The sequence below is a fragment of the Littorina saxatilis genome, unplaced genomic scaffold (assembly GCF_037325665.1).
Source record: "Littorina saxatilis isolate snail1 unplaced genomic scaffold, US_GU_Lsax_2.0 scaffold_861, whole genome shotgun sequence".
NCBI classification, from domain to species: Eukaryota; Metazoa; Mollusca; class Gastropoda; order Littorinimorpha; family Littorinidae; genus Littorina; species Littorina saxatilis.
This window is the reverse complement of record NW_027129596.1, coordinates 1-59,000: the sequence shown is the minus strand read 5'-3', so window position 1 is coordinate 59,000 and position 59,000 is coordinate 1. Positions and strand designations below refer to the sequence as shown.

The 59,000-nt window shown below is 42.7% G+C and overlaps 1 protein-coding gene and 3 long non-coding RNA genes across 4 annotated transcripts; 2 read left to right on the top strand and 2 right to left on the bottom strand.

Annotated features, from left to right (window-relative positions):
- Positions 1-21,058: 21,058 nt before the first annotated feature.
- On the bottom strand, positions 21,059-23,007 carry LOC138957825 (uncharacterized). Its single transcript, XR_011453196.1, has 2 exons — positions 22,811-23,007; positions 21,059-22,263 (listed from the first exon to the last, which is right to left on the bottom strand). It is a non-coding gene; the product is annotated as an uncharacterized lncRNA (long non-coding RNA).
- A 50-nt stretch (positions 23,008-23,057) lies between these two features.
- LOC138957826 (uncharacterized) lies at positions 23,058-25,273 on the top strand. Its single transcript, XR_011453197.1, has 3 exons — positions 23,058-23,240; positions 23,814-23,911; positions 24,602-25,273. It is a non-coding gene; the product is annotated as an uncharacterized lncRNA (long non-coding RNA).
- A 7,879-nt stretch (positions 25,274-33,152) lies between these two features.
- LOC138957828 (uncharacterized) lies at positions 33,153-50,372 on the bottom strand. The gene is made up of 5 exons (XM_070328878.1): positions 49,659-50,372; positions 48,837-49,021; positions 47,954-48,466; positions 35,320-35,690; positions 33,153-34,262 (listed from the first exon to the last, which is right to left on the bottom strand). The coding sequence occupies exons 1-5, from the start codon at positions 50,268-50,270 to the stop codon at positions 33,832-33,834; spliced, it is 2,112 nt and encodes a 703-aa protein (XP_070184979.1). The 5' UTR covers positions 50,271-50,372; the 3' UTR covers positions 33,153-33,831.
- On the top strand, positions 41,985-44,271 carry LOC138957827 (uncharacterized). Its single transcript, XR_011453198.1, has 4 exons — positions 41,985-42,640; positions 42,923-43,084; positions 43,456-43,593; positions 44,179-44,271. It is a non-coding gene; the product is annotated as an uncharacterized lncRNA (long non-coding RNA).
- Positions 50,373-59,000: the final 8,628 nt, after the last annotated feature.

Here is a 59,000-nt window from a genome sequence, read left to right as displayed (position 1 = left end):
AATAAACTGGCAGAGGTGTGATAATAGCGTTGAAACACGTCATCACTTGAATAATTTGCAGCAAAGTTTTTGTCCTTTTATCTCACTTAATTAACAATTAAGGTACCTCTGATGCTTTGCATTTGGCATGTGTGCTTCCAATAAGCACATTGCTGAACAGAAGAAAGGAGTAAAAGAATGAGGGAAAATTGAATTCGTCCCAAAGAATGTTCCCCTAATAACTCACAATCCAAACAATAGTTTCTTTTGGATAAAATGTCGACAACCATTACTGAAATATTGATTTCACGAGATGAACTTTTAGCAGACCTTCCAAAGCACCAGTGCAGTCAAGATTAAGAAGGTGATTAAGAAAGTTTTGCCTGTCAGTGAAAGAACCATCCATGTTATGTGTCGCAGATATAGATGCTTAACGCAACTAACAACGGGGGGCTAGCAGCTTATGCTCTTAAAACTGGGCACACAAAACAGAATGCAAGACATCCTTAAATCGTGATTATGAAAGAATCTTGCATATCATTCTTTCTCCGCTGTTTGTTTGATCAGTGTTACTGTTCATACCGCTGCCCGTCGCTCTGTAACGGCATATAATATCTACACCATTCATGTGTAGCATTAATAATAATAATAATAATAATAATGGACATTTATTAATCGCCGTTTCTCACAAGAGCTCACGGCGATTTACATATTAATTTCTGCCGTGTGAGATGGAATTTTTTACACAATATATCACGCATTCACATCGGCCAGCAAACCTCAAGCCTATTAGGGCGAGCATTCACCTTTCACGGCCTTTATTCCAAGTCACACGGGTATTTGGTGGACATTTTTAGCTATGCCTTTTCAATTTTGCCAGGAAAGACCCTTTTGTCAATCGTGGGATCTTTAACGTGCACACCCCAATGTTCCCCTAATAACTCACAATCCAAACAATAGTTTCTTTTGGATAAAATGTCGACAACCATTAAGCTTGCCAACAAAAATCAATTGATCAAATGCTTTTGTAGATGGTCTTTGGCGGGTTTTCAGATCTTTCCACCCTGTGAATGTACCTTACGGTAGTTATTCTGCGTTCAGTCAAAATATGTTTTACTGTCGCTAAGTAGAGAGGTTCTGAAGAACACTTTTTGAATGGGTTGAAAGTGTCAGCGGGGGCAAGTGTGCTGTACGAATGACAAGACTGTAACGAACAAAAACACCCACACAGTTCAATCTCTCAGTCTCCGTGTACCCGTCTTTGGATTTTTCTCGTGGGTTGCCGAGACAAGTCGACATATTATATAGGCTTATTCATGTATGGTATCTAGCGTGATGATTGATTGATCGATGACTATGCTATTGCTGCAACAAAACAAATAACAGCAAAAAAAAGAACAAGTCGCGTAAGGCGAAAATACAACATTTTATGTCATTTAGTCAAGCTGTCGAACTCACAGAATGAAACTGAACGCAATGCAATTTTTCAACAAGACCGTATACTCGTAGCATCGTCAGTCCAACGCTCGTGGCAAAGGCAGTGAAATTGACAAGAAGAGCGGGGTAGTAGTTGCGCTGAGAAGGGTGAGCACGCTTTTCTGTACCTCTCTTCGTTTTAACTTTCTGAGCGTGTTTTTAATCCAAATATAGCATATCTATATGTTTTTGGAATCAGGAACCGATACTTACTTATATATATATACTTACTGTATAGTTGTATTTTATGTCTTGCATATTTTCAAATGATTTAAATGAAACACCCAAAGGGGCGACTTTGCTAATAACGATATTTTGAAGAAACAAAAATACGTCATCTCTACAAGAACAACGTGACGTCAGTTAATTGACGTCAAAATCTGTATCATTACCTTACCTTTCCAATGATATGCCGTTAAAGAATGTTAGACAAGCGGTTCAACTTCTATGTCTTCTTAATGAACCCAACCCTCTAAACGGGAATAGTAAGCCAAAAGAAGGAAAATACGCACACAAAACCACGTTTTTCTCACATGCGGTATAACGAATAGCCCCAGGGCTCTAGATTTAGAATTCTATTGTTAAAATCTGTCAAAAAAGTGTGATAACAACCCCAACCCCGTCGGGTTGACTCAAGTGGTCCTTGGGCGACTGACTAGGGGAAATGCCCCAATTAACGGACACTTAAGGTTAAACCCATTTTTCTCACAAAGTATATAACATAGCGCAATTTTGAAAACGGATTATTGTAGAACTAACTTACCTTTATCTCATGTTGAAAAAGAATTGAAAAAATATGTTATACTTTAAAAGTTATTAAGGTTTGAATTTTTCGGCAAATTGTCCGGTTTTGGGAAACCTACTGCCTAAATCTGGACAGGGGGTCACCAAAATCCGGACACGAAATTCGCTGCTTAATAGAGTAACAAAAGTTGCAGAAACCATGTTTTAATTAACAATTGCAACCGTTTTCTTTTTCGTGAACGTTCATGTATTTTTACATTTAATTATTATGTTAGTTTTTGCAACTTTTGTCAGTCAAAAAGCAAGTTTTTATGAAGATATGTATCTTTTTCTCGAGAGAGGGTTATGCGTTATTTTTAGTCAATTTTTAGTCAAGCGAATTAACCGCACGTTCAAATACACACACACACACACACACACACACACACACACACACACACACACACACACACACACACACACACACACACACACACACCACACACACACACACACACACACACACACACACACACACACACACACACACACACACACATATTTATTACATATTACATAGTCCGTTATATGGGCGCACGTGGTGGACGGTATTTGGAAAACCCCACTAGTTGGAGTTACAATGCAGCTGTTGAAAAATGCGTTCATTGAGTATGTCGTATTGCATGGTATTTACTAAATAGAGTGTATGTATTATCTACTTCAATTCATCCTAGAAAGTCGTAACTTCTTGCTGCACTTAGTTTACAAATGTCTAAAATTACAGTGAGAGTGCGAAAAACAGAAAACCACTTACCGTGCAGAATGCGTGCATTCAGTCGCCATGTTATTTTGGTGCGAAGTGTAATCGTTTCGCGCAAAAAATTGTTTGTTGTGACCTCCTATTTCTGAGATATCGCGTGTCCGTTATTAGGCGCCCGTCCGGTAATTAGGGCCTTTCCCCTACTATAATAGCCAATAGTTTCCCAAGCAAAGAAAGTGACGAGCGAGGGCGTTCACGTTAAGAAACGTAAGTCAGTTCACGGGGGCAGACTTCAGCCTTAAGGCTGGAGTATACACCTGAGGCCATATTTCAAAGTGGTTAGGCAGTTTTAAAGGTTTGTTTTTATGTTAGTTCAGTGTTTTGTTTATCAGGAAAAAACAAAATGAATAGAGCTTGTCGCGCAAAATTTTGAGATAACTACTGAAGTTTGAGCATAGGTATGAGCGTTTTTCACGCAAACCCTACTGAAGAATTTGTGATATTGTATTGTGAATATGTTAACAAAAAAACAATCGTATGATCACAAACTGAAGAAGAGAAATAGGGAAGCAAAATAGAACATCAAACATAGTGATTTTACAGGTGAATTTGGAAAAAAACCCGTATGTATCCATTTTTGAAGCCCAATTTGAAGCATGGAACACAGTCAAACATAAATTAAAAGTGTTAAAGTGGTTACAGTGTTCAGAAATAGTGTTAAATAACAAGTTGAGTTATCCCTCTTCACAAATTTTAAAAGAAATACACCTTGTCGAGCAAAATTTTGAACTGTGATGCTTTTACTACCCCCACCCCCTTCTCATTTTTGACTCACATGCGAAGCAAAAGTGAGTCTATGTACTCACCCGAGTCGTCCGTCCGTCCGTCCGTCTGGACGTCCGTCCGTCCGGAAAACTTTAACGTTGGATATTTCTTGGACACTATTCAGTCTATCAGTACCAAATTTGGCAAGATGGTGTATGATGACAAAGCCCCAAAAAACATACATAGCATCTTGACCTTGCTTCAAGGTCAAGGTCGCAGGGGCCATAAATGTTGCCTAAAAAACAGCTATTTTTCACATTTTTCCCATTTTCTCTGAAGTTTTTGAGATTCAATACCTCACCTATATATGATATATAGGGCAAAGTAAGCCCCATCTTTTGATACCAGTTTGGTTTACCTTGCTTCAAGGTCAAGGTCACAGGAGCTCTTCAAATTTGGATTGTATACATATTTTGAAGTGACCTTGACCCTGAACTATGGAAGATAACTATTTCAAACTTAAAAATTATGTGGGGCACATGTTATGCTTTCATCATGAGACACATTTGGTCACATATGATCAAGGTCAAGGTCACTTTGACCCTTATGAAATGTGACCAAAATAAGGTAGTGAACCACTAAAAGTGACCATATCTCATGGTAGAAAGAGCCAATAAGCACCATTGTACTTCCTATGTCTTGAATTAACAGCTTTGTGTTGCATGACCTTGGATGACCTTGACCTTGGGTCAAGGTCACATGTATTTTGGTAGGAAAAATGTGTAAAGCATGTGAGTCGTATGGGCTTTGCCCTTCTTGTTCAGAAAAGAGTGCATATTATCTTTCAAATAGACAAGCAAGGTAGTTAGATGATCAAAACTTAAGAACAAAAATAGGGAAGCAAAATAGAACATGCAACATAGTGATTTAATAGGTGAATTCAGAAAAAACACACTTTTTTACTCATTTTATTAGCTGAATTTAAAGCTTGGAAGACAGAAATAAATAAATTAAAAGTGCAAAACTGCGACTTCGAGGTGAGCTGTTGCGGCGAGCAGTCGCAATTTTTTGGCTCTCTCTTTTTCGTAGGATTGTGACTTGTCTGTTCATACCAGGAGTTCTGTGCTGTTTCAAGAACGGTGATGGTGGTGCTTCACCACATTGGTAATTGTCTTGTATGCTGTTTTTTCATGTTTTTGTGTGTTTGACACTGTTTATATCGGTAACATTGTAGAGTTAGCCATATTTTGTTCCTACGTGGCCACATTGTTCAACTAGTGCACGGGACACACGAGAAACACGGCAGTGTTCATACCAGCGTAGCTGGTCGCCTCGCGTCGCTGTCCCGCATAGCGTATTTTTGACACTGTGTGTGACTAAGTGTGTTCACACTGTGTGTGACTGAGTGACTGTGACTGAGTGTGTTTACTCGGACACGCTCCGATAAACCCAACGCAGTGCAACCACAGGCGCTGGTAACTCGACACCCCTGAACACCACTATTTTACCTGTACTTTGTACTTTGACTTTTTCTCGTTATTAATCTGTACTTTGAATTTACTCTGATTGAAGTGTGCCTTGTGTATTCACACACTCTAACATACAGAAAAAGGGGGAAAATACACATACACACTCAGCTCAATGGCGGCGGCTACCACAGGTGCTGAGAGTGCCCCAGGGCCGGATAGGGGGACCCCTCCAGTGTTTATCCCATGTAGAAACCTCCCTGATTCAGACACTCAGTACACTGTACGCGAAATATGCGGAAGTGCTGAAAAGACCAGTGGCTACGGATCAGTAATCGGGGCTCAGCGTATTGGTGGATTATGGCGCCTGTACCCGAAATCTGTGAAGGCTCGACATGATCTCTTATTAGGAGGCATCAAGTTGAGAAATCAGACCATCAGCCCTTTCGACAAAAATCCCTACATTGTAAGAACTCCGGAAGGCGTCACAGAAAGCAGAACAACCAAGCTGATCATCGGCAATTTGCCACTCAGTTACAGCAATGAGGAAATAGAAAGAAAATTGTCCCAGTTAGGCTGCGAGTCCCACTCCAAGCTTATGATGGAAAGAGACAGAGATGAGAATGGCGGCCTGACCAGATGGCTCACGGGGAGACGGTTCATCTACATAGCCATCCCCTCACAGCCCCTTCCACAGAAAGTCTCCATCGGAAGTGCCTCTGTCACCCTATACCACCGAGAACAGAAAGACAAGCCAGAAAACTCTGTCTGCAGCCGCTGCTTCGCCAAGGGCCATAGAGCAGCGATATGTACTAATGACGTCATCTGCAGAGACTGCAAGCAACCTGGACACAAGGCCGGGGACCCGGCATGCACACTCCTGGATAGCGACGTTGGGGAAGAAGGTCTCACTCAGAAAGTCACGACAGAGCAAGCGAACCCCGATAAGCCTGAACGCCAAAGCAACAACGTCCTGCCCTTCGTGGGCGGTCTAGCACACAGCAGCACTCCAGGATCAGCTCCTACCCACTACTCTCCAATCCCTCCCCCTCCCACTCCCATGCCCCCGCCCAATTCCTCCCCCCTCCCGGTTTCCCCACTTACTCCAAGGAGACTTTCTGGAAGACGCGCTTCAGACTCCACACAGGCTAAGATCAACTTCCCTCGATCCCATTCACTGCCAAGAGAGAAGCGGCCTCACAGTTCTCCGTCCGGTGCTGATGATCCAGCCAAGTCAGCGCGCATCGAGGACCACGCCGACAGCTTGACGGTGAACACTCCAGGCACCCAGAACCTCCCATCATCAACATCCTCTGAGGCTGTGATCACTTGAGGGGCTAGGGGATGATAGGTTGGTCTTCTGGTAACGGATCGTTGGCACGCCCTATGGACTTCGATTTCTTCTTAAAGCGATTTAAGCAATGATAATTTCTTGCTAAAATGGGAACTATTAAAATAGCTAGTGTTAATATCCATGGATTAAGAAACAGCATCAAAAGAAGAACATTTTTCCGTGATTTAAGGAAAAAAGATTTTGATGTAATATGTATTCAGGAAACGTATATCTTAGAACACGATGCAGCAGCGTGGGAAAGAGAATGGGGAGGGGCACTGTATTATACAGGGGAAACTAGTCACAGTATGGGACAGATGATACTCATAAAGAAGGGCTTTGCAGGCGAAATTCAGTGTATTTACAAAAGCCAAAGGATTATTGGTATTCACGTTGTGTTTAATGATAACGATATGTATATTTGGAACGTATATGCACCAGCAGAACATAAGAACAAACAGCGCTTTTTTGAACAGTTAAGAAACCAGGTCAGTAAACCGGAAAATGTCTATAGTGTGGTGTGTGGGGATTTTAATTGTGTGATGGACAATGATTCAGATATTATTAGTGGTGAAAATCACAACGAAAAAGATATTGACACATTCCGTGATTGTATGGCTCAGAATGAGTTAATAGACGTGTGGCGATTATTTCACCATGGAGAAAAAGAATATACATGGTCAAGGAAAAATCCTTTTATCGCCCGCAGACTGGATTATATTTTTGCCACAGAATCAGTATTAAATAGGGTAACAGAATGTGAAATTCACTCGGTTGCACAATCTGACCACAGACTCGTTTCCCTCTCCTATAACATGTCTCAAATCAAGAGGGGACCCTCATATTGGAAATTTAATGACAGTTTGTTACACGATAAAACTTTTGTAGACTCAATGAATAAACTATTAACAGACTATGCTAATGAAAACACCGAAATAGATGATCAACTAAAATGGGAACTCTGCAAAATTAAAATAAGGGAATGGTGCATGGCATACTGTAAAACTAAGAACAAATTATCAAACAGAAGGAAAGCAGAGTTACAGTCTGAATTAGATGAGATAGAGAAGAATTTGGCTCTTAACCCGACAGACAAAGAATTAGTTGATCAACGGGAGAAGTATAAAACAGAAATGGAATTGTATGCGATTAGAGAAGCAAAAGGTGCCCATGCACGGGCACGTGTAAAATTTATTGAAGACGGGGAAAAAAACACTAAATATTTTCTCAACCTAGAAAAAGCTCGAGCAAATAGTAAAGTAATGGATAGACTAATTAATGAGGAGGGACAAGTATTGAAAAAAAGACAAGATATTGTAAAAGAGCAAACTCGTTTTTATTCAAATAGATACAAAAAAAGAATTAACTTTGATGAACAATATGTTGAAATGTTTTTACAAGACGTAGAAGTTCCACAATTGACCGAAGAACAGAAAAATAGCATTGAGGGCATTTTAACTGAAGATGAAATTACAAAGGCTTTAAAAATAATGAAAAATGGCTCAGCACCAGGCGGAGATGGTCTAACAACTTGTTTTATGAAATTTTTCTGGTGTCAGATAAAGACAATGGTTATATGTTCCTTGAACGCCGCTTTTGATAATGGTCAAATGTCTCCGACCCAAAAGAGAGCAGTTATAACATTAATACACAAAGGGAAGCAACTGTCAAGGGATGATCTGAATAACTGGCGACCAATATCTTTACTAAACTCAGATTATAAGTTACTGGCAAAGTGTCTAGCAGTACGCCTAAAAAGTGTGCTTGGAACAATAATTCATGAAAATCAGTTTGGTTTTATGAAAGGCAGAAATAGTAGCACAGCAGTTAGAATGATTGATGATATAATTACACATCTCAAACAAACGAACAAACCAGGGCTACTCCTAGCTCTAGACTACAAAGCTGCTTTCGACACAATATCAAAAGAATACATAATGTATGCCTTTAAACGCTTCAATTTTGGTAACACTTTTGTTAGATGGGTCACTACGCTCATGAACGAAACAGTAAGTTGTGTAAATTATATGGGGTGGTTGTCAGAGCCTATAGAAATGAACGCTGGAATTCGACAAGGCTGCTCATTCTCACCAATGGCCTTCGTGCTCGCCTTAGAGCTGCTGGCAGTCAAGATGAGGGCAGATCAGTCAGTTAAAGGGGTATTCTTGCCATCAGCCAATAGTACTAATCAAGAAAAACTATTGAAAATGATCTTGTACGCTGATGATATTACGCTTTTTCTGAAAGGCACTGATGATGTGCAAAATGCTCTGACATTGGTGTCATATTTCTCCAAGTTCTCAGGACTGGCTGTGAACAGACTGAAATCGGAGGCCATGTGGTTGGGTTCACAGAAGTACTCTGAGGAGCAGCCATGTGGCTTCAGATGGAAATCAAAAGTCAAAATTCTTGGTATATATTTTAGTAATAATTTAGAAGCCTCGGAAATCGAAGAAAATTGGACAGAAAAAATTAATCATATTCAGAGCACAATGATTAAGTGGTCTAAGAGAAACTGCAGTATAATGGGAAAGATTTGCCTTGTAAAATCACTTTTGATCCCTCAATTAACACATGCGTTGCAAGCTTTGATTATACCCGAAAAGATCATATGTAAACTGAACTCAATGTTTTTCAGATTCATTTGGAAAAAAAGATTTTCAAACACAAAAGCCTATGAAAAGGTAAAACGAAAAGTTATGTGCCAGGAAACAAGTAAAGGTGGCCTAAATATGATTGACTTGGGTGACTTTCAAAAATCCTTTGTACTTGGATGGTTTTCGAAATTACTGCAACCAAACGAAGAAGCTTGGAAAAGTATTCCACTCAGTATGTTCTCCAAACTCGGAAAAAATCTATGCTGCTTTCAAGCAAACGTCAAACCAGCCTTATTTAAAGGGATGGGGTTGATTACAAACAAGTTCTGGAAAAGCGTTTTAGAATGTTGGCTTGACAACCATGAAAAGATATTACCATGCGTGAAAAAAATGACCCAGCTGGAGAATGTATGCCTATGGAATAACTCTCTAATTGCTTATCGTGGCAAGACAATGTTTCTACGTGATTGGGTTACATCTGATATATGCTATGTGAAGGATTTATACGAGAATAATATGTTTTTACCATTTCACAGGATTTGTGAAAGAGTTGGGCATAAACCAACAAGACTATTTGAATATGGGGCAATTCGCACAGCAATAGCATCCCTTTTTTTGAAGATGAATGATAATGGAATACAAGCTATGAAGGTAATGGATTATCAAAAAATAAGTACATTTAAACCCAGGCAGTTTCGTAAATTAATGGTAGACGCTTATCAAACTGAGACTATTGCAGTCAGTTTCTGGAAAAGAAAGATGGGAATTGAAATAAACAAGGACATTTGGCAGATAGCAAGCAACGCATCAAAAGAAGTAAGATTGAGACTGCTACACTGGAAAATAACTCATAACATTTATCCAACGAACATTATATTGTATAAAATGGGCATTACTGAGAGTATTAGTTGTACACATTGTACAGAAGAGACAGATTATATCGAACATTTCTTTTATTATTGTAAAAAAATAAGCAAAGTGTGGAATCTTGTTGAAGAAGCCTTCTTCACCGCTTGTTCAAAAAGAATTCATGTTGATGTGCGGGATGCCCTATTTGGCCTAGTTAAAAGGAATTCTATTTCATCCGCTGAAGCAAACTATGTCAATTTGCTGATCTTGATTGCAAAAATGTGCATAGGTATTTATAGATACGGTACCCCTTTAGAGATCGGATGTATTTTTGAAAAAGAGTTAAGTTTAAGAAAAATAATTGACTTGTGACTCGCATATATGTTGCTATCTGTGAAATTGAAATAAAGAAACGTTAGGTAACAAAAGGAGAAATGATGACGGAAGAAAATATAGGACAAAATGTATAAAAAAAAAACTTTTAAAAAAATAGGTGGAGAGAGAGAAGATAGAACGAGAGGAGACAGTGAGAGAGAGAGAAAGAGAGAGAGAGAGAGAGAGAGAGAGAGAGAGAGAGAGAGAGAGAGAGAGAGAGAGAGATTGGCAGACTATGGGAGAGAGGGGGAGAGAGAGACCGACAGAGTATGGGGGAGAGGAGAGAGAGAGAGAGAGAGAGAGAGAGAGAGAGAGAGAGAGAGAGAGAGAGAGAGAGAGAGAGACGAAGCAAAAAAGAAGAACAAATAAGAAGACAGAAAAACCCGAAGAACAAAATTCAGAAAAAAAACAGACAAGTCGAAGAGAAAGAAAGTGGATGCAGAGAAAGACAGACTAGGGAGTGAGTGAGAGAGAGAGAGAGAGAGAGAGAGAGAGAGAGAGAGAGAGAGAGAGAGTAAGAGAGAGAGAGAGAGAGAGTAAGAGAGAGAGAGAGAGAGAGAGAGATGCTGTGTGGACAAGTGTGAGAAAGAGAGAGAGAGAGGAGAGAGAGAGAGGGTAAATGTAAATAAAAAAAATTAAAAACAATTGTCCATGATCTGTTTACTGTCCATTGAGTGTGAAGCTGAGAGAAAGAGTAAAAAAAATAAGAAAAAGAAGAAGAAGAAAAAAAAAAAAAAAAAAAAAAAAAAAAAAAAGAAAAAAAAAAAAAAAAAAAAAAAAAAAAAATCAGTCATGATACGACACAGTGATTATAAACTGTAAAGGTAACTTGTGTACCTCCTCTTCTCCCCACCCCCTCCTTCCACTCTGCACATATCACACAACACACAACACAACCCATTAATCATACGACACAGTGATTAACTGTGGGGGTAACTTGTGTACCTCCTCTTCTCCCCACCCCCACCCACCTCCCCCCACTCTGCACAAATCACAAGACACAACACATCAATCGTACGACACAATGATGAATAGTGGAGATAACTTGTGTTTCTCTTCTACCTCTCCCCCCCCCCACCCCCCCCACCTTTCCCACTCTGCTCACAACACCCAACACATCACATCCATCATCCAACAAAGTGATGAACAGTGCAGTTTCCTTGTGTTCCTCCTCTTTCTCATTCTCCCCCCCCCCCCCCATCCACCCACTCTGCACACATCACACAACATTCGATACAGTGATGGACAGCGGGGGTAACTTGTGTACCTCCTCTTCTTCATTCTACCCGCCCCCCCCCCCCCCCATCCCACCCACTCTGCACACACCACACAACATTCGATACAGTGATGAACAGCGGGGGTAACTTGTGTACCTCCTCTTCTTCATTCTACCCCCCCCCCCCATCCCACCCACCCACTCTGTACACATCACACCACATACGATACAGTGATGAACAGCGGGGGTAACTTGTGTACCTCCTCTTCTTCCTCCCACCTTCCCCACACTGCACACATCACACAACACAACAAATCCATCATACGACACAGTGATGAACAGATGGGGTGACTTGTGTACCTCCTCTACTCCCCCCCCTCCCCCCTCTCTGCACACATCACACAACACAACACATTAATCATACGGCACTGTAATTAACTGTTGCGATAGAGTTTGTACCGTTTCTTCTTTCTCCCCCCCCCCCCCACCCCAACTTGATTTGCACACATCACACAACACTGACAACACATCCATCAAACGACTTAGTGATGAACAGTGGGGGTAACTTGTTTACCTTCTTTCCACCGCCCTCCCCCACCCCCCAACTCTGCACACAACAGAACACAACACATCAATCATACGACACAGTGATGAACTGTGGGGGTAAATTAAGTACCTCCTTGTCCCCCCCCCCCTTACTCTGCCCACATCACACAACACAACACACTAATCATACGACACAGTTATGAACAGTGGGGGTATCTTAAGTACCTCTTCTTCTCCCTATCCCCCCCCCCCCTACACACACAACACACTTTGCACAAATCACAATGCACAACAGATCGATCATACGACACAATGATGAATAGTGGAGATAACTTGTGTCTCTCTTCTACTTCTCCCCCCCCCCTTCCCCACTCTGCACACAACACCCAACACAACACATCCATCATCCAACAAAGTGATGAACAGTGCAGTTTCCTTGTGTACCTCCTCTTCTTCATTCTACCCGCCCCCCCCCCCCCCCATCCACCCACTCTGCACACATCACACAACATTCGATACAGTGATGAACAGCGGGGGTAACTTGTGTACCTCCTCTTCTTCATTATACCCCCCCCCCCATCCCACCCACCCACACTGCACACATAACACAACACAACAAATCCATCACACGACACAGTGATTAACAGTGGGGGTATAACTTGCTTACCTCCTTCCTTCCTCCCCCCTCCCCCCCAACTCTGCACACAACACAACACAACAATCATACGACACAGTGATGCAGTAGGGGTAACTTAAGTACCTCTTGTTCTTCCCCCCCCCCCCCACTCTGCACACATCAGACAACGCAACACACCAATCATACGACACAGTAATTTACAGTGGGGGTAACTTGTGTACCTCCTATCCCCCCCCCCCTACTCTGCTCACATCACACACCACAACTCATCAAACAAACGGCACAGTAAATAGCAGCGGAGGTAACTTGTGTACCTTTTTTTTTTCGTAAACAATAACATTATATGACACACTTCGTATCTGTATGTTTGTACATTAATCTGTGGCACAGTGCATTTAACATTTACTTTTGGCGAACAGTACATCAATGGACAAGAATGTATTAATCAATGCTGTTGTGTCTGCAGTGTCAACATTTGCGACATCAATATAATCATAAATCCACACTCACACACATACATATGCAAATGCACATAAACTTAAACATTTACAAAATACTCAAACATCTCAACGTGTGTCCTTATTTTGCTCCCCCCCCCCCCCCCCCATGAATCGTACGGCACAGTAATTAACAGCGGGGGTAACCTGTGATCCTCCTATCCCCCCCCCCCACTCTGCACACATCACACACCACAACACATCATTCATACGAGACAGTAATTAATTAACAGCGGGGGTAACTTGTGTACCTCCATTGCCCCCCCCCCCTCCACTCCCCCACTCTGCACACAAATCATCAATTATACGACACAGTGAGAAACAGTAGGGGCAACTTGTGTTTTTCTTCTTCTCCCCCACTCTGCACACATCACAATACACAACAGATCAATCATACGACACAGTGATGAGCAGCAGGGGTAGGCTTAGCTTGTTTAACCTCCTCTTCTCCCCCCCCCCCCCCCCAACTTTGCGCACATCACACAACACATCAATCATACGGCACAGTTATTAACAGCGGGGGTAACTTGTGTACCTATTTTGCCCCCCCCCCCCCCCACGTGACTCTGCACACATCACCCAACACATCAATCATACGGCACAGTAATTAACAGCGGGGGTAACTTGTGTACCTCCTATTCCCCCCTCCCCACCTCAAATCTGCACACATCACACAACACAACACATCAATCATACGGCACAGTAATTAACAGCGGGGGTAACTTGTGTACCTCCTATTCCCCCCTCCCCACCTCAAATCTGCACACATCACACAACACAACACATCAAACATACGGCACAGTAATTAACAGCGGGGGTAACTTGTGTACCTCCTATTCCCCCCTCCCCACCTCAAATCTGCACACATCACACAACTCATCAAACATACGACACAGTAATTAACAGCGGGGGTAACTTGTGTACCTCCTATTCCCCCCTCCCCACCTCAAATCTGCACACATCACACAACTCATCAAACATACGACACATTAATTAACAGCGGGGGTAACTTGTGTACCTCCTATTCCCCCCTCCCCACCTCAAATCTGCACACATCACACAACTCATCAAACATACGGCACAGTAATTAACAGCGGGGGTAACTGGTGTACCTCCTTTGCTCCCCCCCCCCCACTCTGCACACACATCATCAAATATACGACACAGTGAGAAACAGTAGGGGTATCTTGTGTTTTTCTTCTCCCCCCCCCCCCCCCCACTCTGCACACATCACAATACACATCAATCATACGACACAACGGTGAGCAGCAGGGGTAGCTTGTTTAACCTCCTCTTCTCCCCCCCCCCCCCCCCAACTTTGCGCACATCACACAGCACAACACATCGATCATACAACACAGTAAAGAGCAGCGGGGGTAACTTGTGTACCTCCTCTTCTTCTTCCTCCCCCCCCCCCCCCCCCCCCACCACTCTGCACACGTGACACAAAATAACACATCCATCATACGACACAATGACGAACGGTCGAAGTAATTTGTGTACCTCCTCTTCTCCTTCCGACCCACCCCCTCCCCCCCCCCCACACTCTCACTCAAAAACAAACAGACAAACGAACAAACAAAGTCTCCAAGATGTGCAGGACATTTACGCAGTGCTTATAAAAGAAAGGGGGGGAGAGGAGGATGTACACAAGTTACCAGTGCTGTTTACATCAATCATACGACTCAGTGATCAACAGCGGGAGTAACTTGTGTACATGCTCTTCTTTCACTCCCCCCCCCCCCCCCGCCCCCACTCTGCACACAACACACAACACGACACATCAATTATACGACATAGTGATGAGCAGCAGGGGTAGCTTGTTTAACCTCCTCTTCCCCCCCCCCCCCTTCCAACACAACACATCGATCATACAACACAGTCAAGAGCAGTGGGGGTAACTTGTGTGCCTTCTCATGTCCCCCCCCCCCCCCACAACTCTGCACACATCACACAACTCAACATATCAATCATACGACAAAGTGATGAACAGCCGGTGGGGAATCTTAAGTACCTCCTCCCCAACTTTGCGCACAACACACAGCACAACACATCGATCAAACAACACAGTAAAAAGCAGCAGGGTAACTTGTGAACCTTCTCTTCTTCCCCCCCCCCCCCCCCCAACACAACTCTGCAAAGATCGCACAACACGACACATCAATCATACGACACTGTAATCTACTGTGGGGATAACTTGTGTACCTCCTCTTCTTCCACCCCCCCTCCCCACACACTGCACACAACACAATACACAACAGATCAATCATACGACACAATGATGAATAGTGGAGATAACTTGTGTTTCTCTTCTACTTCTTCCCCCCACCCTCCCCCCCCCCTTCCCCACTCTGCACACAACACCCAACATAACACACCCATCATCCAACAAAGTGATGAACAGTGCAGTTTCCTTGTGTCCCTCCTCTTCTCCCGCCCCCCACACTGCACACATCAGACAACACACTATGTATGTATAGGTTACAACACGAGTGGTTTTTTATATGGCTTGTATTTCAGTCAAGACCCAGCGGATGAATATCATCGGGAGACACGAGCCTCTGGCGAGTGTCTCTCGATTGATATTCCCGCTGGGTCTTGACTGAAATACAAGCCATATAAAAAACCACGAGTGTTGTAATCTGTATATCCCATTCTACCATCAAACACAAAGTGTAGACTACTAGCGGCACTGTTGCGATCTGTGCAGGGTAAAACTGTTGCCAGCGAGACTTAGCCCTTTTGCAACCTTAAACTAAGTGACCGTCGCTGAAAAAATAAAACGAATGAGTGCATCGATAAGTACGCGGTAACACTACTTTCAGACCATTTAAAAGCTTTAAGTAAAGGTTCATAAGTTGCAAGAAAGTAATGAAGTCGAATAGAAATTAATTTAGTTGAAGCGCACAATTCTTTTGTTTTGCGTTTCAGGTCGGCAGAACGGGCGAAACGGGTTTGGGACCCATTTGGCTTACTCGATTCAGAATTGATTCCACGTTGTTTTTCTCGAACGTGTGTAATTAGGCTTATTGACAGAGAAGCAAATCTTAGGGAACAAATATGTAGGTTTAGATTTAACCATTTGCTCCCTATTTGAAATGTATCTACGTGATAAACTGTTTTGCGAGTGTGTTTGCATGGATGAACTTAAACTGGTATGGGTGAGAGGAAAACGCGACCGACACGTCTGTCACCGCCGATTGATTGCATTTTGAAAGAATATGACTGGATTACGGAAAAATATGTGGACTTACTGCAGAGCCAGGCAAAAGAGTAGACTTGCTCGCAAAACACGTGAAACAGCCGATGTTTGATAGCTGAAGGCGCACACCGGCAAAACACACTACCGACAGATTCTCAAAAGTCGTCTGCAAACGATGCAAGGGGAGGGTACTCGTGTTTTTGTTTTGGTTCGCTAGCATCTGGTTATCTTGTAAGTTGAATGTTCGTTTTTTTCGACCTGCATTGCTTTCATAATGAAAGAAACTTTTGCTTATTGCATCTCATACATCAGTCAGATCAGTTCTGAGATTCATTTTTGCGTGCAACTGATATGGTTTTCTGAGCCGTGCAATACGATTTTAGAACTTCATACAAATGTGTCACATTGTTCGGCGCGAGGTCAAAGGTCGGGAGGAAAGTAGTCCTTTGCCCAAATCGGAATCTGCACTATCATATATTTTTTGGAGTCCATGATGTATTTATTGAGCTATAAAAATACAACATATATACCCATACTGAAGTAACAGAGACAAAGAAGGGAGGTCATGGGATATACGAGTATACGACACAGTAAAGAACAGTGGGGGTATCTTAAGTACCTCCTCTTCTCCCTACCCCCACCCTCCCCCCCCCCCCACACTCACACAAAATAAAAAGACAAACCAACAAACAAAGTCTCTTGGGTGTGCGGGACCGATACGCAGTGCTGAAAAAGAAAAAGGGTGGGGGGGGGGGGAGAGAGGAGGATGTTCACAAGCTTCCTGCGCTGTTCACATCAATCATACGACGTATTAGTGTGTACCTCCTATCCCCCCCCCCCCCCCCCCCCGACTCTGCACACATCACACAACTCGACACATCAATCATACGACACAGTGATGAACTGTGGGGGTAACTTGTGTACCTCATCTTCTCCCCACCCCTACCCCCCACACCCACCACTCTGCGCACATCACAATACACAACAGATAAACCATACGACACAATGATGAATAGTAGAGATAACTTGTGTCTCTCTTCTACTCCCCCCCCCTTCCCCACTCTGCACACAACACCCAACACAACACATCCATCATCCAACAAAGTGAAGAACAGTGCAGTTTCCTTGTGTACCTCCTCTTCTTCATTCTCCCCGCCCCCCCCCCCCCCCCCATCCCACCCACCCACCCACTCTGCACACATTGCACAACATTCGATACAGTGATGAACAGCGGGGGTAACTTGTAGTGTACCTCCTCTTCTTCATTCTACCCCCCCCCCATCCCACACACCCACTCTGCACACATCACACAACATTCGATACAGTGATGAACAACGGGGGTAACTTGTGTACCTCCTCTTCTTCATTCCACCTTCCCCACACTGCACACATCACACAACACAACAAATGCATCATACGGCACAGTGATTAACAGTGGGGGTATCTTAAGTACCTCCTCTTCCCCCCCCCCCGCCCCCACTCTGCACACACAAATAAACAGACAAACGAACAAACAAAGTCTCTAAGATGTGCAGGACCGATAAGCAGTGCTGAAAAAGAAAGGGGGAGGGGGGAGAGAGAGGAGGATGTTAACAAGTTATTATTATATGAAGTCTTATATCGCGCGCGTATCTCCAGACTCAGTCAGACTCAATGCGCAGGGATCTATTTATGCCGTGTGAGATGGAATTTTTTACACAATACACCACGCATTCACATCGACCAGCAGATCGCAGCCATTTCGGCGCATATCCTACTTTTCACGGCCTATTATTCCAAGTCACACGGGTATTTTGGTGGACATTTTTTATCTATGCCTATCCAATTTTGCCAGGAAAGACCCTTTTGTCAATCGTGGGATCTTTAACGTGCACACCCCAATGTAGTGTACACGAAGGGACCTCGGTTTTTCGTCTCATCCGAAAGACTAGCACTTGAACCCACCACCTAGGTTAGGAAAGGGGGGGAAAAAATTGCTAACGCCCTAACCAAGGGTCGAACTCGCAACATCTCGCTTCCGAGCGCAAGTGCGTTACCACTCGGCCACCCAGTCCAGAGTTTCATGCGCTGTTCACACCAATCATACGACTTATTCGTGTGTACCTCCTCTGCTGTCTCGTATGAATGATGTGTTGTGGTGTGTGATGTGTGCAGAGTGGGGGGGGGGGGATAGGAGGATCACAGGTTACCTCCTCTGCTTCCTCCCCCCCCCCACACTTTGCACACTACACACAACACAACACATTATTCACACGACACAGTGTTTAACTGTGGGGGTAATTTGTGTACCTCCTCTTCTCACCCCCACCCCCCACCACCCACCCACACACTCTGCACACATCACAATACACAACAGATCAATCATAGGACACAATGATGAATAGTGGAGATAACTTGTGTCTCTCTTCTACCTCTTTCCCCCACCCACCCCCCCCCCCCCCCTTCCCCACTCTGCACACAACCCGCTGTTAATTACTGTGCCGTACGATTCATGGGGGGGGGGGGGGGGGGGAGCAAAATAAGGACTATCGATATCGGTCCGATATTGACCCGATATCGACCCGATATAGAGAATCGGTATCGGCCTCATATCAGATCCCGATATCGGCGCGATATCAAATCCCAATGTCAGATTGCAAATTGGGTTGATACCGGGTCGATATCGGATTACGACATTGGTCCGATATCGGTACGATATAGAGAATCGATATCGGCTTAATATCGGATCCCGATATCAGATCCCAATATCAGATTGCAAATCGGGTCGATATCGGACCGATATTGGATTACGACATCGGACCAATATTGGTCCGATATCGGTCCGATATCGACCCGATATAGAGAATAGGTATCGGCCTCATATCAGATCCCGATATCGGCGCGATATCAAATCCCGATGTCAGATTGCAAATTGGGTTGATACCGGGTCGATATCGGATTACGACATTGGTCCGATATCGGTCCGATATCGGTCTAATATCGGTACGATATAGAGAATCGATATCGGCTTAATATCGGATCCCGATATCAGATCCCGATATCAGATTGCAAATCGGGTCGATATCATTTTGATATCGGATCCCGATATCGGACCGATATCGGATCCCGATATCGGACCGATATCGGATTGCAAATCGGGACGATATCGGGTCGATATCGGATTCCGACATTGGACTAATATTGGTCCGATATCGGTACGATATAGAGAATTGATATCGGCCTAACATCGGGAACCAATAATGGACCGATATCGGGAACCGATAAGGGTGGTGCCCTTCTATGGTGCCCTGGTGGTGCCCTTCCGTCAATTCCTTTAACTCTTACCAGTTCGCTCCCTTACCCATCGTAAGCAAGCTTACGATGCCCCCTCCCCCTGTAGTTTTCCACTGACCAATTATCTAATTATCGAAAAAAAATTGTTATTTTACATTGGATGGGTCGGACAGTGGATAAACTCATATGTTAGACACACTTTATGACAGAAACAAGCTGGGTTTTTGTTATAAGTTAGTTATAGGAATGCATTATTAGGCACAAAAAATAAGAAAAAGTCTGTTAACGGTAACATAGGCCAATAAAATAGGGTCGGTAGATCGGGACTTTTTTTTTTTTTCCAAAAAACCCCCATATTTTTAAATTATTTTGCCAAAAAACAAAGACCTTTTTCTTTCTTTCTTTTTTCTTTTTTTTTTCTTTCTTTTTTCTTTTTTTCTTTTTTTTTGTCTCCCAAAAAAACATATTTTTAAATTATTTTGCCAAGAAACTAATTTTTTTTCCCCCAAATGCCAAAAAAAAGTCTAGGGTCGCGCGAAAAATAGGGTCGGTCAGGATACCGTAAACAGACTATTTTTTTGTTGCCTTAGGCATGCGTATGTCATGAAACGTCCAACTTTGAAATTTGGGTGGGGGTATTCAGGTGACAAGAACTTTTTTGTTTATCAGCAAAACTCAATAAAACTTTGCTATGTTATGTAAAATGAATGCCAAAACAGACTAGTTAGCAGCATATCTAAAATAAACTGAACACAAAAAAAATGTCTTCTTTGTGTTTGTCACGTGTTCCAAAAAATGGGCGTACACATTTCAACAAAAATCATGTTGTCACCCCCATAACATTTTTTACCTTTAAAGATAGCACAATTCTCTTTGCAAATATGAAAAGCTTATTCATTTTCCTTTCATTTGATATATAACTTTCTATATTTCATTTAGAATATGACCCCAGATAGCCACTCGGCAAGTAGGCACCAACAGCACTGTAAAATATGCCCTAAAACCCCCGAACTGGTAAGAGTTAAGTTTCAGCTTTGCAACCATACTTCCCCCGGAACCTGAAAACTTTGGTTTCCTGGAAGCTGCCCGCAGAGTCGATGAAGCAAAACCAGCGAATAGTTGGCATTAATTATCTGATCATCTTTGAACCTCTGACTTTACTTCTTGACTAATGAAAACATGCTTCATGCTTGGCAATTGCTTTCGCACTTGTTCGTCTTTGACCTGCACTAAAACTTGCTGTAATCCGTAAATATTAGATTTCTGGCCCAAGAACAGAAGAAAATTTAAAAGGAGACAGAAATGATAAGATGAAGTAGTTGATAAACATTGTCACACAAGTACAAATGAAAGTGAGTCAAAGGCAGAATGAGAATAATTTAATAACCAACTGTATCATTGAAAACACATAAGTTACCAATGCAACATAAACAAATTACAACTATCAATTAAAATTCAACAGTTAATACAATTAATAACTGACCTTGTGATAAGATAACTCATCCACTGAAATGTCATCCACTCTGCTGCCAAAGGACGGGCTTGAACCCATGACTCACAGCACTGCAGAGCAGACCACTAACCAATGGGTCCCCACCGAATAATTATGGAGTGTCACGATTCATGTGACCCATCAAAGTCAAAGTATTTAATTCCATAAGGCGATAGCCCCCTTGGAATAGGGAAATAACAATAACTTCACAAAACGCATGAATCAAATGAACACAAAGGAGACGAGAAAATCGTCGCAAACGGATAACCAGTTATGAAATCAATTATAACTAAATAAGTCTTTCGATTTGCAACAAACAACGGACTGGTCACGCAACGGTTCTGTCCAGTCATGATAATCAAAACAAATGATTGTTACGCTCCAATTCTTCACAAGGGTGGAGAACGGGAAATGTTCAGACCATCTCTTTTATCCTCACGGTGCTTTCCTCGCTCATCCTCTGTAACATATCAGCTAGGTTAGACCATTGATGTTCTTTGTCTCCGTCATATCTGGCATCGTCTGTCACCTTCCGCCTATCAGCGTCACTCGCAACAACATCACTCCGCACCATACAGCCTGAATCTGACACTGTCAGCTGCGATTGAAAGTTGGAGACACACAACGTAGCACCACCGACGCACTTTTTCATGGCCGCCTTTGTCGAACTTCAAAAACGCAGTATCGCCATTGTTCAGTCGCCACAACAGTCGGTATTGAACGATGTCAGCCCATTCTCCGACATAATTGCACATAGCATTTGTTCCAAAACAGTAGGCCTAGGGAATCCTTGCAGAGGCATTATATCATATATATGTAGAGGCATTATATCATGTAGAGGCAAAATAACACAAAATGAAGAGAGAGTGAATCCGAGAGGCGTGTTCCTTGCTGGCTGTCAGCACATTAGCACTAATTTTATTTACCATCTTCATCTTAGTCCTCGTCCTCGTTTTCTGTGTTGATCTTCGACATCCTCCCACCATGTAGACGATCCGACAATCCTGTCAACCACTTCGCAAGCACCTGTTCGAATTGCTTGTTGTCGGTTTGAATATGGCGCTTCCTCACGGCCAGCTGCAGTAAAAAGATTAACCGTTATGAGTATGACGCAACAAGATGATGATCATATAAAATGTTGACATTGTATGAACATGTTTGTGCTTTCATAAGGAGACATGCTGTCTGCAAAACCTCCCTCACCTTTCATTTGTTCTTCACCATTTCTTCCATCACTGGCAGATTTATTTGTCTACATTCAATGTGTGTGTGTGTGTGTGTGTGTGTGTGTGTGTGTGTGTGTGTGTGTGTGTGTGTGTGTGTAGACAGGTATTTTTTATAAATCTGAAAGAATAAAAACTGTTTATTATGCACAACAGAACCATAAAAGGATTCTTAGTTAAAATCACCATTTTATTTTTACAACAACAATAAAGAAAATCAGCAACCACCTAAACACACACAGTGACACAAACACACACAGTGACACACACACACACCTAAGAAACAAACACACTTTTTAGTCTCATATATTCCAAGAGAAAAAAATACATCAAGTCTCAATAATTAGCAAAACTATCTTCCAACGAATCCAAGTTCCATCATAGGCATAGGCGATACTCACTCAACGTTTTACGTGATGCATGATGATCGACTGTTTGGAACACTCTTGAAACCAGTCCAGTTCTGTCTTCCTCCTTCTGTCTTAGTATTGGACTGTCCAGTCAGGATCGTTTCTGATGTTGTATAACATAGTGCTCTAGCAACTGCCAGTTTTCAATCTTCCCAACGCATTTCGCCATTTGTTTACTCAGTAACTGCCGGACAAGTAATTCTGAGTGACCTCCCGTCGGGCCGCCAAGGGACAGTACTCTCGGACTTTTCTCTGTCGAATCGAACTCAAGAAAGTTTCTACTGTATTTTTACCGTTCACTCCTGCAACTTCAAAGCCAGTGTGTCTGCTGATATAAGATAACATGCTGCACTTCAGCATATATCAGGACTACACAATACAGATCTTATGACGCTGAGCGAATGGCAAATGGAACTTTCAGGTAATGTTACTTCACTGTGTGACTTGTGTTGTAAATTCATAATCATATTCATACATAAGTTCAGAATCCGTTGGCATTGTGATTGTTGACTTATTTTTGATAAGAGTCACCAATATCAAAGCAATATCATGCATAACGATTGGAAAGGTGAATTTATCTCTCTTTCTCTTTCTTTCCTGCCTTCTGTCTTTCTAGTTTCTTGCTCTGTCTGTCTTTCTCAGTTTCAGTCTCTCTGTCTGTTTCTCTCTCCCTGTCTGTCTATCTGTCTGTCTGTCTGTCTCTCTCTCTCTCTCTCTCTCTCTCTCTCTCTCTCTCTCTCTCTCTCTCTCTCTCTCTCTCTCTCTCTCACTGATATTTTATTTCTCTCTGTCAATCTGATAATTGCCACACATTTTCACACATTTGTTCAATCTCACAGCTTCTGGTCTAATCCATTACTGTACAGTAACATTTATAAGAGATCTCAAGAGAGTTATTTTCGAAAATCGTCTTTTCAAAGACACTTAAAACAAGTTTTGATTGACCACTGTTCTCTACTGTAATGCAACTCACACATCAATGCTTTCATTGCAGGGTGGGAGGAATTACCATGAGGATACCAGAAAGCATTCACAGGGATGTAAACTACAAGTTACAACCCTGACAAGTGACATTCTGGCTTTTGAGGCCAAGTAAGTGTGTGTGTGTGTGTGTGTGTGTGTGTGTGTGTGTGTGTGTGTGTGTGTGTGTGTGTGTGTTTGCAGGTAAAATCCACGTTAACGCTTGATGAATGTTCCAGCAGTCATATTATATTTATAACTGAAAATCATTTATGAGAGAAGGCAGTGTTGTTGTCAGGCTTCGGTCTGGGGTCATTAATACATGCTTATGACGCATTGTTCTAAATCTTGGCTGGTCGACCATCACATCAATTTCGACATAAAGAACTATAACAGGTCTTCTGACAGAACAATTTGTTGTAGCCGGGACATCTGGACCTATACATATTTTTAGTCCAGGTCCAACTGACATATTATTGCCTTACTCTTACTCAGTCTTAGTCTTGGAAAAAACTTTGGGAAGGTGTTCTGTGTGTGTTGGGGGGAGGGGGGGGGGTTGTTATCCATGCCAGGCAGCATTGACTAAGAGCATTTCATTCAAACACAGAAGAATGCTATCAAAGTTAGCATATATATATACACACAAGTAAATTCAACAAATATTGGCATAATGCAAAGACAATGTAAACCTTATTTACCTTCAGTTCTATATTTAGTAAAGAGCATTAACAAAGAAGACATAATTATAGTGTTTACACTGAAGTTCTCAAATCACACTGAATTCTTTATGTTTTAAGATTGTTGCATTCTCTGTCTTTGCAGGTGTCATAGCATTTGGAGCAGATCTTCAAAGTCTCCTATTGCAGACATGCCATCGTCTGCACTGGTTGTATCAACAACTTTTTCCAAGGCTGGTGCTGCAGATTTAAAAAGTATATATCGTCTGCTGCAAACTCAACATTAACAACTTCTCTGTCTGCTCCTGCTTCGAATTCAACAATTCTTGTTGTCTGGTGCTGCTGCAAAGTGAATGACTTCTTCGTTTGCTGCTGCAGGTTTAACAAGTATATCGTCTGCTGCAAATTTAACAACTTCTTTGTCTGCAGATGACGCTACAAATTCAACAACTTCTGTGTCTGCTCCTGCTTCAAATTCAACAATTCTTTTTATCTGCTGCTGCAAAGTGAATGACTTCTTCCTCTGCTGGTGGTGTTGCAAATAACCTCATCTTTCCTTGTGTCTCTGGCATCATTCGGATACATGTACAAGATACCTAGCTGTGCGAAGACTATTTTTTTTAAACCCAAAAGATGGAATAGAATTGGTAAATTTCTAGGTACAGAACCTAAAAGTGGGATACATGTATCCAAACTCACTTCCAGAAACTTTAGAACTGATTCAACTTCCGACATTTTTATCATGGTTTTATCGTGTGTGTTTTTTTAAATGTACAGTATATGTCATGGAAATGATGAATAAATGTTTAGAACATATTCTCACAACATATTTCTAATGGTTTTATTTATTTGTCTTTTGTTTTGTTTCATGTTAGCATGCACACTTCCTTCTTCTTCTTCTTCTGGATTCGTGGGATGAAACTCCCACGTACACTCGTGTTTTTGCACGAGTGGAATTTTACGTGTATGACCGTTTTTATCCCGCCATTAAGGCAGCCATACGCCGCTTTCGGAGGAAGCATGCTGGGTATTTTTGTGTTTCTATAACCCACCGAACTCTGACATGGATTACAGGATCTTTTCCGTGCGCACTTGGTCTTGCGAGATATCCGGTCAAATATGATATAGGACTTCTTGAATTTAAGTACATATATACATTACAACATCAGCAGACACAAACGACTAAGCTAAATTATCTTCAAATAAGAATAAAATTAAAAAACCAACCCAAAATAAAAATAAAATATTACTAATAAAATGTCTAATTATATTTTTTTGTGTTGCACTCAACATAAAAAACACACGTTTGAATAACTTGAATCTAACCATTATACAGTATTGTGCTTTTTATTTGGTAAAATTGACATTAGCCGTAAAAGAAAATTAACTTTAATTTAACTTTATATTATGGTTTTGTTTTAATGAACGTTAATTTAATGTTAATTTAACGTTAAATTAATGTAAAAAGTGAACGTTTATCTTATGAGCAAACTTGGAATCCAATATCGGACCGATATCGGGCAGATATGGGATATCTTGGTCTGAGGGAAAAAAAAATTCTAATAAAAAGTTTAATTATAGTTTTATTTTGGTTCTTTGTATCGGACCTATATCCAATATTGGCCCAATGTCGTAATCCTATATCGACCCGATTTGAAATCCGATATCGGTCCAATATCGGGATCCGATATCGACCCGATATCGTATCCCGATATCGGTCCGATATCGGGGTGCTGGCTGGATATCTCGGACCAAGATATCCGATATCTGCCTGATATCGGTCGGATATTGGATTCCAAGTTTGCTCATCAGATTAACGTTAAATTAACGTCAACTTTATTGGCCCAATGTCGGAATCCAATATCGGTCCGATATCGACCCGATATCGTATCCGATATTGGTCTGATATCGTGCCAATATTGGTGTGATGGATGGGATTGTATTGGCGATGATGTGAAAACTTGGAATCCAATATCGGACCGATATCAGAATATCTTGGTCTGAGGAAAAAATAAAAAATCGCAATAAAAAGTTTAATTATAGTTTTATTTTGGTTCTTTTCATTTTCACACTCAACGTAAAAAAACACATGTTTAAATAATGTGAATCTAACCATTATATTATGCTTTTTATTTGGTAAAACTGACATTAGCCGTAAACATAAAATTAACTTTAATTTAACGTTATATCCGATATCGGTCCGATATCGGTCCGATATCGGATTCCAAGTTTGCTCATCAGATTAACATTAAATTAATGTTAACCTAATTAACGTAAAAAGTTAACATTAATTTAATGTTAATCTGATGAGCAAACTTGGAATCCGATATCGGTCCGATATCGGTCCGATATCGGATTCCAAGTTTGCTCATCAGATTAACATTAAATTAATGTTAACTTAATTAACGTAAAAAGTTAACATTAATTTAATGTTAATCTGATGAGCAAACTTGGAATCCGATATCGGTCCGATATCGGTCCGATATCGGATTCCAAGTTTGCTCATCAGATTATCATTAAATTAATGTTAACTTAATTAACGTAAAAAGTTAACATTAATTTAACGTTAATCTGATGAGCAAACTTGGAATCCAATATCGGACCGATATCGGACCGATATCGGATATCTTGGTCCGAGATATCCGGTCAAATCCGATATCGGTCCGATATCGGATTCCAAGTTTGCTCATCAGATTATCATTAAATTAATGTTAACTTAATTAACGTAAAAAGTTAACATTAATTTAATGTTAATCTGATGAGCAAACTTGGAATCCGATATCGGTCCGATATCGGTCCGATATCGGATTCCAAGTTTGCTCATCAGATTATCATTAAATTAATGTTAACTTAATTAACGTAAAAAGTTAACATTAATTTAACGTTAGTCTGATGAGCAAACTTGGAATCCGATATCGGACCAATATCGGATATCTTGGTCCGAGATATCCGGTCAAATCCGATATCGGACCGATATCGACCCGATATCGTGTGCTGACTGGGGACGAGTCGAAGACGAGTCGCATTATACTTGTTCGAGTCTAAATATCGGACCCTATTGCTACGCTGAAAACACAATAGCGTTTATATAGCTATTCTGACATTAAATTCTGTGTTAGAATCATGTTTTTGTCAGCGACAAGTACCAGAATGGTCCATGTCGTTGATTGCAGACGACGGTTCCCTTTCCGCATGAAGCCACGGAAATAACCGAACATTGAAAAACCCACGGACATGTATTACGGAGAAAACTCGAGATAACCGGATGCTTAGCATTACGTCAATAGGTTAGGAATCATATGACGTCATGACGTATCATGCTTGCCTACGTAGATTGTATGTTCGAAAGTCTGACTTCTGTTGGGAATTCGCGTGGTGAAGACAGCGGTAAATCTGTAGATGATAAGAGAACAAGGATTGTCTCAGAAGAAACGACGAAATGTTTCAGACCGGTAACTTCATTTCCTCATTGCACTATACAGTGGACGTTCTATGTGACAGGAGAGTTTGCTGATTTTGTGTTAAACATTGGAGAGATCGTCTGCTAGAATCCGAGATAGGTCGCTTCAGATTGCAGCTTCTGGAAATTTGCAAGGTTTGTTGCCTGTTAAAGAACTGGATTTTACACGTAATGTAGGGCCCATGTCATGTACAGTAAGCAACAACAAAAACACACACAAAGCAAATGGCATCGTCTGTCGACTAGTCACAGAGGGACAGAAACAAACCTGGCGAGGTATGCGTGTACTTTATACACGTGGAAGAAACCGGAACCACGCGTCTTTGTTATTGCCGATATCGTTTGGATATCGGCAAAAATGGCCAACTTTTGTATCGTTATGCTTTGATGATCGGAAAAGGGATGTGTGAGACCATCCAATCACAGCCCCCGAATTCCCCCACGTGTCCATCAGAATAGCTATATACAGCGATGAACAGCGGGGTAATTTGTGTACCTCCTCTTCTTCCTTCTACCTCCCCCACACATTACACAACACAACAAATCCATCATACGACACAGTGATTAACAGTGGGGGTAACTTGGTTACCTCCTTTCCTCCCCCCCTCCCCCCACTCTGCACACAACACACTACACAACACATCGATCATACGACACAGTGATGAACTGTGGGGGTAAATTAAGTTCCTCCTTGTCTCACCACCCCCCTCCCCCCCCCCACTCTGCCCACATCACACAACACAACACAACACACTAATCTAACGACACAGTGATGAACAGTGGGGGTAACTTAAGTACCTCCTCTTCTCCCTACCCCCCCCCCCCCCCACACACACTCACACAAAAATAGACAGACAAACGAACAAAGTCTCTAAGATGTGCAGGACCGATAAGCAGTGCTGAAAAAGAAAGGGGGGGGGGGGAGAGGAGGATGTAAACAGGTTTCCTGCGCTGTTCATATCAATCATACGACTTATTGATAAACAGCGGGGGTAACCTGTGTACCTCCTATCCCCCCCCCCCCCCCCCAACTCTGCACACAACACATCAATCATACAACACAGTGATGAACAGTGCAGTTTCCTTGTGTACCTCCTCTTCTTCATTCTACCCGCCCCCCCCCCCCCCATCCCACCCACCCACTCTGCACACATCACACAACATTCGATACAGTGATGAACAGCGGGGGTAACTTGTGTACCTCCTTTCCTCCCCCCCCCCTTCCCCCAACCCTGCACCCAACACAGCACAACACATCAATCATACGACACAGTGATGAACAGTGGGGGTAAATTAAGTACCTCCTTGTCTCCCCCCCCCCCCCACCCTGCCCACATCACACAACACAACACACCAGAGACATACATGTCTCTGAACACACTAAACATACGACACAGTGATGAACAGTGGGGGTAACTTAAGTACCTCCTCTTCTTTCTGCCCCCCCCCCCCTACTCTGCACACATTAGACAACACAACACACAATATATACGACACAGTGATTAACAGCATGGGTAACTTGTGTACCCCCCCCCCCCCTCAACTATGTTTCTTTATGCAACACAACACATTAATTTAACGACACTGTGATGAACAACTTGATGGGGGTAACTTTTTTCCACCCCCCCCCCCCCCACCGCCCAAAGTATGCACACTTCTTACAGCACAACACATCAAACATGCGACACAGTGACGAACAGTGGGGGGTAACTGGTCTTCTTCCTTCTCCCCCCCTCCCACTCTGCACACATCACACAACACAACTCATTAATCATACTACACAGTGATAAAAAGCGGGGATAACTTGTGTACCTCCTCTCCCCCCCCCCCCCCACCCCACTCTACACACATTAATCAACACAACACAACAATCATACGACACATTGATAAACAACGGGGGTAACTTGTATACCTCCTCTTCTTGCTCCCTTCCACTTTGCACACAATACACAACACAACATAACAATCAAACGACACGCCGGGAACAGACTACTTCCAATTCAGTGGGGGGGGGGGGGGGGGGGGGGGGGCGACTATCCTCAACCCGGCGGATAGGGGAACGGCACCCAGTTATATTGGGGCCAGCTGCGAATATACAATAAGCAGTCCCGGACCAACTAGAGGATGTCTCTTACCCTTAGCGGTGTCTCTACCTCACCAACTAGCGGTGTCTCTTATCCTTAGCGGTGTCTCTACCCCACCAACTAGCGGTGTCTCTTATCCTTAGCGGTGTCTCTACCCCACCAACTAGCGGTGTCTCTTATCCTTAGCGGATGTCTCTACCCCACCAACTAGCGGTGTCTCTTATCCTTAGCGGATGTCTCTACCCCACCAACTAGCGGTGTCTCTTATCCTTAGCGGATGTCTCTACCCCACCAACTAGCGGTGTCTCTTATCCTTAGCGGATGTCTCTACCCCACCAACTAGCGGTGTCTCTTATCCTTAGCGGATGTCTCTACCCCACCAACTAGCGGTGTCTCTTATCCTTAGCGGGTGTCTCTACCCCACCAACTAGCGGTGTCTCTTATCCTTAGCGGATGTCTCTACCCCACCAACTAGCGGTGTCTCTTATCCTTAGCGGATGTCTCTACCCCACCAACTAGCGGTGTCTCTTATCCTTAGCGGATGTCTCTACCCCACCAACTAGCGGATGTCTCTTATCCTTAGCGGATGTCTCTACCCCACCAACTAGCGGTGTCTCTTATCCTTAGCGGATGTCTCTACCCCACCAACTAGCGGTGTCTCTTATCCTTAGCGGTGTATCTACCCCACCAACTAGCGGATGTCTCTTATCCTTAGCGGATGTCTCTACCCCACCAACTAGCGGTGTCTCTTATCCTTAGCGGTGTATCTACCCCACCAACTAGCGGTGTCTCTTATCCTTAGCGGATGTCTCTACCCCACCAACTAGCGGTGTCTCTTATCCTTAGCGGATGTCTCTACCCCACCAACTAGCGGTGTCTCTTATCCTTAGCGGTGTCTCTACTCCACCAACTAGCGGTGTCTCTTATCCTTAGCGGGTGTCTCTACCCCACCAACTAGCGGTGTCTCTTATCCTTAGCGGATGTCTCTACCAGGACGGGGTGGCCGGGTTGGCAGATGGCACTGACTACCCTATACATGCCCTACGTGTCCGATGACGGTTACACCATGCGGGTAAGAGCCTCATTAAAAGCTCTTGCCCCGGGGTGGGACCCCCGGTAAGAAATCCCCCAAGTGTTCCCAGGGTTAGGTTTTGGAGCCAGGAACTAAGGGCGGGGTAACCCCGAAAGAAACCTAAGGTCGTGTTCTTCCTCTTCCTCCCGCCCCCCACCCCCTTACCCCCCATTCTGCAAACATCACACAACACAACACATCACTCATACGACACCGTGATGAACAGTGGGGGTAACTTGTGAACCTGTTCTTCCCCCACTCTGCACACACCAGACAACACAGCACATTAATTATACTAAACAGTGATGAACAGTGGGGGTAACGTGTGTACTTTATCTTCTTCACCCCCGCCCCCCCCCCCCCCCCACCCCCTCAGAACACATCACACAACACATCACATCACTTATAAGACACAGTGATGAACAGCAAGGGTAACTTGTGTACCTCCTGCCCCCCCCCCCCCCCCACACACACACACACACATTCCACACAGCACACTACACAATACATTGAACATACGACACAGTAATGAACAGCTGGGGTAACTTGTGTACCTCCTATCCCCCCCCCCCCTCCCCTGCCCCCGCCCCCCCCCCCCACACACACACACACACTCTGCACACAGTCATATTGACACAGTGATCAACACGTCGCTCATTAGACACAGTGGCATACACATTAATCACCCACCCACCCTCCCCCCCCCCCCCACCTGTCTCCTCAGCCCCCCCCCCCGCCCCCGACCCCCCCCCCCCCCCCCCCCCCCCCCCCCCCCCTTCAGGCAACAAGATTTGACCGCGTCTCCTTTTCTCTCTCTCAGTCTCTCTATATATTCAGATACACACACTTGGTGATTGACTGTTGTAAAAACTTGCACGAAGAGTGCTCAGAAAAGAATGGGGGTGGGGGGAGGGGGGGGGGGGGAGGGGGGCAGATGTCTTCCCCGATGGGCGGCAGTTGTCGGGGGGCAATTAGCCTGTGACCCTGTCACCATGTTAAATTTTGTGACGCTCCGTTGTTTAGTTCCGACGAAGCGATGTTTCGCGCGAGACTCCAAATTTCAGTTTGTAGTTTATGCACGATATTTGTCACCCCCATTCAGTTCATTTTCGATTGAATGTGATTTTTTCCCCCTGAGGATTGTGTGTGTGTGTGTGTGTGTGTGTGTGTGTGTGTGTGTGTGTGTGTGTGTGTGTGTGTGTGTGTATGTGCGCGCTCAGCGATGCTTACAAAATCACAGCACAGATCTTTATGAAACGTTTTTCTTTGATGACGTTATATTTGACAGACAGACAGACAGACACACACACACACACGCAGACACACGTACAGACAGACACACAGACACACAGAAACTCACATACACACACTCACACAGATGCATATCGAAGTTTAACAAACCAGATTTTTAAAATTCAAACGTAGAATGTATTACTTTTCTCACACAAAGGAAACTGTACACGACAGAACATGTTTGAAACAGTCAATACATCGCTCAACATCAAATTTACAAAAATTGCAAAGTTATTTACATGTTAGATTATACAAATTATGGTCAGTTAAACAATAGTCGTTTGTATGTTACAGGTGCTCTGTCAGGATATCTATACAATAGTTAGCTGAACGTGATATTCTCAGGTTGAATTTCCTTTGGTATGAGTGGCAGAGTGTTCACACTGTTTGCGATGTGTGATGTGTTCTCATTTCTGTAAAATGTCAACCGACATTTCTCTGTGGCAGACATTGAGAGATGAACACGAATGTCTTCTCTCATCTCTGTCTGTCTTTCTCTCTCGCTTTCTCTCTCTTTGTTTTGTCGAAACAAAAACGATACTTTTTTTTTTAAATTGCAAATGAATGTGACATTATGCGTTAATTGTTACCGTTACATCGTTTGTTGTTTTGTTGTTAAAAAAGCAGCAAATGCTGATATCATAAAGCTCTTAAATATTGATGTTATCTTATTTATTCTCTCTCTCTCTATTTTTTTTTCTCTCTCTCTCTCTCTTTCTCTATCTCTCTTTTTCTCTCTCTCTCTCTATATATCTCTCTCTCTCTCTCTCTCTATCTCTCTCTCTCTCTCTCTCTATCTCTCTCTCTCTCTCTTTGTTAAACAGGGTTACGTCCCTTTCCATACACACAGATTCTCCACTCAACAAGGAAATGGAATGTTGTGACGTCATTTTGTTGATGACCTTGTTCAGTTTTGACGTCATCAATCTCTTGACTTTGAAGGAAAATCAATGTTCTAAATGAATTTTCCCTGTGTTTTATAAAGACGAAATTTCACGCAAGGTGTTTTGTCCGTGGTAATGATGATGGTGGTTGATGTCGTGGTGGAGGTGACGGTGATGATGTTGTCGTCGTTGTCAGAGAGCGGCAGGTTCCTAGGGCTGTTGTGCTAAGTTCTAGTTGAATAGACTCAATAAAACTTCTTGCTTTTAGTTGTTGTAGTTATTGTTGTTGTTGGAGTCGGTGTGGGCGGTGATGGTGGTGGAGGCGATGATGATGTTGTCGTCGTTGTCAGAGAGCGGCAGGGGGTGACGGCAGGTACTGTTCTGTCTTAAGTCATGAAGCAAATAAGTCCGTTGCTGTTTTACTTGTTGTCGTAGATGTTGTTGACGTTGTTGTTGATGTTGTTGTTGTTGTTGTCGTTGTTGTTGTTGTTGTTGTTGTTGTTGGAGGTCGCCGGGAGGTAAAGGAGAGACAGGTGTTGGTGGTGGCGGTGACGAGATGTGGGTGTCACTCAGTGTTGCTGTCTATGTGATAACTCTCTTCACCCAGATCACCTGGGCCGTGGACCGCGACATGGATCTCAGGCGGCCGGTCTGGTCAGCATACACAGCACTATACACACCACCAGCAGGGTCCAGGTAGACGACGACGGGTCTCTCCAAGCCCCACACTGTGTCCTCATTGGCCACCGTCACCGCCTCGTCTCGACCCCTACCTGCCGCTCTCTCTTCACCTGTGGGAGCAGACGTCATTTCCGCCAGTTGTCTAACGGCCGCTGTGTCGTTATGAGCCACCTTACGGGTGGGGACGCCGCGTGACTCAAGGCCCCGGATGAAGGGTGCTGGTGACTGCCAGTCATCATCCGTTGTGTCTGTGTCACACTTCATGGCACCCAGCACAAAGACGTCATTGAAGGTGAGGCCGCCCTGCCCGTGGGGAGCGTGGTCATGGCAACCTGAAACATCACACACACCGTCAACACCACATCGTCATGGTGTGAAATACATCATCGCCAACTGCAACGACAACAACAACGATGATGAAGACAACGCCATCATCCCCAGCAACAACGACAACGACGACAACACAATCAGCAACAACAACGACGACGACAACGATGACATCTCTGGCAACAACATCAACGACAATTTCACCACCAGCAGCAGCAGCAACAACGACACCACCGGCAGCAGCAACAACCACAAAACAAACATCAACGACGACCCATGTCCGACTCCCGCGCCATCACCGGTGTCAGCGACCCGTGAACAGGGACGACATCTACACCAGCAGCGCGACAACCACCTGCAAATTGTACACACACAAAAAATGTTTTATTCTGTGTCAAGCACCTTACTCTGGCAGACTAATGACGTTATTTCTTAATGAGGTCACAGAAACATGACGTAATTATCTTCATTCATTTCGCTCATTGTATCAATAAAATGACGTCATCAAAATGTTGCACAATCACCTGAATCACACGTCTTGTTTTCTGAGACAGATACGTAGACAAATATGAAGACAGGCAGACAGACAGACAGACAGACAGACAGGCAGGCAGACAGACAGAAAGAACAGACAGACAGAAAGAACAGACAGGAAGGCAGACAGACAGACAGACAGACAGACAGACAGACAGACAGACAGACAGACAGACAGACAGACAGACAGACAGACAGACAGGCAGACAGACAGGCAGACAGACAGACAGACAGACAGACAGACAGGCAGACAGACAGACAGACAGACAGGCAGAGAGACAGAGAGACAGAGACAGACAGGTAGACAGACAGACAGTGAGGCAGACAGACAGCCAGACAGGGAGGCAGACAGTCAGACAGACAGACAGACAGACAGACAGCCAGACAGGGAGGCAGACAGACAGACAGACAGACAGACAGAGAGGCAGGCAGGCAGACAGACAGACAGGCAGGCAGACTGACAGACAGACAGACAGACAGGCAGGCAGGCAGACAGACAGACAGACAGACAGACAGAGGTGTACTGACCGACACGCAGCGTGGTGAGTAAGTCGGCCACCAGCTGCCCGCATCTCTCACACTGCCATGGCCAGTCACCCTCATGTCCCTGTCTGTCATCCCACCCCCTGGAGCTGTAGAGATGATCAACTGTCACCACGGGGGGCCCGTCAGAGGGCGGGGCGACAGGCGGCGCGGTGTATGCCGGGACCGCTCCTCTCTCCATGTCACTAGCCTGCTCCACCTCTCTCACCACACTGGGTGGCGACCTCAGGGGCTGCGTCAGGTGGTGCACATAACGCTCCATGTCGGCAGGTAGTTTAAGCAACACGCCGGCCGCCCACAGGCTGACCGTTATGTGCCGTTGTTTCAACGCCTTGTAGATCACTGTGATGACGTCACTGTAACAGAACAGACAGGTGTGTCAGTGTGTATACAATACCCCGTTGTTTGAACGCCCTGTAGATCTCTGTGATGACGTACGTCACTGTAACAGAACAGACAGGTGTGTGTCAGGGTGTATACAACACCCCGTTGTTTTAACGCCCTGTAGATCTCTGCCATGACGTCACTGTAACAGAACAGACAGGTGTGTCAGTGTGTTCACCTGTAAGTTACGAATACTGATTTGATGAAGTAACCCTGCAGAAGGAAGCCACACGGTAAATCGTGCTGCCTGTATCTCTCCATTCTCTGGCGTGTGTTCTCCATGAAACAAAATAAAACCAAAAGTGCAGAGACACAGACATGAAATGACGTAATAGTGCATAAGACGTAAACGGAGTGACGTAAAAACTCACACGACGTAAACAGAGTACCCTGATAGCATGCTAACGTTAATTTAACGTTAATTTAACGTTTGCATGGTTAGATTTTGGTTTACGGTTAGCATTAAACGTTAAATTAACGTTAAATTAACGTTAGCAAGCAAACCGTTTTCATGGCAAACCTTTTTTAAACGTTAATTTAACGTTTGCCTGAAAACCAATATAAAACGGTTTGCATTGAAACGTTAAAATAACGTTAAATAAACGTTTACACATAACCGTTCAATATCAAACCATTTTTAAACGTTAATTTAACGTTTGCCTGAAAACCAATATAAAACGGTTTGCATTGAAACGTTAAAATAACGTTAAATAAACGTTTACACATAACCGTTCAATATCAAACCATTTTTAAACGTTAATTTAACGTTTGCCTGAAAACCAATATAAAACGGTTTGCATTGAAACGTTAAAATAACGTTAAATTAACGTTGGCACATAACCGTTCAAAATCAAACCAATTTCAAACGTTAATTTAACGTTTGCCCGAAAACACAAAAAAAACGGTTTGCACTGAAACGTTAAAAAAACGTTAAATAAACGTTGACACATAACCGTTCAAAATCAAAGCAAAAGCAACAACAAAAAAAACAAAAAAAAAATGTTATTGTTGTGGTGGTAACATTGACATTAACAATAACAAGCACAACAAAAAAAAATTTGAAAAAAAAAATTAAAAAAAAACAAAAATGTAAAAAAAATAAAATTGACATATTATATCAAAAAACAAACGTTTCAAAAAAATGTATTTGTAAAAAAAAAATAATAAAAAAAAATTACCATAATGTAACGTTAAATTAACGTTAGTTTTATGTTTTATGGCTAACGTTTATTTCATGTTTTATGGCTAACCTTAAATTAACGTTAGATTTAGGTTAGTTTGCTCATCAAGATAAACGTTAAATTAACGTTAACATTTAACGTTAATTCAACCAAAATAAAACCATAATATAACGTTAAATTAACGTTAATTTAACGTTTACCGCTAATATCAATTTGACCAAAATAAAAGTATAATACAATGGCTGTTTGAACGTATTTTTCACGTTGAGTGCAAACATTAAAAAGAACCCCCCAAAAAACATAATCAAACGAATCATAAGGAAAATAATTGTATTTAAATTGTTTTTTGCTTTTTAGATTTTTTTCTTATTTGAAGATGCATTTCCCATAGTCTTTTCTGTCTGCTGTTGTTGTAGTGTTATATGTAGCTAAAACCATGTTAAAAAAAGACAAGCAAACACCAACATGTAAAGTCAAATCAAAGTTTGAAAAAGGTTTTTGGTGAGAACGGTTAACTTTGCAGCTAACGCTATATGATCTTGTTGTATTACTTAATCCGGAGAGCATGCAGGCTGTTGATTTTTTTTTATCTCTGTCTCATTGCAAGGATGGTACTGGCCAGGTCTCATATTTTGAGCCAAAGAGTGTACATGCTAACATAAAACAAAACAAGAAAAATAAATAAAACCATTAGAAACATGTTTTGACAATATGTTGTAAACATTTATTCATCATTCCTTGATATTTCCACAATATAAAAAATAAAATAAAAAAACATGATAAAAATGTCAAAAGTTGAATCAGTTCTAAAGTTTCTAGAAGTGAGTTTGGATATATATATATACCACACTTTTAGGTTCTGTACCTAGAAATTTACCAATTCTATTCCATCTTTTGGGTTTAAAAAGTTCTTTGCAGATATATATATTATACATCCAAAATGATGCCACAAGAGACAAGGAAATATGAGGTTATTTGCAACACCACCAGCAGAGGAAGAAGTCGCTCACTTTGCAGCAGCAGATAAAAAGAATTGTTGAATTTGAAGCAGGAGCAGACACAGAAGTTGTTGAATGTGTAGTATCTGCAGCAGACAAAGAAGTTGTTGAATTTACAGCAGACGATATATTTGTTAAATCTGCAGCAGCACACAAAGAAGTCATTCACTTTGCAGCAGCTCCAGACAACAAGAATTGTTGAATTTTAAGCAGGAGCAGACACAGAAGTTGTTAAGTTTGCAGCAGGAGCAGCAGCAGACAAAAAAGTTGTTGAATTTGCAGCAGACGATATACTTGTTAAATCTGCAGCAGCAAACAAAGAAGTCATTCACTTTGCAGCAGCACCAGTCAACAAGAATTGTTGAATTTTAAGCAGGAGCAGACACAGAAGTTGTTAAGTTTGCAGCAGCAACAGACAAAGAAGTTGTTGAATTTGCAGCAGACGATATATTTGTTAAATCTGCAGCAGTAGCCATGGAAAAAGTTGTTGATACAACCAGTGCAGACGATGACATGTCTGCAATAGGCGACTTTGAAGATCTGCTCCACATGCTATGACACCTGCAAAGACAAAGAATGCAACAATCTTAAAACATAAAGAATTCAGTGTTTTGAGAACTTCAGTGTAAACACTATAATTATGTCTTCTTTGTTGGTGTTCTTTGCTGAACATAGAACTGAAGGTAAATAAGGTTTAAATTGTCTTTGCATTATGCCAATATTGTTGAATTTACTTCTGTGAATTTGCTAACTTTGATAGCATCATTCTGTGTTTGAATGAAATGCTCTATGTCAATGCTGCCTGGCACGGACAACAGCCCTACCCACCCGTCCACCCCCACCCCACCTACACACACACAGAACACCTTCCCAAAAATGTTCCCCAGACTAAGACAATGGAATGTCAGTTGGACCTTGACTAAAAATATGTATAGGTAAAGATGTCCCAGCTACAACAAATTGTTCTGTCAGAAGACCTCCTACATGTCGAAATGATGTGATGGCCGACCAGCCAAGAATTACATGTATCAATGACCCTATGCTGAGGCCTGACAATAACACTGCCTTCTCTCAAATATGATTTTCTGTTATATAATAATATGACTGCTGGAACATTCATCTTAGCGTTAAACAAGGATTTTACCTGCAAACACACACACACACACAGTGACACACACAGTGACACACACTTACTTGGCCTCAACAGCCAGAATGTCGGGGTTGTAGTTTACATCCCTGTGAATGCTTTCTGTTCCATCCTCATGGTAATTCCTCCCACCCTGCAATGAAAGCATTGATGTGTGAATTGCATTAATTACAATAGTCTAAACACACTCAAATCTTTACTTGTTAATGAAGACAGAGAGATAGAGAGTGGGAATGGGGGGGGGGAGGGGGGGGAGGGGGGGGAGAGGGAGAGAGCAGTTGTCAATCAAACCTTGTTTTAAGTGTCTTTGAATAGATCATTTTCGAAAATTACTCCCCATGCCTCTCCTGAGATCTCTTATTTACTGTACAGTAATGCATTTGACCTGAAGCTGTAAGATTGAACAGTAAGTGCCCTGGGTGCACATGTGTGGAAAGTATCAGATTGAGAGAGAGAGAGAGAAATTTTCAGATTGAGAGAGAAAGAGAGAGAGAGAGAGAGAGAGAGAGAGAGAGAGAGAGAGAGAGAGAGAGAGAGAGAGAGAGAGAGAGAGAATTGAATTGAATTGAACTTTATTTTACAAGGATTTAGATTTAAGGCTACGCCTTTTCTTACAATCTGTCCTTGGGACGCATAGACACACAATTATATAATAAAAAAAAAATAAAAAAATAAATAAAAAATAAAAAAATAAAAATTAAAAATTAAAAAGTTAAAAAGTTAACCAACAATAGGAGGTCGGAAAACGTGATAATAAAGATGACGATGATGATGATGATGACGATAATGATGATGATAATGATGATGATGATGATAAAGATGAGGCATGAAGATCATACATATGTGGTTATTCATAAAATCAAATGCATACTATGCAGGTAATTATATATACAAGCTGGTGGCAATCGAACATGTAGCAATAGAGTAACAAAAATATGTTCAGAATATACAATGCACAGCATATTTTTGACGTAATACTAAGTTTGGTAAGTCAAAAGGCGTTAAACTACTCAGACATTAAGTGGTTTTTTACACATTTTTTAAAACTTTTTAATGACTTTAGGTGCTTAAAGGATGATGGAAGTGAATTCCAAACTGAAGTACCCGAAAAAGCAAGACTGGTCTTATACAGGTCAATTCGTGGAATTGGTGGGATCAAGTTGACCGACCCATATCTGTGGGTAGCTTTATTAAATAATGATGTAATGTAAATCGGCACTTTACCGTGATACAATTTATGCATGAAAATGGCTTTGTTTAACTTGAGATGCTTTTCCAGTGGAAGAAAGTTAAGCATTTTTAATTTCATATCAGTTGAGTTTGGCCGAGCGACGATAGAGAGAGTCTAACTTTTTCAAGTGGACATCACTGCTGCCATCCCAGAGCGTCGAAACATAATTAATGTGAGGCATTACATGAGCATGGTGGAACATTTCCAGAGTCCTTCTGTCGGTATATAGCTTTAACTTGGATAGGAGGAAAACGTTCTTGGCTACTTTCTTGCAAATATGCTGTATTTGTGCCTGCCACTTGAATTCACAATCAAGAATTACCCCTAAAACGCGATGCTGTTGAACTTGTTCAATTGATTGCGTACCAATAGTAAGATTTAGTTTGAGTGGAGAAATCTGATGTTTTTGTCTGGTTGCAATTACCATACTTTTAGTTTTTATTGGATGGACAAGCATAGCATTAGCACTACACCAGTTATTTACATCGTTTAAAGCTGTTTGAAGGGAGGACTCTATTACTGTAACAGACTTTCCACTTGAGTGAAGAGAAGAATCGTCAGCAAAAAAATCACTTCTTACATTACTGTCAGAAATGTGCAGTGGCAGATCATTGATATACAGACAGAACAAGATCGGCCCAAGCACTGACCCTTGAGGCACCCCGCATTTCACAGTCTCCTCAGTAGATATTTTACAGTTTAGGGCAGTATATTGAGATCTGTCCTGTAAATAGGAAGCAAAAAAGTTACACACTGAACTGTTTCTGAGATACAACTGTAATTTCTTCAGTAAAATTGAATGATCAACAAGATCAAACGCTTTTTTAAAGTCGAGAAACACAGCACCACTGATTTCAGATCGGTTTGTTGCAGACAACCAGGTGTCGCATAGCGTGGTAAGGGCGCTGTGACAAGAGTGATTTGTTCGAAAACCAGATTGAAATTGATGGAAAAGGTTTCTGCTTTCTATGTACGCGAGCAAATGTTTGTGAATATGTTTTTCCAATGGTTTGGATAAAATGGGTAATAAGGAAATGGGTCTAAAATTATTTGGGTCGGATAAATTTCCGCCTTTATGGAGTGGAATTACTTTTGCTCTTTTTAGTAAACTAGGTACAGTATTTTGCTTTATGCAGAGATTATACGCATAGGTGAGTGGCTCCACAATATATGGTAGAGCTAATTTGGCCAAGTAAGGAGGAATCTTGTCAGGACCCATGGACTTTTTATTCTCAAGGCCTTCTAGCGCCTTACCTACCTCATGCACTGCTATGTCTGGAATAGTAAAAAAATCGTCCGGTTTACATTTGTCATTGCAAAAATCATGTAATTTTGTGAGAGAGACTTCAAGGTCAGAATCAGGACTGTCGCATTTTGCAGATTCATTTAGCCTATTGGCAAGGGACAAAAAATGGTTATTAAAATCTTCAGGGGAGATGGTTGTGGCAGACCGATTTGAGTTCTGTTTAGATTTACCTAATATGTTATTAACAGCACGCCAAACAGTTGCAATATCTTTCTTGTCCTCGATTAATGTATTAAAGTAATTTGCTTTTGCTTGACGTGTTAATTCTGTCACTTTATTCCTTTGTTTCTTAAAATCAGACTTCATGTTGTTTGCTTTGTAAAAATCACGCAGGGACATGGCTTCTATAATCTGTTCCGTCAACCATGGGGGAAGAGATGGAGAGAGAGAGAGAGAGAGAGAGAGAGAGAGAGTAACAGAGTCTAGAGACAGAAAGACACAGAGAGAGACTGAAACAGAGAAAGAAAGAGACAGAAGGCAGGAAAGAAAGAGAGAGAAATCCACCTTTCCAATCGTTATGCATGATATTGCTTTGATATTTGTGACTCGTATGAAAAATAAGTCAACAATCACAATGCCAACGGATCGTGAACTATGAATCACAACATGAACATTACCTGAATTTCTTCAGTGCTGAAAGTTCCATTTGCCATTCGCCTCAGCGTCACAAGATCTGTAGTGTGTATTCCTGATATGCTGAAGTGTAGCATGTTATCTTATACATGTATCAGCAGTCACACTGACTTTGAAGTTGCTAGCGTGTTAAAAACTGTTACAGAAACTTTTTTTAATTTCGATTCCAGTTCCACAGTGAAAAGTTTGAGACTGAGAGTAATGTCCCTTGGCGATCAAGGGAGGTCACTCAGAATTTTCGTTTCTAGTTATCGAAGGACGTAACGGCAAGTTGTGCTGATGAGGAAGATTGGAAACTGGCACTGGCAGAACTTTGCAAGAGCACTATGATACACCAACAGAAACGAACCAGACTGGACAGTCCAATACTAAGACCGAAGGCGCAAGACATAACTGGACTGGTTTCAAGATTTTTACAAACTTTGAGTGAGTATTCGTATTGCCTATGGAACTTGCTACTTGGAGTTGGAAGATTGAGACTAGATCAGATGTATTTTTTATCTCTTGGAATACATGACTGATGAGACTAAAAAGTTTGCTTTGTTTCTTAGGTGTGTGTGTGTGTGTCACTGTGTGTGTGTCACCGTGTGTGTGTTTAGGTGTTTGCTGTTTTTCTTTATTGTTCGTTGCCTGAAATGGTGATTTTAACTAAGAATCCTTTTATGATTCTGTTGTGCATATATAAATAAATAGCTTTTATTCTTTCAGATTTATACCACAAAAAAACTGTCTGCATTTGGTGGGGAGGTGCCTTAACTGGTCAAAAGAAAAGTGAGCTGATTGATGGCATGGCCGTTCATCGCATTTGGATGGGAAAAGGCAAAACCAATTTCCATTCTTCAACAAGCTGAAGGTTTGCATTGGAAAACAGTAAGTGGGTTTTTTAAATGAGTTTTCAATGTAACTGACAGAACAATTTGTTGTGTAATTATTATATAATCAGTTGTGTAATGCTTGCAAAACACACACACACATGTACACACGCATCCCCCACCCCACCCCACCCCTTTCCACATGTATATATACATTACATACACACACAAACTCCAATTTGAACTGTACCTGTTTCAGTGGTGGACCTTTCTGGTGACCTGTAATTACTCAACTGTCTGTTGGAACATATTAGGGAAAATAATCTATCAATGTGCTTTTGTAAATTTGTTGGTTAAATCAGAATTACTTTCAATTCTGTTTCCAGTCCTTTGTGCAAATTCGTATTAATTGGACATTATTTCTTTCAGATGAAAAAAATCCTGTCTACAATCGGAGAGAGAGATGTGGCAATGGGAGGGGGCCACAGTCTGAAGGATGGCTGTACCAAAGCATGCAGTTGGAAGGGGACAACCCATCAAGGTTTACAATTATCAGCTTTGAAAACAGTGAGTACAATTTGGTACATGTATAATTATTGCTTGCAACAGACCCACAACCCACCCACCCCCCCACCCACACACACACACTCATATAAATTCATATATCAACCGTTTCTGTTTCAGTGATGGACTGGTATGATGAACTTTTCTGTCTTTAAGTTTAATAACATTTAGGAAAACATGTTGTCATTCTGTGCTTGTTTGTTTTTGTTTTTGTGATAAGGCCTAAAAAAAAAAATAGGTGTGGTTACGGTAACCCGACCTACCCTATTTTTTTGGGCCGACCCTATAACTTTTTATTACATTTGTCAAAAAACAACCAAAAAACCCCAAATAAACGAGTGCAGAAAACGCAATGAAAGCAAAAGCGCCCGAGTCGCACACTTATTTCCCTGTCAACTAGGTTTAATTTGTACACGTTAGAAAAAAAAATTTAAAAAAAAAAAAAAGTGATTGCCTACCTTCCTACCCTATTTAATTTTGGCTATGTTACCGTAACCACACCTATTTTTTTTTTTGTGCCTAACTGAGAATCCTTGTTCTCATTCCTGTGCACATGACATGTATTTATATTGACTTTTATTCGCTCAGATAACAAACAAGTCTGCAATTGGTGGGAAGGTGTCTGGACTGGTGGGAAGAATGATGAGTTCATTGATGACAGATGATTGTACCAAAGTCATTCAATCACTGAATCAGAAGGGGGAAAAAACATCGAAGTTTCCATTGTCTGTGCTGAAAGTTCACACTGTTGACCAGTAAGTGAATTGTTTAACTCAGTGTCGTCTTTTTTACATTTAGTCAAGTTTTGACTAAATGTTTTAACGTAGAGGGGGGAATCGAGACGAGGGTCGTGGTGTATGTGCGTGTGTGTGTGTGTGTGTGTCTGTGTGTGTGTGTGTGTGTGTAGAGCGATTCAGACTAAACTACTGGACCGATCTTTATGAAATTTGACATGAGAGTTCCTGGGAATGATATCCCCATACGTTTTTTTCATTTTTTTGATAAATGTCTTTGATGACGTCATATCCGGCTTTTCGTGAAAGTTGAGGCGGCACTGTCACGCCCTCATTTTTCAACCAAATTGGTTGAAATTTTTGTCAAGTAATGTTCGACGAAGCCCGGACTTCGGTATTGCATTTCAGCTTGGTGGCTTAAAAATTAATTAATGACTTTGGTCATTAAAAATCTGAAAATTGTAAAAACAAAAAATAATTTATAAAACGATCCAAATTTACGTTCATCTTATTCTCCAACATTTGCTGATTCCAAAAACATATAAATATGTTATATTTGGATTAAAAACAAGCTCTGAAAATTAAATATATATAACAATTAATATGAAAATTAAATTTTTGAAATCAATTTAAAAACACTTTCATCTTATTCCTTGTCGGTTCCTGATTCCAAAAACATATAGATATGATATGTTTGGATTAAAAACACGCTCAGAAAGTTAAAACGAAGAGAGGTAAAGAAAAGCGTGCTATCCTCCTCAGCGCAACTACTAAACCGCTCTTCTTGTCAATTTCACTGCCTTTGCCGTGAGCGGTGGACTGACGATGCTACGAGTATACGGTCTTGCTGCGTTGCGTTGCGTTCAGTTTCATTCTGTGAGTTCGACAGCTACTTGACTAAATGTATTTTCGCCTTACGCGACTTGTTTTTTCCTGTGGTGCTTAATTTCAATATCAGTTGTGTAATGCTTGCAACATACACACACACACACACACACACACACACACACACACACACACACACACTCTCTCTCTCTTTCTCTCTTGTTACAAATTGGGCTGAGACTTTTGATTTTGCATATATGTGGACTTGCGCCTGTGTGTGTGTGTGTCTGTGTGTGTGTGTGTCTGTGTGTGTGTGTGTCTGTGTGTATGTGTGTATACATGGGTGTGTTTCTTAGTACATGTATTGTATGTGTTTGTTACTGCTAATGTGTGTGTATGTGTGTTTGTAAGTGTATGTTTTTGTTAGTGTATGTGTCTGTTAGTGTATGTGTCTGTTAGTGTGTGTGTGTGTGTGTGTGTGTGTGTGTGTGTGTGTGTGTGTGTGTGTGTGTGTGTGTGTGATTTAGTTTGTAATCCCAGCCATTGACTAAGAACCATTTTTCCTTCTCTATCCCAGGTTGGTATCCTGCATAAGATTATGACCACTTCAAAGTCAGGGAGCTGGGCCTGGCCACATAGTTCAAACAGAAGTTGAACTCCCTCACCATTACCATCATCATATTCTGTGAGGTGGACTTCACCTACGACCAGAAGTTTGACCAGCGTCAAAGAGCGAGTGCAGGCAGCTGCTAGTGCTACAGGACATCATTGCGCGCCATCTCACTAACAAGATTCAACACCTTTGCTGACCCACAGCTTCTGAATGCTGTGTTTGCAAAGCAGCCCGGCATCAAGCCTCATTTACATGGGTGCCATCATTCAGGACTAACACCAACAGTTCATAAACAAATATTCACTGTGCACACACATGTTTGGCAAAGTGGTGCAGAAAACATGCAGTCTTGCTGCTTGTTAATTTTTATTCATCGATGATTGTTTTTCATCTAGCTACTCCACAAAATATGTTAATATCTTTTGTGATAGCAAGAATCTTAATGCAATGAAGCAGAGCGCTATTTTAAGATCTGAGAAACAAAGAAAAGAGAAACAAAGGGACGTAATTGCTCTGCTATATGACATGTGCAACAAGAGTAAGTGAGATTATGTGGAAGCAATTTTCTTGGCACCTGTGAGAATAACACGCTTTGGAATGAACAAGAGACTTTACATGCTTGTCACACGTGTATGCATTAATAGCGCTTACATCCCTTTGTTTCTCATATTTTGTGCTACTGACTTGCTTGTATTACTGATTGTGCAAATACTTTGTATTGTTTTCATCTCTGATTTTGTCATTAACAGTGATCGCTGTCGATAATGAGTTTGCACAGCCCTATGGTATTTACCTTGATGAACCCATACCAACGCATTGTGATTGAAATTCTTAATTGCTGATCCTGTTATCGCCTTCTAATGATTTTTTTTTATCAAATTCAAACTAGTCAATGTAGCGTTGCTTCAATGAGATTAAGTCCACACATAATTTTTGTCTGCCCGATTGATAATACTATGCTGTGGTATTTTACTGAGACTGAAAAATGTGTTGTAATATTTTTTTAGTTCACATTTTCATGTTTTAGCAATTGAAGGAATTTAGTATGCATTGTTCAACATTTTAAAAGTGTTACTGTTATCAAATTAGTATTCACTTATTGAATTGGTAAAGACCTCAACAATTTAAATTTTAAATAAAATTTGTGATCTTGAATTTTCTGTGCATTAATTCAAATTTGTATTTGCAAATGTTATTTTAATGTTTTCAGGAGAACGTAAATTTAACGTTTGCATGTTAACGTTAATTTAACGTTTGCATGTGAACGTTAATTTAACGTTTGCATGTGAACGTTAATTTAACGTTTGCATGTGAACGTTAATTTAACGTTTGCATGATGGTTTTGTTTTGGTTAATTTTATGTTTGCATGCGAACGTTAAAAAAACGTTAAATAAACGTTAATGAAACGTTTTATTTTGGTTATTTTTATGTTAGCAAAAAACGTTAAAAAAACGTTAAATAAACGTTAATAAAACGTTTCTTTTTGGTTTTATTTTGGTTATTTTTACGTTAGCAATAAACGTTTAAAAAACGTTAAAATAACGTTAATCTAACCGTTATATTATGGTTTGATTTTGGTTTTATTTTGGTTATTTTTATGTTTGCAAAAACGTTAAATTAACGTTAATTTTAACGTTATATTATGGTTAGATTAACGTTAAATTAACGTTAGATTAACGTTAAATGTTAACGTTAATTTAACGTTTTATCACATGAGCAAATTAACGTTAAATTAACGTTAGCGGTAAACGTTAAATTAACGTTTACCGCTAACGTTAATTTAACGTTAATTTAACGTTAGCATGCTAACTGGGTAAGGTAAATATGATTTACCTGTCATCACACTCCAGGCAAAATATATAGCGATCTGTTCAACATGGCAGACAAACAAAGGGTGGCGCCTGATGGGAAAGATTGTTGGCATCACTGATCAGTACCCGACACAGTGACAGTCGTTGACTGCACATTCTATATCCAATAAACTGTCGTAACTTATTGATTACACGGGAATAATTAAGAACCATTATTTATGCACAAACTCTATCTAATTTATTGACAGTTAGCATATAAGGAAGGTGAAAAAACACGTTTTCGGAATGATCAGATTATCTTCTACCGAACACGACCACACCGACCAACGCAAGAGTGACAGGAGGCAGTGTTAGATTCAGTGTACGGCGTCATTCTTACCGGTTGGCCTCATCGGCCAGGATGTGCACGCGTCCCTCAGTCTGTGCGTGTTGACACAGCTCCTCCACCCAGGCCTGCACTTTCTCCTCGCCTCCCTTTGTCCATCGACCCTCGTCCCGTACCCCCGCCATGTTGACGAGCTGCACGCTGCCGGCGCCCTGTCCGACTGTTTTGCTCAACTGATGTCTAACCAGGTAGGCGGCAGCTGTACCATCGTCACTCGTCTGAAGAACAAAGACGGTGCGGCGATACTTCCTCATCCAGTAGGAACCCCTTAGAATTAAAATGATCGATTTCCCTACCCCGGGCGCGCCCCTGAAGACCCTAATGTCGTCGTCGTCGTGGTTTGGCGTGTGCTCCAGGACTTCAAACTGTTCCGGGAAAAGAGCAAGGCAAGACATGGGTCTGCCATGTTCTTCCCCGACAGCCTGAACAAAATGGCCCTGGGTCCACAGCTGTAGTCGCGGCTTGCGACTAAGGTACACCTGTACCGTTGCCAGTGGTACGGCGAACCTGCATTGATAAATATCACACTTTATGTAAGCTTGTGAACACACACACACACACACACACACACACACACACACACACACACACACACACACACACACACACACACACACACACACACCACGAAATAGGGAAAGAAAAACACATAAAGAGGCCCAAAAAAAGACATGCTAGCATACAAAACGTCACATACATAAATATACAAGAGAGAGAGAGAGACAGAGAAACAGAGACAGAGACAGAGAGAGACAGATAGACAGACATACAGACAGACAGGCACAGACAGACAGACTCAATAATAATGTATGCACCTGTGTATTCATGCGTTTGTGTTTCTCTGTGTGTGGTTACTTTACCGATAACATGACTCTACCTTGCCACAAGCTTTTCATACGTGGAACCTCCCTTCATTGCGGGGTCCCCTGCCTTTTCCCCCTCCCAGCAGGTGTTCCACCAGGCGTCTCGTCTGGTGTCGTCTGTCATATCATCATGACAGAGACACCACTTGTCGACCCTTTGCCCTGCCTTCACGCCCAGACACTGCTCCAACTTCTGCAACTGAGGTCAACACACACGGACTGCAAATAAATGGAGGATATAACAAAGAACGATTTAACACGCGCTGCATAATATGACAGTTAACTATACTTACATACGGAATCATCTGACTTCTGGGCCTAAAAGAAGAGTTTTTCTGGACAAAAGCGCCACAGTGTTTCCGCATGTAATAGAAAGCTGTCTGCCCGTTTTGAGCGACTCGCTTAAACTCAAATGACGTCGTTTTCAAATGTACCGCAAATTGACGTCAACTAAGCTACCTCAGTGTTCCGAAAGTGTTGTTCTCGTCAGCAAGGTAAACAAAGTGCGCGTGGAAAAGAGAAACTCAGTATCTGTTGATGGGGAAATTGTTATCCCCTCTTTCCCCTCTCTCTCTGTGTTCTTCAAACATTATCCGCACGTTCTCTCTCTCTCTCTCTCTCTCTCTCTCTCTCTCTCTCTCTCTCTCTCTCTCTCTCTCTCTCTCTCTCTCTCTCTCTCTCTCTCAGTCTCTCTTTATGTGTGTGTTTGTGTGTGTGTGTGTGTGGGCGCGTGTGTTTGTGTGTGGCTGTGTAGTTGTGTGTGTGCGTGCTGGCGTGCGTGCGTGTGTGTATGTGTGCGTTTGTAGAGGAGGGGGAGGGGGGTAATGCATACTTACATCGTCCATGTTTTTCAGCGCCTCCACTAGACAGCATCTGGTCGTGTGAGGCAGGAGAATGGCCTGGTGGATTGCAGGCTGGGGTAGGTCCAAGTCACCCAGAACACAACGCTTCACGACATCCCCAGCTTGCTGCAGGTAATCAGCTGCCTTCCGCAATTTTTCTTGAACTGCATTAGGGTCCTCTTCTGTCTGAGGTATGATTGCCCCCATCAGTACTCCCCGGTTACGATCAATGACAAGCAGATCAACAAAGTCTTCCTCCAGAACTAAGTCTTCTTGCAGAACTAAAGGTTCTGTCTCGTCGCTGTTCATGCTCCTGGCGGCTGCCCCAGTGTAGAGGCTTCGGGAACCAGCGCCGTATAGGCCACATTTACCTTGAGTCATTATTATTAAAACGTCTTTCTGACTCTCTGCTTTGTCCTTGATCTTATCCATGCAGTAGTGGACTTTCTTCAGCGCTCTGTCTATGTGTACGACGTCACTGACCTCTGTACGCTTAGTGCTATCACTGTCGATTTGTTGTTGAGTTTTCAGCACGTCGATCAAGTCCCCTCCCTGGGTGTGTTGTTTTGTGACGTGCACCGTGTCTACATGGTGCGGGGGGATCATATAGACGTCCCTGTGCAGGTTAGGGAACCAGGCGTTCAGAAACTCCCTCTGGAATCAAAGACCTGACGATGTACTGTCTCCTCAAATGTTTGAACCTATTCAAGGTCTTTTGAAAAACAAAACTGTATCGAGAGCAACACACGTGTTCACTAGCAGTGTTGATAATACTAAGGACTCTCTGGGGAACGCTATTCCTACAGCTGTGTGTTATTTCACCCCCGCCCTCACCCCTCCCTCTCACCATTACGGCTGTTTCCTTCCCCCCTACCCAACTCACACCCTACCCCCTCCCTCTCACCATCACAGCTGTGTATTACTCCTCCGTCTCACACCCCTACCCCAAACCCTCTCACCATCACAGCTGTGTTTAATTCTTCCATCTCACACCCCTACCCCCATACCTCTCATAGTCCCAGCTATGTTTTTCTCCTCCATATCACACCCCTACCCCCATCCCTCTCATCATCACAGCTGTGTTTTTCTCCTCCGTCTCACACCACTACCCCTATCCCTCTCATCATCTCAGCTGTGTTTTACTCCTCCGTCTCATACCACTACCCCCATCCCTCTAATCATCTCAGCTGTGTTTTACTCCTCCGTCTCACACCACTACCCCCTTCCCTCTCATCATCTCAGCTGTGTTTTACTCCTCCGTCTCACACCCCTACCCCCATCCCTCTCCTCATCACAGCTGTGTTTTACTCTTCCGTATCACACCACTACCCCCATCCCTCTCATCATCACAGCTGTGTTTTACTCTTCCGTATCACACCACTACCCCCATCCCTCTCGTCATCTCAGCTGTGTTTTACTCCTCCGTCTCACACCCCTACCCCCATCCCTCTCATCATCACGGCTGTGTTTTACTCTTCCGTATCACACCACTACCCCCATCCCTCTCATCATCACAGCTGTGTTTTACTCCTCCGTCTCACACCACTTCAACCTGCCTGTCATCATCACAGCTATGTTTTCCTCCTATATCTCGCACCCCTACCCCCATCCCTCTCATCATCACAGCTATGTTTTCATCCTACATCTCACACCCCTACCCCCATCCCTCTCATCATCACAGCTGTGTGTTACTCCTCCGTCTCACACCACCACCCCCATCCCTCTAATCATAACAGCTGTGTTTTACTCCTCCGTCTCATACCACTACCCCCATCCCTCTAATCATCTCAGCTGTGTTTTACTCCTCCGTCTCACACCACTACCCCCTTCCCTCTCATCATCTCAGCTGTGTTTTACTCCTCCGTCTCACACCACTACCCCCTTCCCTCTAATCACCTCTGCTGTGGTTTACTCCTCCGTCTCTGACCCCTACCCCCATCCCTCTCATCATCACAGCTGTGTTTTCCCCCTTCGTCTTACAACCGTACTCCATCATCACAGCTGTGTTTTACCCCTCCGTCTCATACCACTACCCCCATCCCTCTCATCACTATCTGTGTTTTCCTCCTCCGTCTCACACCCCTACCCAGTCCCTCTCATCATCACAGCTGTGTTTTACCCCTCCGTCTCATACCACTACCCCCATCCCGCTGATCATTACAGCAGCGTTTTACTCCTCCGTCTCACACCACTGCCCCATCCCTCTCATTTTCACAGCCGTGTTTTCCTCCACCGTCTCACACCATTACTCCCATCCCTCTCATCATCACAGCTGTGTTTTACTCCTCCGTCTCACACCACTACCCCATCCCTCTAATCATCACAGCTGTGTTTTACTCCTCCGTCTCACACCACTACCACCATCCCTCTCATCATCTCAGCTATGTTTTACTCCTTCGTCTCACACCCCTACCCCCATCCCTCTCATCATCACAGCTGTGTTTTACTCCTCCGTCTCACACCACTTCAACCTGCCTGTCATCATCACAGCTATGTTTTCCTCCTATATCTCGCACCCCTACCCCCATCCCTCTCATCATCACAGCTGTGTTTTACTCCTCCGTCTCACACCCCTACCCCCATGCCTCACATCATCACAGCTGTGTTTTACTCCTCCGTATCACACCACTACCCCCATCCCTATCATCATCACAGCTGTGTTTTACTCATCCGTATCACACCACTACCCCCATCCCTCTCATCATCACAGCTGTGTTTTACTCCTCCGTATCACACCACAACCCCCATCCCTCTCATCATCACATCTGTGTTTTACTCTTCCGTATCACACCACTACCCCCATCATCCTCATCATCTCTTCTGTGTTTTACTCCTCCGTTCAACACCCCTACCCCCATGCCTCACATCATCACAGCTGTGTTTTACTCCTCCGTATCACACCACAACCCCCATCCCTCTCATCATCACAGCTGTGTTTTACTCCTCCGTCTCACACCACTTCAACCTGCCTGTCATCATCACAGCTATGTTTTCCTCCTATATCTCGCACCCCTACCCCCATCCCTCTCATCATCACAGCTGTGTTTTCCTCCTACATCTCACACCCCTACCCCCATCCCTCTCATCATCACAGCTGTGTGTTACTCCTCCGTCTCACACCACCACCCCCATCCCTCTAATCACAACAGCTGTGTTTTACTCCTCCGTCTCATACCACTACCCCCATCCCTCTAATCATCTCAGCTGTGTTTTACTCCTCCGTCTCACACCACTACCCCCTTCCCTCTCATCATCTCAGCTGTGTTTTACTCCTCCGTCTCACACCACTACCCCCTTCCCTCTCATCATCTCAGCTGTGTTTTACTCCTCCGTCTCACACCACCACCCCCTTCCCTCTAATCATCTCTGCTGTGGTTTACTCCTCCGTCTCTAACCCCTACCCCCATCCCTCTCATCATCACAGCTGTGTTTTCCCCCTTCGTCTTACAACCGTACTCCATCATCACAGCTGTGTTTTACCCCTCCGTCTCATACCACTACCCCCATCCCTCTCATCACTATCTGTGTTTTCCTCCTCCGTCTCACACCCCTACCCAGTCCCTCTCATCATCACAGCTGTGTTTTACCCCTCCGTCTCATACCACTACCCCCATCCCGCTGATCATTACAGCAGCGTTTTACTCCTCCGTCTCGCACCACTGCCAAATCCCTCTCAACATCTTAGCCGTGTTTTCCTTCTCCGTCTCACACCATTACCCCCATCCCTCTCATCATAACAGCTGTGTTTTACTCCTCTGTCTCACACCCCTACCCCATCCATCTCATCATCACAGGTGTGTTTTACTCCTCCGTCTCACACCACTACCCCACCTCTCTCATCATCACAGCTGTGTTTTACTCCTCCGTCTTACACCACTACCCCCATCCCTTTCATCATCACAGCTGTGTTTTACTCCTCCGTCTCACACCACTGCCCCATCCCTCTCAACATCACAGCTGTGTTTTACTCCTCCGTCTCACACCACTACCCCCACCCCTCTCAACATCTCAGTTGTGTTTTCCTCCTCAGTCTCACACCACTACCCCCGTCGCTCTAATAATCTCAGTTGTGTTTTACTCGTCCGTCTCACACCACTACCCCCGTCGCTCTAATCATCTCAGTTGTGTTTTACTCCTCCGTCTCACACCACCACCCCCATCCCTCTCAACATCTCAGCTGTGTTTTACTCCTCCGTCTCACACCACTACCCCCGTCGCTCTAATCATCTCAGTTGTGTTTTACTCCTACGTCTGACACCACCACCCCCATGTAATGAATGGCGGTTATGGTGTTTATAGTTGAAGGGATATAACTAGTGCTTTTTGTAATACAAAGAGGTTGTCAGGAGTGGTTTAACTTTGAGAGTGGAAACTTTTAACAGTTCAGTAAAATTCCATGGTTAGCTACGGACGGTCAAACTGGGTTCGCGGCACGTGAATTTACAACTGTGCGAGTTGTTCACGTTATAATCGCAACCGCCTGATTTTGTGAGTTGTGATTGTAAACTGCCTGACAATTGAAAGTCATTCGACCTGGGCTCTCGGATGAGAAACCTGCTCTTGCTTTTGATGTCAACTTTGCAAGAAAACATTTGATCTTGATGTCAACCTTGGAACCGGGAAACATTGCCGGGATGACTTGGACTTTTGTATGGAGAAAAAATTTTAAATACATAAAAAAATACATAAATAGATTAATAAATAATCAAAGCATAAGGAAAACATTTATTAAATACTCTGTCCGTTCCCAAAGAGTGCAATCAGTTTACAACCAAAAGACAGTGCCATCCACCAAAAAAGTGACGAAAGCCACGAGGCTGTCCTTAAACATGAGCAACAATGGCAAGCATAATAAACCACATTTACGCCGCCGTGTAGATAATCACCCACTGTGTTAATCCACAATAGTTATACTCATGGACATTCAGCAATTTTCGCCTATTACTGAATGCAATAACATTGACGTTCTTGGTACCAAAGATCGCCAATAAAGTTTGAGTAGCCCCCGCTAAACTCAATACAGTAAACCTCGACTACAACACAAAATGGTACTAGCATCAAAAATATCCAAACAAATTTTTCCAGCCAGATTAAAAAAATAATCACAATGTGAAAAAAAAACCAAGAACAAAATTAAATTAGTTCTTAATACATACACAGCATATCAACACTCACAGCACAAAAGTATTGTCCTTGTTGATTGCAGAAAGTCTTTTCACTGTCCTTTCAATCATCATGTTCCATTCACTTCGTCAAGCGTGACAACACATCAGCCTCAAAATTCCTGACTCCAGGAATTGGCACTACTGTGAATGAATACTCTTGGAGAGACAGAGCCCATCGCAACAGTCGGCCGTTGGCAGTTTTGGACTGTCGTAAGTACGTCAACGGTCTGTGATCAGTCTCAACAAAGAAATGTGAGCCAAACAAGTAGCGATGGAATTTGTCAACTGCCCACACCAACGCTAGGCACTCTCTCTCCACAGTAGAGTATCTGGTTTCTCTTTCCAGCAGTTTCCTGCTGGCATACAGAACTGGATGAAGGACGTCGTCATCATCAGGCTGCATCAGGGCTGCTCCAATCCCCGTGGAGGATGCATCCGACCGCACTGTGAACGGCCTGGAAAAGTCTGGCAATCTCACCAGTGGTTCAGACGACAAAATTTCTTTGACCCTGTCAAAAGCCATCTGACACTCTTTTGACCAACGAACTTTGTTTGGTTGGTTCTTCTTTGTGAGTTCTACCAGGGGGGACACAATAGACGCGAAGCTTGGGACATAGCGCCTATAGAAACTGATGAGCCCTACCAATGACCGGACTTGTTTCTTTGTGGTTGGGACAGAGACATTCAAGATTTTGGACACTTTGGAGGGAACTGGACGCATGCTACCCTCCCCAACTATGTGACCCAAAAACTCAATAGAGTCAAACCCTGCCTCTACTTTCGACGGTCTCACAGTCAACCCATGTTTTCCCAGTTCTGTCAACAGCCCGTCAAGTGCCTCTAGATGCTCACACCAGTCTTCTGTGGCTACAAGTACGTCATCAAAGAAATGAACAGATTTGAACCTATCCAGATCCAACATCTTCATCATCCTCGCGAAAGTACTTGGTGCTGTACTCATTCCGAACGGCATCTTCTTGAACTGATATAGACCTTGAGGGGTACGAAAAGCCGTTTTTGCTCGATCCGACTCTGCCATCGGAATTTGCCAATAGCCCTTAGCCAGATCAATCTTCGTGAAATGCTGCCTGCCCTGCAATGAAGCAAACAGAACTTCCGGATCCGGTATTGGCTCAGCGTCAAACTCCGTAATCTTATTGAGGTGTCTGAAATCGATGCAAAAACGAGTACTTCCGTCCTTCTTCTTGACTAGAACAATAGGAGACGAGAACGGAGAAATAGACGGCTCTATTACGTCTAGATCTAACATCTTTTTCACTTCTTCTTCAACCACTTTCTGAGACTCAAATGGTAACGGATACTGTTTCACATTGACCACAGCACCTTCAGGAATCCTCACCACATGCTGCACTAGGTCACAAGTACCAGGCAAATCCGTCATTTTGTCCTGATGCTTCTGAAACACCGCCTGCACTTTTTGTTTTGCCTGCATAGACAAGTCAGGACTATAGACCACATCATCTACATTCTCAGTCTGAACTGTAGGAACTGACTGTAGTTTGACTTTCTGAATGTCTACCTCCTCTACTGCACTGGACCCACTGATCACTCCCAATGAGGCAACAACTGGGTTCTGACCAACATCTTCATTCCTAGACACATACTCCCTGAGCAAGTTGACATGGTACACTTTCTCGATCCCAGGTGAAATTTCTACAACGTAATCACATTGATTCAGTCTTTTGATCACCTGAAATGGACCTCGCCAGCGTAGTATCATTTTGTTCTTCTCAGTTGGAAGTAAGACTAAGACTTTCTTTCCAGCGAGTATCGTTCTTGGCTTCTGAGATCTGTATGATCTGTTCTTCTTTGATACATTCTGAACAGCCTTCTGTGCTCTACTAACACTGTCAGCCAAGACCTCTTTCAAATCCTGCACATACTGTGACACTGGAACCTGCTGATTCTCCCGACTGCTATCGGTCCACGCATGATACAGCAGTTCCGACGGTCCTTTTGGGTTTCTACCGTACAGAAGTTCAAAAGGTGAGTACCCTGTAGACTCCTGTGGGATTTCTCTGTATGCGAACAACGCAAAAGGCAAATATCTATCCCAATCCTTAGGTCTATCTGCCATCAACTTCTTCACCATGGATTTCAAAGTTCCATTGAACCTTTCACAGAGACCATTCGTCTGGGGATGATAAGGAGTCGTGTGCAACTGCGATACCGATATCAATCTCATCACCTCTCGCATGACATCAGATGTGAATTGTGTACCTAGATCTGAGAGAACCTGCCGGGATGACTTGGACTTTTGTATGGGTGCCGCCATATTGGAAGATGAGGCCGCCCCATACAAAAGTCCAAGTCATCCCGGCAATGTTTCCCGGTTCCAAGGTTGACATCAAGATCAAATGTTTTCTTGCAAAGTTGACATCAAAAGCAAGAGCAGGTTTCTCATCCGAGAGCCCAGGTCGAATGACTTTCAATTGTCAGGCAGTTTACAATCACAACTCACAAAATCAGGCGGTTGCGATTATAACGTGAACAACTCGCACAGTTGTAAATTCACGTGCCGCGAACCCAGTTTGACCGTCCGTAGCTAACCATGGAATTTTACTGAACTGTTAAAAGTTTCCACTCTCAAAGTTAAACCACTCCTGACAACCTCTTTGTATTACAAAAAGCACTAGTTATATCCCTTCAACTATAAACACCATAACCGCCATTCATTACACCCCATCCCTCTCAACATCTCCTTTGTGTTTTACTCCTCCGTCTCACACCACTACCCCCGTCGCTCTAATCATCTCAGTTGTGTTTTACTCCTCCGTCTCACACCACCACCCCCATCCCTCTCAACATCTCCGTTGTGTTTTACTCCTCCGTCTCACACCACTACCCCCGTCGCTCTAATCATCACAGCTGTGTTTTACTCCTCCGTCTCACACCACTACCCCCACCCCTCTCATCATTACAGCTGTGTTTTCCTCCTCCGTCTCACACCACTACCCCCATCCCTCTCATCATCACAGGTGTGTTTTACTTCTCCGTCTTTAACCAATACCCCATCCCTCTCATCATCACAGCTGTGTTTTCCTCCTCCGTCTCACAACCCTACCCCATCCCTCTCATCATCACAGCTGTGTTTTACCCCTCCGTGTCACATCACTACCCCCATCCCGCTGATCATTACAGCTGCGTTTTACTCATCCGTCTCACACCACTGCCCCATCCCTCTCTTTATCACAGCCGTGTTTTCCTCCTCCGTCTCACACCATTACCCCCACCCCTCTCAACATCACAGCTGGGTTTTTATCCTTCGTCTCACACCCCTAACCCCATCCCTCTCATCATCACAGCTGTGTTTTATAGTCCAAGCAAATAAGAGAACAACGTTGAAGTGACAATGACTAGGTTTAAAATGTCCCTTATCAGAAAGTTCAACCTCAGTCCTTTGATGTTTATTAAACACATTTTCATATAAAGTTGGCGCTTCATATGGAAAAGTGGCTTTGAAATTGACCCTGATCCTTCTTTGGGCTCTGTAAATGTCGTTTGGGGCTATGGTTGTAAAACGGTATCTACTGGTCACCCCAATGTATAAACTGAAAACTCTTTCTGCACCAGAACACGCAGAAAGGATTGTATCTGCCTGATGCCTGATGCTTTTCAAAATCCCCAACCACTAACACCTTCAAAACGGACATTAACTGACACTGTTGTTTTTCCCTATATAATCCTTACTATTTTTCCGAGACGTCGTCCTGTTGTGTATTTAGCTTGCCACAACCTCATACATCGTCCTAAAAGTTAAAGTTGGAGAAAATACTAAAGATAAATGAACAAGCTGAAGCAGTGTCATTCGCACCGTGAATCCCCCCATGGGAACATACTAAATGTAGCAAAGTGCACTTCGCTACCCTAAACACTCTAATCATCGCATAGCAAAACAGCCTTGTGTACAGTACAAACGGGATAACCCATCCCATAGCAGACGATACGATGATGCGCGCGCACCTTGCCGGCGCAAATTCTAATACAATACCTTTCTTTATATATCTACCTAACTTCTATCTTTCAAAGTCCCTTTTATCTTTGATACGGTCCTAATTATATTTAGGTTTGCATAGAAGTCACTGATTAGGCTGGATGGCTGCATATTATTGTGTTATTTACGATAATGCTTCGAACTGACCAAAGCGTC

Excerpts from the sequence above, each read along its gene's own strand:
- LOC138957828 (XM_070328878.1), bottom strand. The coding sequence starts at position 50,270 with ATGATCCCCCCGCACCATGTAGACACGGTGCACGTCACAAAACAACAC. Across the intron at positions 49,022-49,658 it reads CGCTGAAAAACATGGACGAT|TTGCAGAAGTTGGAGCAGTG; the intron begins GTAAGTATGCAT and ends TGTTGACCTCAG. Across the intron at positions 48,467-48,836 it reads TATGAAAAGCTTGTGGCAAG|GTTCGCCGTACCACTGGCAA; the intron begins GTAGAGTCATGT and ends TTATCAATGCAG.